Source organism: Streptopelia decaocto (genome assembly GCF_964273445.1).
Source record: "Streptopelia decaocto genome assembly, chromosome: 8".
NCBI classification, from domain to species: domain Eukaryota; kingdom Metazoa; phylum Chordata; class Aves; order Columbiformes; family Columbidae; genus Streptopelia; species Streptopelia decaocto.
In genome coordinates this window covers 9,787,820-9,858,685 of record NC_138662.1, presented here as the reverse complement: position 1 = coordinate 9,858,685, position 70,866 = coordinate 9,787,820, and the positions used below count along the sequence as shown (strand labels likewise).

General features: G+C 41.0%; 4 protein-coding genes across 10 annotated transcripts in view; 2 read left to right on the top strand and 2 right to left on the bottom strand.

Annotated features, from left to right (window-relative positions):
• The window catches only part of LOC309443117 (contactin-4), a 331,164-nt gene extending 322,334 nt beyond the window's left edge, over positions 1–8,830 (top strand). For all 3 annotated transcript variants that reach the window (XM_082059766.1, XM_082059765.1, XM_082059767.1), the window contains 6 exons: positions 1,754–1,988; positions 2,504–2,619; positions 3,409–3,595; positions 4,089–4,201; positions 5,731–5,899; positions 7,100–8,830. In XM_082059766.1, the coding sequence (XP_081915892.1) occupies positions 1,754–1,988; positions 2,504–2,619; positions 3,409–3,595; positions 4,089–4,201; positions 5,731–5,899; positions 7,100–7,200 (921 nt within the window). In that variant the 3' untranslated portion in view covers positions 7,201–8,830. The remainder of the gene's footprint in view (positions 1–1,753; positions 1,989–2,503; positions 2,620–3,408; positions 3,596–4,088; positions 4,202–5,730; positions 5,900–7,099) is intronic.
• Positions 8,831–12,689: 3,859 nt separating this feature from the next.
• On the bottom strand, positions 12,690–30,141 carry IL5RA (interleukin 5 receptor subunit alpha). Of its 3 annotated transcripts, none has more exons than XM_082059872.1 (11): positions 30,006–30,141; positions 28,222–28,371; positions 26,881–27,026; positions 26,167–26,305; positions 25,500–25,632; positions 25,234–25,424; positions 23,799–23,959; positions 23,012–23,147; positions 19,667–19,763; positions 14,890–14,971; positions 12,690–13,175 (listed from the first exon to the last, which is right to left on the bottom strand). In XM_082059872.1, the coding sequence occupies exons 2-11, from the start codon at positions 28,325–28,327 to the stop codon at positions 13,083–13,085; spliced, it is 1,284 nt and encodes a 427-aa protein (XP_081915998.1). In that variant the 5' UTR covers positions 28,328–28,371; positions 30,006–30,141; the 3' UTR covers positions 12,690–13,082. The 3 variants fall into 3 exon arrangements, with proteins under 3 accessions (XP_081915998.1, XP_081915999.1, XP_081916000.1); XM_082059873.1 differs by having other exon boundaries at positions 23,799–23,944; XM_082059874.1 differs by lacking the exons at positions 12,690–13,175; positions 14,890–14,971 and adding an exon at positions 18,928–19,330.
• A 2,500-nt stretch (positions 30,142–32,641) lies between these two features.
• On the top strand, positions 32,642–38,753 carry TRNT1 (tRNA nucleotidyl transferase 1). 2 transcript variants are annotated; one of them, XM_082060488.1, is made up of 8 exons: positions 32,642–32,761; positions 32,939–33,054; positions 33,965–34,158; positions 34,736–34,874; positions 35,119–35,245; positions 35,475–35,668; positions 35,837–36,087; positions 37,370–38,753. In XM_082060488.1, the coding sequence occupies exons 2-8, from the start codon at positions 32,994–32,996 to the stop codon at positions 37,616–37,618; spliced, it is 1,215 nt and encodes a 404-aa protein (XP_081916614.1). In that variant the 5' UTR covers positions 32,642–32,761; positions 32,939–32,993; the 3' UTR covers positions 37,619–38,753. The 2 variants fall into 2 exon arrangements, with proteins under 2 accessions (XP_081916614.1, XP_081916613.1); XM_082060487.1 differs by having other exon boundaries at positions 32,907–33,054.
• A 1,937-nt stretch (positions 38,754–40,690) lies between these two features.
• On the bottom strand, positions 40,691–65,897 carry CRBN (cereblon). 2 transcript variants are annotated; one of them, XM_082060486.1, is made up of 11 exons: positions 63,744–65,897; positions 59,965–60,077; positions 59,598–59,800; positions 58,555–58,704; positions 55,011–55,173; positions 51,536–51,598; positions 50,737–50,821; positions 49,164–49,279; positions 47,047–47,111; positions 45,269–45,400; positions 40,691–43,834 (listed from the first exon to the last, which is right to left on the bottom strand). In XM_082060486.1, the coding sequence occupies exons 1-11, from the start codon at positions 63,808–63,810 to the stop codon at positions 43,651–43,653; spliced, it is 1,341 nt and encodes a 446-aa protein (XP_081916612.1). In that variant the 5' UTR covers positions 63,811–65,897; the 3' UTR covers positions 40,691–43,650. The 2 variants fall into 2 exon arrangements, with proteins under 2 accessions (XP_081916612.1, XP_081916611.1); XM_082060485.1 differs by having other exon boundaries at positions 59,965–60,080; positions 63,744–65,896.
• Positions 65,898–70,866: the final 4,969 nt, after the last annotated feature.

Below are 70,866 nucleotides of genomic sequence, written 5' to 3'. Positions count from 1 at the left end.
CTTTCATCCCAGATCCCAGGGAAGCTTCTGTAGTTTTCAAACAGTTTTCCGTAAAAAAAGCCCAGATTGTGTAATAAAAATAGCCCAACTATTAAAATTGATCTAGACCCCTTCCCCATCCCAGGCCCCCATGCAAGGAAGCCAGCAGAGAAGTGCTGTGCAGGGCACCATGGGGAACGGGCTGCACATCACTGCTCCAACATGAACTCAGCTGCCCTGGCTCTCAGCACGTCTGTACACATACACGAATGGGCAGAAACAACCTGAGGGATAAAACGGGGTTTGTGAGGCTTGGCATGTCCTGACCTGGTTGAGAATTGCGGCTGGCTCCCAGCTCCAGCCCTTATCCCTGCGCTGGGTTATATGGCAGCAAATAGTTAAGAGCACAACGCATTGCATGCTGGCTTCCATTTCTGCTAATGAAAGCCAGCAGGAGGAGATACAAAGATGAAAAATGTTTAATATTCCTTAAGGCGGCCAGGGTTAGAACTTTAGTCATTTGTCTGCTCATATTTTCATGTTACGATGCGATGCAGCTGGCATATTTTTCCCAATAATGAACTTCACTAGACATGCTAACAAGTCCACTTAGCACTATTTCTGACCAAGCTGGCAGAATGAATCACCAGAGATATTTTTAAGGTTATTAAAAAACTATAAATGGGTTTTTGTCCTTACCACATAGCTCAATGTGCTAAATTTCCTCCTCTGTTGGACTAATTAGCTACGCCATGTCTCCTAAAGATACTGCAATATGTTTCGAAAACACACATGGCAAGAACATCAGCCGTGACTTTGAGTTGTAATTTGCAAAAAATATAATTTGTATTTTGATAGAAAAAATCCATTTACTATTTTAAATGTCCAGAGGCCTTTTCTTTATGGTCTGGTGTAATTTTTGAGCCTTACAATACAGAGTAAGATGCAGTCACCAGAAGTAACCCCTGCACATGCTTAAGCACCATGGATGTCTGTGGGAGAGTGGCCCATAATTACAGGGTATTTTAACACATTGAAGCTTTGGGGTTTGATGCAGCTTTTAGGAGGCTGCAGCCCTGACAGCAAGGAGTGGCAGTGTGGCCAGAAGTGACCTGGAGGTGACAGATTGTTTCTTCTGGCTGTTACCTAGCACTTACCCACCCTTCTCCTTCATGTTTGTGGCAAGTCACTCCCTACCATCATGGTCTGTTAACAGGCCATGTCATATGGGATGTGAATAGTTGGCTGACTTAGGTCTGGGTGACTGCACAGCAATGGGCCAGCGAGGGACCATCAGCCCCATGCTGGCTGGGACATTGCTAGAATATGTTCTTCAAGGCTTCAGGTGACACTGAAGATGTGAGAGCAGCTGTCCTGAGTATTGGGAAAACAGAAACTATGTCCTTGGTTGACCCCAACAACCCTCAGGCTATTAGTCATTGCAGTGCCTAAAATTATTCACATCATTACTGGAGGCTCTGTCTGGTCAGTGAAGGAAAGTGGGCACCTACAAAGATGAATTAAGTTTTAGATGAGGTGTCTTCTGGAGATGCTGCTCTCCACCCTGACTGCAGTTTGCTCACAGAGCAGTATGGCTCTAGCATGGGCAGGATGGGATGTATTCAGATGCAAAACTGGAATCCAGCCACCTTCCATCTCTAATGTTCAGGACAGGAGCTTTAGAAGCATCATCAGCAATGGCCAGCATCCAGGCAGGAATATAAACACATACCATTGCTCAAAGTGCTATTTCTTGCGCTCTGCTTGCCCACAGACAGTGCCCGAGGAGCTGCAGAACGGAGGTGGCTTCGGGTATGTCGTGGCCTTCCGCCCCTTCGGCACTATCAGCTGGATGCAGACTGTTGTGGCCTCCCCAGATGCTGCCAGATACGTCTTCCGCAATGAGAGCTTGCCACCCTTCTCCCCCTACGAAGTCAAAGTGGGGGTATACAACAACAAGGGGGAAGGGTCCTTCAGCCCTGTGACGGTTGTCTACTCGGCAGAGGAAGGTAGAGCGAGGAGCCCACCCCACCACCTCTACCCCCCCTGCTGCTGGACATGAGGGCATTGTTGGGGTGTGAAAGGGTTTAGTATACACCTTGACATATCCTTTGATACCTAATCCTTGCTCCAATTTATACTAAATGACGAGCCATGATTAATTCTTTTGATAGTCATTAAAATAACATTAATAGTAATGAAATCTTTGATATTAATGGAAAAGTAATATGTAATCTGGAAAGAATTCTGCTGAGATTTAGTATGAATTAATGTCCACTGATTAGAAAATGCTCCCTCTTGTCCTAATTACAGTACATGGTATCCTGGGTTGACATCTTATTATTTCTTAGGCAGAGGAGCGGTGCCGTCTGGCACAGGCTGACAAGCCATTGTTTTGAAATGTGGGCATTTGTTGTGGTCGCATGCTTCTTTTCTCGTGCAGTGAAAAAAATCCCTTAAAGTTTGAGACTAATTGAACACAAAATTGAAAACTCTTAATTATATTTTTGACTTCTGTACCCAGAGCCAACAAGAGCCCCAACCACTGTTTTGGCCAGAAGTCTTTCTGCCTCAGACGTTGAAGTTTCTTGGGCTCCCCCTCGGGAGAACCAGCACAAAGGAAGAATACAGGGATACGAGGTATGGAAATGGAACATGGCATCCTTTTGGTACTAAGCTTTGAGGAGACACAAATATGTGACGGGCGGTCATTGCAATAGTGTTCCTGCCTGCCATGGGTTCCCACAGCGTATTTGCTTTCTTTTGTCTGTTCAGTACACAGAGAGTTCTCTCATGTGCTAAAAGATTATATATTTTTTCTGTATGTAATCTGTCTGAAAATAGCGAGAAGAGCTTGTGGGGCAGAAGCTGCATGAATGTGCTTCTCCGGCCAGCCAACATCTGCGGTCCTGGGGAGAGAGCGCTGCAGCCATGCTGGTTACCAGCAAGGAATGAGAAATTATTCTATGGGGGTGCAGGATCTGTCCCTGCAGCACTTGCACTTTGAGCAGAATCATAAAATCATTCCAGTTGGAAGAGACCATCAAGATCATTGAGTCCAACTTTAGCACTAAACCATGTCCCTAAGAACCTCATCTATTCACCTTTTAAACACCTCCAGGAATGGTGACTCCACCACTTCCCTGGGCAGTCCATTCCAGTGCTTCACAACCCTATCTGTGAATAATTTTTTGCTAATATCCAATCTGAACTTTCCCTGGCGCAACTTGAGGCCGTTTCCTCTTGTCCTATCACGTTACCTGGGAGACCAATACCCTCCATGCTACAACCTCGTTTCAGGTAGTTGTAGAGAGCGATAAGGTCTCCCCTCAGCCAGAGGTGCCAGAAGTGCCAGAGTTATTGCTGGAAGCAACCAGGGTGCTGCCAGCCCATAGCTGGAGGTAAAAACCCACCTGCCTTGCTTCTCAGGTCAGATGTTGGAGAGACGATGAAAAGGAAGAAAGCGCAAAAAGGATTCGGACAGTTGGCAATCAAACATCTACAAAAGTCACCAACCTGCGAGGCAACGCGCTGTATCACCTGGCAGTCAGGGCGTACAACACGGCTGGCACTGGCCCCTCCAGCGCCGCCGTCAACGTCACAACCAAAAAGCCACGTGAGTGTGTGTGAGGACAGGGGGTTCTTGCTGAGAGGGTTTCTGCCAGTGTTCACCTCTCTCGATTTCAAGCTTTTCGAGACTAAAGGAGCTGCTAGACTTTTCTTTGCCGGGCTTTTGTACAGAAGACTTACCAGCCTCTTTGGTTTTTTGTAGGGCTCTTTCCTCTGTTAAATAAGCAGAGCATGCAAATCTGAATTCATAGCTGTGCAGGAAAATTAAATATTTATCTCATTGTTAAGAGAGCTTTTTTCTTCTGTTCTAAGGCCTGTTGACCAACTGACGGAATCTTTTTTCATTTAGAGCACTGTGTTGTGTCACACCTCCTGTGACCTTGAAGACACAGATCAGTGAGGCAGCTCCTTAGCTTTCCAGAGCGATAGAACGCTGGGAGCACTCAGCTGTGGTGGTGGAAGCCACATTTGTACTGGGAGGGATTCCAGTGGGAAAGGTTGCTCCTTATTAATACAATGCTGTGTATATTTTGGTATAGCGCCGAGTCAGCCCCCTGGGAACATCATATGGAATTCATCCGACTCCAAGATCATACTGAACTGGGACCAAGTAAAAGCACTGGACAATGAGTCAGAAGTGAGAGGCTACAAAGTGAGTATTTTGTCAGCATGGGCAGCTGGACATCTCCAGCCCTGCAACACCTCCCTCACCACCCCCTGGTCCTGCAGTGAATCCTCATTAAGCTTCAGCATTTGCTGGATTGTGATGTTGGTCTATAGGGAACATTTCCACAAATGCCATGTCAAGATGGGGTTTATAGTAAGATCAGACAAGGTGGTTTTCATGGCACTTTCATGGTTTTCCAAGTTAAAACTGGAGCATTCCTCCAGAAAGGGAGGCCATGCCCGTGCAGAGGGAGCGTGTTCTGCTGGCTGCTCACCCCAGCAGCACCCGCGTGGGTCTCTGCCCATGGACCTCCACCATCTCTGGCCCTCTGAAGCTCCCACCTGCAGGACTGCTCTCCTGCCTTCGGTGGAAACCTTCCAAAGGCTGCAACTGACTCCTTAATTGCAGATAAATAAAATGCTTTTTTAATAGCTCCCATTTTCTTCAGAAAGCAAAGCCAAAAGGAAAAGAAAGAGAATCCTAATTAGTAGCAGTTTTAATAGGGTATAATTTAACTTGAGAGAAATCTTGGGAAGAATTCAGTTCTATCACCTTACACAAGGGTTTAATTTGGCCCAAAAAAACATTGGTGTGCAATTGCCAGCCATTTCTTTTAGGGTTGAGCTGTGCAAACATTTTCCACCAGAGCTTGAAACGATGAAGAACCTGGACATGCTTTGTATTTTGGTCACAATCTGGAATGCCGCCGGCAGCAGCTTCGTGAGCCTGTGCCAGCTCTCCTGAATTTCTGCACTAACTTTTAACTGTCTTTGGTGCACTGTATCAGATTATCAGAAATAAGTAATTCCTCTGGGTTTTTAGTCAAAACTCAGATGAACCTCAGCAGTTTGGACCACATTTCAATATATATTTTAGGTTTGAAATGCAAATTAAGAAGTCAGTTGAAAGAAGGTGAGAGAGACTGGCCACCCGGAAAAATCTAACTCCATCTAGCAGGTTTCTAAAAAGATGTCTTTTAACTTAACTTTTAAGATAATACAGCCAGTTTTCTTTCCTGAATCACAGCAAACATTGCCCATCTTTTTTCTTTTTTTTCCTGGAAATCTTCTATTTTATGTCACAACTTATGACAGAAATTAGTAGAATTCCCAGATCTTAGAAGGTAATTCAAAAAGTCAATTATGAGAAGCTGGTCATGACACTGCATCAAATACCCCAACTCCGTTTCCTGAAGACAGCCATGGGATTTATTTTAGCTTAATGAAGCTAAAGATTTCACCAAGAGGCTCCACCAGGCACCAGTGCAGTGTTTGGTGCTCCTCATCGGCATCACTCTCTTCCCAGTGCCACCTCCCCACCGGGGCACTGTTCCATCAGTGCTGGTGTGGGTCTCCAGCAAAAACCTTGGGGCAGTGTCCAAATGGGCCCCCTTGTGACCAGACTGTGTGTCTGAGCATCAGAGGCAGGAAAAGAGCAGCAATAAATCTGGACACCCCTGGGGCAATGAACATCTCTGCTGTTTCTGCCTCCTCTCTCTCTCCCCTTTGCTGCAGGTTTTGTACAGGTGGAACAGGCAGAGCAGCACGTCTGTAATAGAAACTAATAAAACCTCCGTTGAGCTCTCCCTGCCCTTTGATGAGGACTACATCATAGAGATAAAGCCGTTCAGCGACGGGGGTGATGGCAGCAGCAGTGAACAAATCCGAATTCCAAAGATATCAAGTAAGGATGGGAAGAACCAGGGTCGGTGCCCATTCCTGCTGCCACCAAGCTATGGGGAGCTGGCATCCCCAGACCCTCTCCTCCTCAGGACAGACCCGCATCACCCCAGTCACCATTTGTGTCACCAAATGGGGACGACCCAGAGCCGGGAAGCTGAGCAGAGCCAGGCTGTGGGTCTGGCCATCTCCTGGGCAGGGACCTGAAACCTAGACCCGCCTGGGACTGGTGGTCATTCCAGCCCACGTTTCTGGTTTCATCCTGACTCAAGATTAAACCATAATAAATAGCATCATAAGTAGTTATATTTGTATTTAAGATTTCTAGACACTTTTCATTCTCTTACTTCCATACTCATACATATGTTGAATATATTGTTCCACTGCAATTCACTGTAACGAAATACAAAATGCGGTGTTCAGAGGCTTTTGAATGTATAAGGCTACTGCATAGCCATATTCCATTGTGTGTTGGATGCATAAATATTTATTTAGGGAAACGAGGTTGTGTAGAAGAACAAACAGCAAAGAGAGTATTTTATTACACAACATTGCTTTTGCAAAATCGCCATGTACCATCTTCCATTAATAATGCCACAGTTTATAAGCTGCATTAAATCAGGAGCCTCTGCAATGCAGGATGATGGCGTTAAAATTACAGCAATGTACAAAACCCTGGGTGAGCTCAGAATTATCTCCACTGTGGTTGTGCACTGTGGCTATACAAACCATACAGAGGCATTTAATCAACAGACACAGGAGAGCAGGAACACATGCAAGTTCCTATTTAGCTCAGTGCGGTGGGCCCCAGAGCAGGTCTGCAGCTCCTCTGGGATGTGGATTCTGCTGGGCTGGTACCACGAGTAACAGCTTGAATATAGTACAACTGGGAAAAAATAAATAAATAAATAAATAAACAGGCCATGAAGTACTATGATTGTGAAAGTAGCCTCAACACAACAGCTGCTGGAATTTAAATTAAACCAAAAATTCAGTTAGAGAGGTGAAACCCAGTAAACAGGAGCTTATTGCAGCAGGAGGATGGGACCATGCATGGGGTCCCACCTCCCGTGAGCCACGTTGCCTCCTGCCACCGCCACACTTCATCTGAGGAAACAGAATTAAAATCTGGGGGTGGGGAGAGGTTTGGTTTAGTGAACGCTGCTTTCCTCACTGATTTTCTCCCCCTCTCTCCTTTGCTCAGGTGCGTACGCGAGAGGATCCGGCTCTTCGACCTCCAACGCCTGTACACTGTCAGCCATCAGCACAATAATGATCTCGCTCACAGCTCGGTCCAGTTTATGACAAAAATTACATAAAGGACTTCTTGTTTATAATATAAGCAACATTTAGCTAGTTGTTTTGAAGACACCCAGTACTAAGTAATATTGTGGTTTGAGTACATCTTACTACTGGAAAAATGTTTATGCTTCTTTAGGAATGGCATTATACAGTACTTCCTCAAAGCAAATATAGCTTTGTCTGAAGTTTCTTTGGAAACTCTGCAATGCACTGAAAACATCTGTAATATGATGTTACCAAAGCAGTTTACATATGTCCTTATATGCATATTTTTTATTATATATTTAGTGTTTTATAGAATTTTTTAAAGTTAACATATGATGTAGATATTAATTTTTCCTGTGCTATAAAATGCTATGGACAACATTATCATGAAAATATTGTTTGGAGTTCTTTCCTTTATGACAGACAGTTCAAAATTGTTCTTAGTAAATTGGCTGCAACTCTACTGTACAGTTTTGCAAGGCAGAACCATTGCAGATTCGGTTCGTAATGCAGCTGTATTTAAATGGCAGTGAACGATGATTGTTGTGTTAAATCAAGTGCTTATAACACACAAGATGTTACATTTTATTCAGAGGTCTAAGCAAGACAAACTCAAAATACTCAGTAAGAACATTGTAATCTTGAAAAAATACGTGAATATGGGTTGTTTGTGGACTACAGGACATGTAGCTAATATTCTGGCATCGTGCAGCAAGGGTCCATTTTTACTGTCTTGAAATAGCTTTGCCTTTATCATAATTAGCATTAAATTGGGTAGGAATGAAGATACCGCAAACATGCGACCTCTGCCTCTAGTGACAATAAGGGACAGGTACCTGAAAGAGTGAACAATGCGGTTCTCGCCTTTGGGTGTAAACCCAGCTGAATCGACCTCGCTTTGGGGGATTTTATTCCAAGGAAATTCGAATACAGCGACTCTGAAATGTAAAGCTGCCCTGGGTTCGTTGTCTGAACACACGCTTGCTTTCCACGTGCATTGGAACATAATTCATCATCCTTCATAACTCCACTGTATAGAAATCGCTTAGGAAATCTGGTGGGGACTGGGAGCACCGGCAGAGCCGTCCTGAGTTTCGGGGAGCGCCGGGCGGCAGCGGGGGCTCCCCCGGGGTGCAGGTGTCGGCGGGGAGGTGGGAGCTCCTGGCAGGTCTCTGCTGGGGACTCTGCGGTTCCTTAGAAACTCTTCATAGACGCCTGAATGCAAAATAGAGTCACGCCGGAAAACAACAATATCCACAGAAAAATAATTCTTCTTAAGAGAAGGACTGTTTGTTACTACGGGGTAATTTTGTAAGTTCACTCAGATGGGATAACGCTGGTAAAAGGCAATGGAATTTTCTATAAAATTTTCAAGTTTAAATGCGCTGCAGTTGTTTCTTCTTCTTCTTTTTTTTTTTTCCTGATAGCTTGAATTTGCCTGTAACTTGTCTTTTTTGCTTACAAAATAATACAGTTAACTTTTAGACCTTCTAAATATATTTATTCAGTAACTCATAATCAGGATTCCACTTGTGTAAAAGTCAGGGGTGTTGACCAGAGAAATATTGTCAGTATTTCAAGCTGTGTTCCTTTCTTAGTTTGATATGGTTACTTACATGTTTAAAATAAAAAAAAAAAAAAAAAAAAAGAGAGAGAAAAAAATCACAAAAAACAGGAAAAATGGAATAAAAAAAAGCTGCTGTAGTTTTCTCCCCCGTGTAAATGATATTTATCAGTGATCTAGCAGATGTAATCTTTTTTTAAAGGTATTGGTAATAAATATTCTGTCATTTGTAAAGATACCTGTCTTCTAGGAGCATTTTTCCTCATTGTACCTGGTGACAAATTTCCCCATGGCCTTAGGCAGCGCCTGCTGATATTGTCACTGATGTGAAGATACAAAATAGAAGAGTCTGTTTAAGTCAAAACTTTGTGGAGGCAGAAAAAAAAAATCTATTTATATGTCTCTGTTCTACTACTGCTTCCAAAACTGGCAACAAAACAAAGGATCTGCATGGGGCAATTTGGGGTGGTAATGTCTATTGATGTAGAGTCATGACCTTTCCAAGCTCGCGTGGGCTGGTGCTGTCACAATGGAGCCTTGAGAAACTGAGAGTGAAAAAAGGAGAAAACTCCAAGCAGAACAAAGTGGCATTCATCATGTGAATTCACTGTCCTCATGCCTGACCATGGCCACCACAGCCGGCCAGGAGCAGCAGCATCTCCAGGCAGGAGCTGCAGCCAGCGGGAAGAAGAGCCAGAGCATCCCTGACCCACTCTGCGCCCAGAGCAACCCCACCCAGGTACAGCACCACTTCTCTCCTTATCCGTGCAGATTTCTGGGGATTTTTGGGAGCACTGCTTGAAATCACTAAATCCACCAAACCCACTTTTCTAATTCTGATTTTTAGGGATAGCAGTGCAGGAGTCGCAGCATTGTGACAATCTGCTGGCTCTGTGTTTCATTGAGCGCTTCGTGCTCAATGAAGCCTAAAAATGAAATGGCCCGGTAGCACAAATCAGTTTTTAAAAAGCAAATTTTAAATTGCCATCTCTAGAGGGGAGTGAGGGGCGTGTTCCTGTGGCTGCTTGCTTGGAGGCAGTGGGGAAAAGCTGCTGCAGGAAGAACACGCTGGGTTTGGAGCTGGGTTTAAAGAAAAAAAAGCAAAAACTCAGAATAAGTATTTATTTGCGTTCCAAGCACAAAACTCTAGGAGTTTGGGGATAGATAGCTTCACCAGCGGTGTGGGCTGGCATAATAGTGGCAAAATGTGACATGCAGCCTCAAGAGTGGCCTGTCCTCTTTGCATTCCCCGCTGCTGAGCTCCCGAGTTGCACACGGCAATCAGAACAAATGGCCTGGGCTGTACTGAACGTGGTCCATTTTGTCTCTTGTTGCCTGTAATGAAGGGTCTCTGCTCTGAGGATGATGACTGTGAGGAGGCAGCTCTGCTGGGAATTGCTGTCCTCATCCTGTGTGGATGGATTTGGTTTAGTTCCCCCACCGGACACCAACACAAATCAGCACTGGGCTGCCAGGAAAGGCTGGACCAAAGGCCTGGCTGGGCAAGTGAGGACACTCCTGATACTTTACACCAGCTCAGTTTTATTTACTACAGTGAGTATAACATATATATGATCGCTTTCAAAGCCATCAAGCTCTGGCCATCCCAAGGGAACCCACCCACTGTGGAAGTACCAAGGACCTGATGTGCCCTTGCTGATGAACATCCAAATGGGTTTTTTTTATCATCACCGGCTTGTTGCAGTTGTTTTTTGACCCTGATTCACATCCTAATCAGTGACACAGGAAAGCAAAAGTGTATTCTTCTGCCCCAGCTACCAGCCCATGTGCCCCAGGAATGCCTCAGCTGCCTGAGGCTGCCCCTGCCCTGCCTAGGAAGTGCTGAGCATTCACACACATGCTTCCACGTGGCCAAATGTACAGCTGAAATGCAAACTACACTTAAAAATATTGCATTAATCTCTGAAATACCTTGCTGTTCACAAGAATGAAATTGTATTTAGCAATCTTACTAGGCCACTCAAAGGCATAACATAAAATACGTTGCAGTAGATTAATTCTCTTTAGTCTTATTTTTAGGATTTCACTAATGAAACTCTGATTTTAGACTGTTAAAGCTGTGCACCTCAAATCCATTAAAATCACATGCAGGAGAAACATTTGAAGCGCAAACATTGTTATATTAATGAGCTGCATTAATTTTGATAGAGCCATGCTATTTCACCCAGATCAGAACTGGGTCATTTATTATAATTATTTGTAGTCTGTAGCACCTGGGAACTCCATTACATTTGGCACTTTCCAAACAATTTACTTGCCGGGTCAAATTTTTCTTTTTATTCTTTCTTAATGTGCTTAACCCTACTTCAGGACAGCCCAACAGACAGGATGTTTCTTGGAAGCAGAAGGAACTCGACAAGAACAGAAGAGCTTCATGGTCCACGGTCAGAGACGTCAGAGCCCATGTTGTTCAAGCGGTTTCAGGCAGGAGGTTTATTTGGTAACTCACTCAGTGGATTACACAATGTAAGTAAACAAATCAGAAACAGAAACTGATGCTGTCTCACGGTCAAGTTCTTTGGAGATGGAACAACAGTTAGCAAAGAAAAACAGGTTGCAATATTGGGCTGGGATTTTCAAAATTACCTGCAGGCAGCTGAAGTTGCACCCGAAGGAGGAGCCCAGCTCCTGCAGCTCAGAGAGCCTCTTAAGCACACCCAGAATCCTTGGCACATTTCTTTAATTACTGTACAGTTGAAAACTCTGCCTTCCCAGCTGTGTTGTGTTTTGTAGGTGCAACCAAAGAAGTTTATCAGTTTGAGACTTTTTTTTCCTTTTTTAAACCTTTTTTTTTTTTTCTTTCCCCCTGCCCCTTAAGCTTTAATCTCTTGTGCCAGGAAGAACAAACAAACTTGTCCTTTTGCAGACGCTGTCAGCTGATGTCAAAGGCAAGAGTCTGCAGCAGAGCCTTGGACCTATATTGAGCCAACTGCGAGTCTCACATGTGTCCCCCCGTCCCACTCCCTCATTCAGAGCTGAGTATCAGAAACACAGGTGAAGCTCATTTCATACTGAAATTGGGGTCTCGCAGCACCCAGCTTGCAGTCCCGGCTGGCTGCTGTGATCCCTGTGAAGGCATCACTCACCAGAGCCCCACCGGGCTCACAGCCAAAATCTGGGGCTGTTTCAGCCCCAAGGAACTGTGGTGCTGGGGATGTCAGGACCTGGCCGTACCCAGCCAGGGCTCAGAGGTGTTTTACGCTCAGCACTGGGGTCAGTGCTCCGTGGGGGGCTGTTGTGTTTTTTTGCAGTGCTTCATAGCTGTTTCTCAAAATAGTTTTCAATTTCCAAGCTGTGAATTTACTGTAAGTTTACACGTGGCTCCTTGCAGGCCTGCAGTGCACACAACCCATGCAGCACCCCAGGCCACCTGCAAATCCTGCCATGCACACAGAATCTTGAGATTTCATGAGCTGTGCCTGTGGCAGGAAGGTACCAGCTGTGAGCACAGAAGTAGCAAGACTCTAATTGTGCATAAGCTGTGTAAGCAAACTAACCTTGTCTTAGCCTATAAATCTGAGGCTTTGGGGGTTTATAAAGTCCTGCAACTGCCAGCCTTTTCCCAACATCCAAAGTTGGTGCTGTTTAGTTAAAAAGCAAGATGTAAGTACCTTTATGCAGTACAAGAGGGACACTGCCACATCAGGCATGGCCTGGCCATTGTACTGTTCAAGCAGGAATGGTCTGGCTGCACAGCCCACAGCTCATGCACAGCATAGACAGACACTCCCTTTATCAATGAATTGCATTTCTGTGGAGATTGTTCAGGTTATTTGCTGAGTTAACACTGTTTCATTACGAAGTGTATCGCTGAAGGCCAAGTGTGAGCCCTCGCTCTCATGATGGATGTGCTGTATCCATGCCAGCACCGGGGATGACAGCACTTGGATGCTCTACAGTTTGTTTTTCTCTTTTCCTAATATTTGACCCACTTTGGTCATTGCCAGGGACCATGGCTGGGTACCTTGCTGCCACACACAGGGCTGTGCCAAGTCCTAGTTCGCATTTTGCATCTTGAGTTGTCAGAGTTATTTAAAACAAAACAAAAATCCAGAAGATTAAGCTGTCAACTCGAAAAAAATCCGCTAGCTCTTTTCCAGATTTTTTTTTCATACATAGCCCTTTTACCATATACTTATATCCTGCTTAGACTGGGACTTTTTGTTTAGTAGCCTATCATTACAGGAGGCACCTCATGGAAGCGAGTCTTCCTTCCCCATTGGAAATGCCACTGCAATGGAGGTGACACAAAGGCCTCTCCAGCGATGATGAGTGACATGCTGGGGCCATGCAGCCTCGCCAGCCCCACAGCCTCTCAGAAGACAGAGTTGTCAAGGGTGCTGCAGTAGAGATCCTCAGCGAAGCTGCTGAACTCAGTCTCCGTCTCACTGGTGCAGGTACGTGCTCTCTGGAAAGCAAACACCACTTTTAGCTGGTGAGCCGGGAGATAAACTGAGGTTATCAGCTAAGCTGCACTAATTAATAGAGAGAAGTCACAACATATTGTTTTAAGCCTGAGTTGAATATTTGTTACGAAACAAATGCTGCAAAGCCCTCACCTAACAACATGTTTTGGAAAGCACTGTTTTTCAGGTTGGTGCATTTAAAGAGGGGCTCACCCAAAACATTTCATGAGGTAAGAGCCAAGAAAAATCATTGGGTTCAACAGAATTTCACCAGCAAGTTCACATAGAGCTGCTCATCATTCAGTCCCTTGGGCCAGCAGCACAACATACACCTCTCTGTAGTCAAGGACAAAGAGCCCCAGGAGGAGCTGGAGGGCAGGTTACCAGGCACATGAATTTTTCTGTATGCACAGTAGCAAAGCCCACTTACAGGGCCAGATTCCGACCCCTCGGTAGCGAGCAGAGCTGTGCAGGGACAGGGTGATTCGCGGAAAGAAGCAGAAAGGGGCCGTTGCGCTGCCGAGGGACCACAGGGCAGAGCTGCCCCCCGGAGCCGAGCGCGGGTCCCACGGCCGTGCTGGGCTTTCATCACCTCGCCCCACTGTTTATGCTACGAATTTAGGAACTGAATGGCCACAACAAACAGCTGCTGGAGGTTTCACTCTCCTGGTCACCTCTCTATACTGCTGCCACCAGCCAGCAGAAAGCCTCCAGCCTACTGCACCAAGCTCTCTTTAAGACTTGACCAAATACAAGGCAGTGCTGCTTTTGATAACACGAGACAGCCTTTGCTAGCTCACATCTTCTAGATGCAGTGTTAATATTTGCTATTTCTCATATTCTTATTTGTGACAGCCTAAGTCGTGTTATTTTACACCAGTGACTTTAATTAAAAACAAACATTATATGATAATCTTTTAAGCCTGTTTCCTTGGCCAGATGATGGAATAAAAACAACACTGCAAAATTCAAACCCCTGTTCTAAGGAGACAAATTAAAATCAAGTTACTGAGCAGCACTTCCCTTGAGTAGACAATGAGGAATTTTATCTATCTGTAAGGCAATTGTGTTTATCAGAAAGTAAGAGCAAACATAATAAGGCTTAAGACCAGCTTGACAGTAGGACCAAAACATTTCCCATTGTTAGGTTTCACAAAATAAATCAGCTCTCCAGGAGTCAACCTCCAGTCTCCGCCAAGGCCGAGCCATAAGTATGGTACCGTGTCTCTGAAATTTGTTGCATATTAGAAAAATCACTTGCCAGTAGCACTTCAATCCTTTTGTGCATTTTTAACCCTCCCTAAAACATTTTATCTACAAATAAGGCCAGATCCAGAGCTACTGCAGGCTGGGACCTGACCTCAGCAGAGGAGGTAGCTACACGGCCAGGTGAGAACTGAGCACAGCAGTTACAATTGCAACAACAGCCTCACAAATTGCTAAATTCAATTACTAACTCAATGTTATACTCGTAGTCAGGGCTGTGCATACCATCACGTTAACTGCACCTATGAATTTCCCATTTGGCATGTTTTGTACAACACATTTGACAACATAGTCTGTTTCATATGGACATTATAAATTCTAAGATTTAAAAGCCTTTAACTGAGCAGTAACAAGCTACATGCTCACGGCCTTACAGGGAAAAAAAGCAGCACACAAACACAAGCATTCCTTCTAGTCAAAAAAGAAAAAGTGACTAAAATGTTATTTTACCTCATAGTCAATTGGGAAGGGATCTCTGAATTTGTTGCTGGGTGTTGGAATTGGTGGAAACAATTTACTCCATACGTGGTTTCTGGGGAAAAAAAAAACAAACAGTAGTGGAGGGATGTAGAATTGCTTTTTCTGATGGATGACATATATGACAAGCAGCATGTGTTCAGCCCCATGAGAAAGCACGTCTCCTCACATCACCAGCGCTCCTGCCCCCTCCCACTCAGTCATTAGCATCTGAGAGCAGCAGCAGGTTCAAAAGGGGTCAAAGTGATGGATAATGGTCCACCAGCAGGCACCCCGAGCAGTGGGCAGGTGTGCCATTCTTCACAGAACACTTCTGAACCCTGGGGACATGCAGATGACATGGAGAACGTGGGCTGGCGCTCTCCCCCATCTGCCTCTCCTGTGGCAGCCGCAGCAGTGCTGGGCTGGAAGGCGGGATCCAAGGGGCATAGCCGCAGCTTTTAATGGCCGGCAATAAGCCTGTCTTGGAGGGAAATTAATTACTGTGTCTGTTCACGCTCATGGTCTTCCCAAGGGCTGCATTGTCATGTACCTTGTTTGGACAGTCGAGACAGGCTGCCTCTCACCTCAGACTTTGGTTTCTGGACGTAATCTGCCCATGTCTCATGGTAGGAGAGTAATCGTAAATAATTGCATGCCAAGGGAACAAGGAGGAGCCAAGGAATGGGACTAGAGATGGCTGACAGTAAACTGTTCTGCTTAGCAGTGTAATAACTCATCCTGCTAACACCTTCTGAGATACTCCTTCCCTGCCTGACACTCTTTAATCTGGCTCAAGCGTACAGGCATATGTATTTTTGTGATAGCAAGTGCTGCCGAGTGAACTTTTTCTTGTCTTTGATATATCCCAGAGTACAGACTTCCCATTTCAATCACTAAACAGCATTCACTATCTCTATCCCTGGATAGCAGGATGTCCAAACAGGGACAGATTTTAATGGGAACTTGGCCTGAGTGACAATTATAGGATTTAGCCAAGAATTAGTATCTGGTGCCTGTTTTGTGGAGTAAGCCTCCCACCCTCACAGCAGAGACATGGCCAAGGTGTGGAGCCCTAGCTGTTGTGACCAAGGGCAGATCTGCTCCTCTGCCCTGTTTATTTTCTGGCAATTCTCCTGGCTGATACCCGGTTAGTTCAATGTTTACTCCTTCTTCTTATAAAAGCTTTCTGAGTTGTCAGGCTTTCTTTTATCCTATTATTCCTCCTCACTAGGGAAGTGAAAAATAATAATATTTTCTGACTATCAGTTTGGAGCTAAACTTTCCTGGCTGAGCTGATGCTGTCTTGAAAGAGATACTGATGCTTAACTGATTGTTAGGCAAGGGGAAGGGCCATACCTTTGCTCACACAATAGACCTGCTGTGGGGCACCTCCCCATTGCTGCACATGGACAATGGTTTGTGATGAGGTGGACAGCCAGAAGTGGGAATATGGGGAAGGAAAAGCAGGGTGTGAGGGAGTTGTTTTTAGGAGACCTTTGCACCCCCTTTGTTGAAATGGAGAACACAGTCCAACCATCACTGACTGCAGAGGACAAGTCAGTCTGTGCAGTCACCACCAGCAGAGTGGGACAGTAAGGTGGCATTGGTGTAATTCAGGAGTGGGACTGGGATAATTGCCAGTATTAACACTCCGGTGCCTGGTATTATGTCTACTCTTCCCAGCTTTTCTCATAAGGGTTAAGTCTTTGTGACCACATCCAGGTCAGCTTTGCAACTGCTGTTGTCTTCACGGTTCCTGCACTCCATCAGGTCTCCCAAGCCTTTCAGAAGGAAGGTGCTGGAGGCTGCATGATGTCACCTCTACCTTATTTCAGCTCTGAGTGAGGTTTTGATTTATGCTAATGCTGTGCAATGTAACCAACAAGATTTGGATTTGTTTGGAATTGGCGCATTTCTAGTTGTGTCAATGAAAGATGTTGATGGAGCCATATCAAAGTTATTTATTGAGCCAGAAAAATGCATAGGTTACATATTGCTTCCGGAACAGAAACACTTGAGCGGGGCACAAACACCCAACAGAAATGAGGCAGAAGCACACTTGGTTTTGTGGGGGCTCCCTGCCCCTCAGGTGCAAGAGTCTTTGCAGTGAGGCATTTGTGGGGGTGCTGACAGTGATGCCCTCAGAATGGTCCTGTTCTTTTTACTGAAAAGTTTCAGTTATGTGATTAAACATCTTGTCAGAAAAAGTGTTCTGGATATCTCTGCTTGTGTCTATGTGGGTTAGAGCATAGCCCTTTCCATTAGTGCTACTTGGACCTTTGGGCTTTGGAAGCTCCCCATGGGACCCTCATGCCTTAACTCAGGGCCTCCAGTTATTGTGCTGTGTGTGTCCTACTGAAATTTGCCACTTTTCCCACCAGCTGTGACATGAAAAGGCCAAAGATAAATAAAGATAAGTAAGAGAATAAGTTCTTCTTTTCCCTCTTCTAACTGCTATGATGAGATTGATAAAATATTTGTTTTCACAGTATGTTAGAGTGCCTTTTCTAGTGGCTTGCCTCCCCTGAGATTCTCTGTGACATTTTCCAAATGACTTCCCTGTGGCGGGTGGCTGGTGACTGCTGGTCATGGACTGGGGGGGTGCAAAAGGCAGGGGGGGTACCTGGCGGAGGTCAGGATGAGCAGGAGGTCAGGGTATGAAGGGCCACTGACTGTCCTCATGTCAATTAAGTGGAGGGCAGCTGGGAGCAAGTTATTAACTACATCCTCCTGTGGGCTCACCTCCAGGAGAAAATGTTATTCCAAGGCACAGTCTAAGAAGTAGAGAAGATGCTCGTTCATAAAGAGAGAGGGCAAACTAGGAAAACTTTCAATTGTGCTTTTTATCAAGACAGTAACCCCATCAGCTACTGCAAGCAAGTGAAGGGAAAAGACTATCCAAACAGTTCCAAAGGGCTACTTTGCCCTGTAGCATTTCTCCCAAACAGTGGTCTGTATCTCTGGTGCCTGTAATCACCAGGAAGTACACAGAAAAATTTATACAACTCTTTGCTCTAATGAAATTCCTTACAATGGCGTCAAATTGTATGAAATTCAAAATGATTTTGTGGCTTGAATTGCACGGTACACTTCATGAATTTTCAAGAGCACTAAAAACTGAGAGCACTAATGAAACTGTGATCTAGGGAACCTGTTCTATTTTTCTTTTTTTAATATCTGCAGATACAACAAATGAGCAGGCTAAGCACTGCATTTTATCTTTGCACACTTCCCATCTCCTCCCAGGGCAGGCTGGAGGATTAGAGAAGTGTCAAGGACTCTGAACAAGCAACAGTTTGGGAAGTGTGTGGTAAAGCTAGCAACTTCATGAAATTCAGTGCACCAGGCAGATAAAATTTTAATCTCTTTGACAAAGATGGAATATAATGAAACTTTGGGTGCTAGGGAATTATGTATTAGCCAGGAAGTGAGAAAGTCCTGGGGGCAACCAATGTAACATCAAGCAGCTGAACCTGGAAAAGATAGCTTATATTTGCCTAACGTATTAAAATTCATAAAATGAACTAGTTATAGCATCTTCAAGCTGGTCCTTGAGTAGAAGTCCTTCCCTCTACCTGTTTCTTCCCTTATATCTGTTTCATGTTCTCTGCAGGGAGTAATTGCATAATATCCAAATACTTGCAGAACTCTACAGAAAAACACGGAGCAGTATGTTTGCTATTAACTGCTGCTGAATCTAACTGGTGTTGGTGTTTTGCTGCCCCAGAGAGAGAGGAGAGAGCTGATGAAGATGATGCTGGAACAATGGAGGACCTACAGATATACAGACAGGTCAAACCATAAAAGAATCAATTATGTGAGTAAGAGCAGTTTGAAGATTTCCACCAATACACCAAGGCAGCATAGCTGGGAACAAATGCATATGAAGCACAACATGAATAAACTCTCTGGGGAGTTAATCTGTCTTGTTCCAAAAAGGATTGCTTATTGAGACCTGTTATGCTAATTAAATTGATTTAAGAACAGGTTATCATAGACACTAGACACTTTGTGGAGAGTTAATAACAGTTATTGTAACAGAACATTCCTGTAGACAAGACCTTTATTTGATAAAGAAAATGTGCTATGGAAAGGAAAATAGCCAAGAAGACATCAGGATGACCAATAAATTAAAAAAAAAAAAAAAAGAAATTAATAAGAAATAAGCAGAGTTGAGGACAGCACTCACATTACTAGGAGCTGTGTTTATTTTGGACTGATAATTGCTGCTTGACACATGTTTCAGGGGAGAAACTTGTAATTACATTGATTCTTTAATTCACCACTTACGATTTGACCAGTAACAGCTACAGAAATTCAAAGTGTAGGTCTGCGGGCTGAACTAGACACAACCGAGAAAATGCTGTTCTGTACATTTTAGCCATGAAAGATGCTCTTGCCAGCTTTCTCCAGGGTTAAAGGCAGACTTCTCCTGGGGAAATCATTGGCCCAAACAGACCCATTTAAGTGAAGAAATGAGATAAGGACAAACAGATTTTTAACAAATTCACCTCATTCAGTACATGGTTTTGTTATTTAAGATTACATTGAATAACCCCCTTACTCCACCAGTTTTGCTGAATGTTATTATTGATAATTAATGTGGCTGGTTACTACTTATTCAGTACTTTTGCTTTGTATAATTATGCATGAATACCAGACTCAGTGCCCTTTCTTAAAGATAAGCAAAGCTTGTAACAGCCCCCACGCCTGTTGAACATCTAGTCCTTAGTTATACTGTAATTAAAAAGAAGATGCTGATACTTACATTTTGCATATTATAGCAACTAGCAGGAATGTGCAGCACGTAGACACACAAAGCACAGTGAGAATCCAGGTTACAGAATTATCCAGTTTGTTTTGCCCTGAATTTCAAGAAAAAAAAAAAATTATTTTAGTGCAGATTATTTTAGACACACTCTTACAAAAGATTTTATGAGCTCTTTTATGTGATTATATTCAGATCACAAATTAAAATCCAAATGATGGAGATGTATCGAGAATTAGAAATGAAATGCGTAGCTTCATGGACAATTTCCATGAAACTGACTTTCTAATTTCAACAATAAATTTCTTTCATTTTGATGTGAAGGAGAGAACGAGCTGAGAAGCAAGAGGAGCCAGGGCCCCCAGAAGGGTGACAGGGTCCGTTAGCTGCCATCCCGAGACACGCAATGCCATGCAGCCAGCACACGACTGGGACTCAGCAAAGCTGCTGTTTGCTGGTAATCTCAGGCACAAACTGTTTGTTTTCTATTAAACCATTCTTCATTTCTGTTATTCCTTTCTAATCAGGAGTTCCTGATTAGAACTGTATGTCTCTGGCTTCATAAACTTGCTTGTAAAAAGGACATCAACCCCCCCATTTTTCTTATGAGCTGGTTGCTGATACCTTTCTTCAGAAAGAATTTCTCTATTGCCTCTGCCTGTGAGCAGACATGGGTATTTCTACCAAGGTCAATGTTTATGTTTTGAAAAGGCATTGCTCAGTGACCATGACCATTATTTTGTGCCACATTATGCCATATAACAAAAACATTTACATTGAACTGCATTTTCAAAAGGCTGCTGAGTCCTTGTGTGCTTACGATAACTACCTGTCCTATGTATCAAGGTGTCAGCTGTGCCATTACCAGGTAATGGAAAAGACATAAATCGGCCAGCAGCAGGAGCACTGGGTTTATTGGTGCTGTAGACAAAACAATATTTGACTGTGGCCAGATTTGTCTCCGAGCAATGAGGCGCTGAGCCTGCTGTCTCCCATGACAGCTGCAGTCACAGGGCAGTCCCGGCGAGCAGCACGTGGGTGACACCGTGTGCAGGCCTGTGCCAGCTGCCCTGTGCCTTTGTGCCACACGATGTGGGTACACAGTCAACCTTGCAATTAAAAGTGAAATAGGATGGTTTATTTTATCTTCAGGGTTATTGCTTTTCTTTCAAGAAAATAAGATGTCAGATGTAACACACAAGGAGTTACAAGTCTTGAGGATGACTGGGGCAGCAAACTGTGGAAAACTGTTAGGTCCCATCAACCAATTTTAAGCCTTCCAACATGAAGGCTGGGAAATGTCTCCACTTTCCAACCCAAAAATGAAGGGATCTGAAGTCTCTTCCATCTTGTGCCAGTTGGCAATGGCCCCAAAAGTGCATGATCAGGCAACATTAAGTCTCACTGCAGCTCAGAGCAAGGTGTGGGAGAAGCGGCAACTGCAGAGACTGTTCTGTACCCTGGAGGCTACAGAAGACATGCCTGGAGGTACCAGCCCAGCCTCACACACCACGGTGACCAGCACAAGCCCATGAACCTGCCTAGTGAGAGCTGTCCACATAACAGAGGGCACGGAGGGAACAGGTGAACCTTCCTCAGAGCCTCACAGCTAGTTAACAGCAACATAATTGCTGGATGAAGTACATACTGAAACCCAGCAACTTATGCAGTAATCAGGCTTGTATCAACGAACTGCAACAAGCCTCTAAAAACCCATTTTCTTGGGAAAATCTGAAGTGGACCTGTCCTTGGATATTTTTGAGATTTTAGTAAATTTTTGTGGAAGACTAACTTTCCCTCCCCCCCCTTTTTTTTTTTTTTACCATCAGAATGAATTTTCCATATTTGATATGTGCAGTGTGTGAGCAGAGGCATCTGTAAGGACGATGTTTCCAGGTTCCTCGGTCATCATCACTCTGCCCAGCAGAGACAGCTCCAACAGTGCTCCAGCTCTTTCAGCCTTGCTGGGAAAGCAGAATCACGACAGCACAAATGTGCTGCCAGATACTTCTCAGCCTCAAACTTGACCTGTGGATCTTTTAAACTGTGAGCCCTGGCAGCAGCTGTTCACGTGTACTTACAGCTTCACAGATTTGGTTCACATTGGGCTGCTGTGTGTAGTTAACGAAGGTGACCAGCCCACTCAGCTGCACTGATGATTTTTTTATCTAGCTTGCTTTGACTGCAGTTCTTCTAAACAACCTTTTAGAGACAGCTGGTATCAAGGTGCAGTTTTATAACACCCGCTTTGGCAGCATACGGCTGCATTTCACAGGGTTTGATCACCACCGCCCAAGGAAAGGATCCAGAGCTGTGTTTCAGTTGGGAACAAAGTTGGAAGATTGCTGCTCCAGGATGGGCAGCTTAGGTCAGAGTCTTTCTCAGGACACGGGCTCAGAAGAGGTTTACTGATCTTAAAGTTGATCTCCTCAGAATATTTCCCAGATAAGTGCATGAGGCTAATAAACAGGCCCAGTTTTCTTAATTAATGATATGGTTGGTCAGACCCCTGTGCCCCGAGTGGTTGGGTTGCTGAGCCTCTCTTCCCAAGGGCACCAGAGCCATGGAGCCAGGTGGGAAGGTCAAGGAGATGTATTAGAATAAGGAGGCAAAAACACCAGCAGATTTGCATTCACTAGCAAATAGATACAAGAGGGGAAAATACAGTAAACAGGAGAGTGTAAGGGACTTTTTTTTTTTTTTAAGTGAAAACCAGGAAGTTAAGAAACTCAAAAGATAAGAGCAAAGGAGGATGTCTAAGAAGAAACAGTTGATAACGTGCTGTGATAAGTAAACTGTTATTCTCATAAAAACATGTTTAGCAAGCAAGAAATAGAGAACAAAATGGGGCAAATGACCATGTTCCAAAGATGCTAAAACCATGCTCTTTTTTTCTCCCCAACGTTTAAGACTTCAGAGAGCTCCAGCAAAGTAATACTTCACATGATCACTCATATTAACTTCCAGCATGAACATCAAGATGCATGCCAGGGAAATACATGTAAAAACTAAAGAAGTAATGCAACCAAAAGGCCTCACCTAGAACTTAGGCGTTAAGCTAGTTTCAAGCAGTCTCTGAAAACAAAAGCATGTAAAAACAAAATACTGTCTAAAAAAACCTTCCATATGTCTGAAAGTTTGCTTGAGAATTTTTGGTTTTATTAGTTTTAATGGAACACAGATTTAACTCCCCTTGGCATTAACAAGTTAGTTTCTTCCTCCAAATACCTGTTTTCCTGGCTTCTATGAAAATTACTTGGTGTTGTGCTTGCTTGTCATTAGGCAGCATTTGCTTTCCAGCAATGTAATGATACTCATTACAAGGCAGAAGCATGTCATTCTTACCAACATAAGTAATTTCACTCCAGTCACTCCAAAATCCCCTTGTACAACATATGCGATGATTAGCTCTTATTTGTATGGAATACCTGCTGGTAATATCAATCTGTAATCTGAAGTCATTTGAGGATATTTTCAGTATCTGTTAGGAAAACAATATTGTACTGTTATAGATGACTTAGGATTAAACAGTTCAAAAAGCCAAATTTTAGTCATGTATAGCTTAAAAAACAAACAAACAAAAAACAAACAAACAAATCAAAACTCCTTTACTAGATTAATAGTGAGCATCTGGCCTTGCTTTTGAAGTAAGATTTCTATTTTTCTAGGTGTAATTTCTCTCATAATACATCAATATTTCAGGGCAAATTCTTGAAGATGCCTCATTTTTGCATTCTTCCTATAGAGATTTAATGCTGGATTTTCAGGATTGTCCAGCCTCCTACTGTTCTCAATCTAGAAGGAATTTATGTCCTTATGCTTTCGTAGGTCTCTTGGGAAGAGTTTGTTGCAGGCATAAATGCAATCCAGAAAAAAGAGGAAAATTCTGAAAACTGATGAGAGTTTGGCTTTGCTGAACCCTAGTCACAAATGGAACACAAGTTTCACCAAAAGCCCATAGTTTCAAAAATGTACTAATAGCAGGTTATATTTAAAATGTTTATAAATTTGTAACATATCCATGAATAAGATGGCTTTTTCACTAGGTTGCATAAAGGCAAATTTTAGCTATGTAGGACAGTCAGCTCAGAGATTACACTATGTAATACTTGGGCATCAGAGAAGCAATTACCTGCTTGTTACCCGACTTCAAGTTGAAGAGGTAAAATTCATATTCAAAGCATTCTTTAGGGAAAGGAGAAATTGGCTTCTCCCATGTGGCCAGGAGATCATTTTGCTCTAAGAATACAGTGACATTTCTGGGAACATTCACTTTCTCTACAAAAAAGAAAACTGTACCAGTAAGTTATTTATAGAGTAAAGTTTAAATACTAGCAACGGGAGCACTTCGTAAACTGATAGTAGTTCCAATTTCACCTTTTGGACAGAAAATATAAGGATTTAGGAGAAATAACTGTATTGGAGAAAATAGGTAAGGGAAAATAGCTTTAAAAACCCACTTAAAAGATTTGGAAAACTGGATTACTGGGAGGTGGTGGCAGGGGGGAGCTTATTAAATTAACAAAAGCATGAAATTAATGACAGAAGAGTTAGAAAAAAATATTTTCAAGAGAAGAGAAAAAATATTAAAAAAAAAAAAAAGTAACCAGGAAAGTTACTGAAAAGGTTACTAACTTTTATTGGACAGTCTATGCCTTTCTTTAAAAGGACAAAATTATTCTGAACATTGTGCATCTTTTTCCTTTTAAAGAAAGGCTATAAAATAAAGGCAGTTAGTAATAATGGTACTTGAAGGCATATTGACTAACTCAACTGAAAATTAACATTGGAAATAATCCTTTGGCTAACCCACAGAATAACTGTCTTTTCTAGGTTTTTATTTTTGTCATTTTATAATTTAAAATAAATTATTAAAATCAAAGTTAGTTAAAACCATCTATTTCTGTCTTATAATCTATTCCAATTCAATTAAGGTGTCTGTGTAAAACCTGCACATACTTTCACCTGCATCAAGAACCATTCAATCCAGCAGTATTCGCTCACAAATCTTTTGGCAATCATAGAATCACAGAATGTCAGGGATTGGAAGGGACCTCGAAAGATCATCCAGTCCAATCCCCCTGCTGGAGCAGGAACACCCAGATGAGGCTACACAGAAAGGTGTCCAGGCAGGTTTTGAATGTCTCCAGAGTAGGAGACTACACAACCTCCCTGGGCAGCCTGTTCCAGTGTCTGTTACCCTCACTGAGAAGAAGTTTCTTCTCAAGTTTAAGTGGAACCTCTTGTGTTCCAGCTTAAACCCATTACCCCTTGTCTTACCATTGGTAGTCACCGAGAAGAGCCTGGCTCCATCCTCATGACACTCACCTTTTGTATATTTATAAACATTAACAAGGTCACCCCTCAGTCTCCTCCAAGCTATAGAGACCCAGCTTCCTTAGTCTTTCCTCATAAGGGAGATGCTCCACTCCCTTAATCATCTTGGTTGCCCTACGCTGGACTCTCTCCAGCAGTTCCCTGTCCTTCTGGAACTGAGGAGCCCAGAACTGGACACAATATTCCTGCTAGACATATTTGATTTAAAAAAAATACATATTTCTACTCACCAATGGCATTTTGGTTAAATAACTGCTGAAGAGGTTTGATTGCAGCATACTTGCTAGACCCGTTAATGTGTATCACAACGAGCTTGTCAACCTCTTCAGGATCAATATGAGTCACTGAAAATCTGCATTCAGTATTCCTGTTCCACTTGTCTTTGATATAATCTTGACATTCTTCAGTATATGTCTCATACCTAAATTAAAATACTTGTGAGACATGATGCTCCTAAAGAAACTCATTGTTGACTAAAATGGGAGAAAACACCAACCTGTAAAATAGGGAGTACTTGGTATCTTCTGGTGCCCCTTGGCCAGGAAGCCAAGAGCAGTGGAGAGAAACAGTACTAGAAATGGTGATGCGAGTAACACAGGATAAATTAGTGACAGATGTCCCTGGAGCACCTAAAGAGTCAAGGAATTATAGAGCAGAAAGAAAAATCTTTTGTAACAGGAGTCGAAAGAAATTCATGCTGCTAAAACACTTCCATTACAGTCTTTGGTCCATTATATCTATGTCTGTTGCATCCATTTCTCTTCTTTATCACACAGGTCTATCAGTTATGGATGGATGACGATTCCCAGTGCAAGTAAAGCTGTACCACACAGCACCATTACATATTTCATGTACACCTTGCACTTTCAAGGCAACATGATCTTCTAATATCCTAGTGTATGAAAGTAGGCTATCTTAGCCTTAGCAAGGAATTTTTAGAAAATTTTATAAGGGTTAACCATGTTGTGCACCTCCAGATTGTACTCCAGGCTCCAGAGCAGTAGAGAAAGGCCTGGACTAAATCGTTTGGTAAGATCAATGTAGCAGATAGAGGGGAAAATGCTGTATTTTTTCAAGTACTAAATCTGTCATCTTTTTATGTCACCTGGTGCACAGACCAGGGCTGAACACAAAATTCATACCTCCCTTGTATTTCTTCTTACCTGGTGGAGGTGGAAGACTTTCCTTCACCCAATCACTTCTCATCTGAAGGTCTTTATGGAGAAGTAACGTCCGAACGTGTGCAGAGAAACCATTGTGAAGTGCAGCTGTTCGGATACTGTGAGTCTTCTTTGTATCATACTTGAAATTTAAAAATATCAAATAAGCATCCCATGCAATGGAAGCTGAAATAAGAGACCTGCAAAGGCTGATACATTCTTTGCAAAGAGGCAAACCAGCCAGCTAGCTTAGCTGGTTATATTTAGTGTATAAAGCTAGAGAATACAAATAATCCACACAAGAAGTGTGGAAGATTTCTCATTTAAGACAGCAGAACCCTTATCTTAGCAAAAATTTGTCTATAGCTTCCAGCTGTGATGAAACATGGCCTGACATTTTAATGATTCCCTGTCATTAACGTGAATTAATTGAGCTGACTTGAATCAGGAAAAATATCACTAAAACCCAGTATCCAGCTTCCCCCAAGATGAACACTGCAGACACTGCCAGTTACCAGGCTAAGCCTTGTCCCAGCAGAGCTGGACTCACAGCTGAAAGGAAATCTCTCCAGCATCCAAAGTATTAGTTTATGATGTAAAAGTGATTCAATACACCAGTCGTTCAGGAGACATATCACACCTGCTGCACCTTGGTTTGGTCCAACATGTTTAACTTCACAGGAATTTAACCTCCTTAGGAAACTGGACTTATCTTACCTCTTCAGGCACAGGGCTTAGGATTTTCACATCGTATCTAATAGTGTAGTTTTTTTGTTCTTGTTTAGGGTTTGGTTCCCAGTGTAAATGTACTTGTGCTAATGAAGAGACTGTAAGGGTGAAGTTAACAGGTGGGAAGACCTTAACTGTAAGGGAGAAAACAAAAATATTCATGACATAGTAATCCAGTTAATTGTTTAGAGTAATAGCTGTTTACAAGCAATGAGCAATACAAACAAATCATTTCATTTCAATAGCATATTCTCTCAACAGCTTCTTATAAAAAGCTCCTAATATTTGAAAAATACCTTAACAACCAAAACATCAAATGAGAATTTACTTAAAACTTAGCTTAAAAAATGAATTTTTACAACAATTTCAACTTGAAAATCAGAATGACATTTGGCTTGCTAATTGAGTTCAGGCTTTTCATCTTGATCCTTATAGCCACATAGGCACTGGGCATCTGTACTGAAACGCAGCTGATCAAGTGATCAACTCTATGAACAATTCCCACCCACATAAGCCTGCAGAATAGCATAATGTGTGAGAGTTTTAAAAGAAGGCTGACTGCTACAAGAAGTTATATGTGCGAGAAAAAACCAAAATGATGAACGGAGGAATTAAGCACAAATGGAAGGAAACACAGAAGAAAGGGAATGATAATTTAAAATGACAGGGCAGGAGGGATTCCTGGAGCTTATCTGGAAATGAGGAAGATCTCATGCTGGGGGGAAATGTTAGCACATAAATAGCAAGGCAATGAAATAATCAATCCACTCCCCTCCATTTCTGGAGTTCTTGAGAGCCTGTCCTCCCTTAATTAGCATCTCCAAGGCAGCTGAGGGACATCAGTACCCCCTTCTCCCGTGATTTCAACCTTTGATGCCCACTAGTTCAATTTTCAAGTATGCACCTTGCATTAGGAAAACTTCCTCAGGAAGGCTCAGAAAACCACAACACAAACACCTTTTCTTAAAATTTCTTAAAATTTTCCTCATTGAGATGCCCACAAAAAATGGCACCATTGAGGCTGTTGACACCAGGATCATGCCAGTGTGTCACCATGTTTCTGCAGCTAACTGCAGTTTTGTTCCTAGCAGTAAAATTGCTCTCTGGAATAATGCCTTTGCTCTGGCTGGATTAAATTGTTGAATAAACCAGGCCAGGAACCACCGTCCAGCCCAGAGGGCAAGTGGCACATCCCAGCTTGTGTCGACATGCTGGAATTCATGGCACACCATGGACTGGTTTATTTACGTGTATTTAACCAACACATAGAGGGGACTGGGTCACCCACTGGTGCTAAAGCTGCACACTGGTAGAAGGAAGATGCCTTACCTCCTGCAGCTTGAGGTATGTTTTGCTGAACCGTTGTCCAAAGGAGGATCAGAAAAACTCTCATTATGCTGGCCATAATCTTTAGATGGTAAATGAGAATGGCCATGTATCAGCATATGTGCCTTGTCACCATTTTACAGAGGCCGATAGCTAAAAATGAACACAATCCCAAGTGTTAAAAACACAAACCATGGATCATGTTATATCCACATGATCAAACAATTGAAACTGCCACCTTGCAGGAGATAGACTCTTCTCCTTCCCTTGCAGGAAAATGCATCTTGTCATAGCTAAAATATAAATACCACCAAGCACATTTCATTTTGCTCCCTTTTCTTTCGCCAGCCCTCTTTGAAAAAGCTACTGGTTTCAAACACTGCCTTGTGTGGATGTTCAGAGTAGCAGTCATGGACTTGGAGCATCTCTCCGCAGAGAAGAGCAAGTTGGGTTGAGGTATATTGGCTTTCAGTAGAGTCCCATTTACTCCAAGAACAGAAATAACCATATTTTCAGCTGCCATTATATGTTAGGTGGCTACTTACTGGAATTTACTTTCCAGTTTCTATTTCAATAAAGCTTGCTAACGAAACAGTCTCAGTGCTCACCTCATGGCTAATTCTCCAGTGTTAAATACTGGGTGTAAGAGAAACGATTTTGTTTGTTTCTAATTAAAATGAATGACTATTTTTAATGCTTAAAACCAGCATGTTCTTATGCTTCCTACAGATTGTTTCATGAAGTACTGGGAGGAAAAAAAACCTGTGTGTGATCATTCATGTATAACCTAATATAAACAACATGGGAATACAGAACAGCAGCTTTCCAAAATGTTCTTACCAAAGAGAAATACGCCCTCCCAGCTCAATCACACTACTTCCCTGGGGCAACACAGCAATTGGTTGTATGGAAAACATAATATTTTCAGATCGTAATGAGCAGAAAAAGCATCTTTAACCCATCAGTTCTCCCTGAACCTCTAATAAATAACCCAGGGACTAGAAGCACTCCAATTGATTGCAGTTGGGGTACTTCTGCTGTACAGTAACTGTTTTTCAAAATGGTGTATGAATGCTGAGTTCATTAAAATGACACATAATCTACAATACAGTGTGTTTCTTAATGCCTAAGTCCACTTATTATCTATATTCATATTTTGTATGTATCTGCTATTCTGCTAGCCAAAATGTGCATGAGGCTAATTGAACCTCTGGAGTTTGTTAATGGATTATTCCTGTGGAGTCAGGGTTTGCTTTCATGTGTGTTGGGTTATTGAAAGACATTTTGGGCAGACATTTTGGTTCTTTCCAAATGAACGTGAACCACAAACAACCAGGTAAATATTATTCCCGCTGTGTTTACGCCTACACAATGTCTCCAAGACTGTTTCCTATTGCATTACCATTCAGGAAAAGTCTGTTCTTTCAGATTTTCTGACCTGAATACTGTACAGACCTCTGCTTCACAAGATGACATTATTCTGGAGGGCATTAAGTGGAGTAAACCCAACATTACAATGGCATCTGCAAAGAAGGCTGATCTCTGACCATCTCTACCACACCTATACTGCTTTATCTGATTAAAAATAATTAACAAAAAAAACCTGCTAGAATATGACACACATTTCCAATATGCTTTTGTACAAATTACTGGCATCGTATATCTCATTTACCTGATGAGACTATTAAATACACTAATATTTTTTCTCTGTTTAGAAGTAAAATTGTAACAACTTCAAACAAAGCACAAGACAAACACAAACCACAACAGATATCCCAGGAGGTTACCTGTGGAGTCTCAAAAGTTCTGTGAAGAGTCTGCTCTGTTTGTTCAAGCGTCCTCTGGGTCATCTCCCTGCGGGTTTCTTTTATAACTGCTGTCTTTCAAGTACAAATGTGATAGGTACTTCAGAAATTATGGCAGATGATAAGTTAGACAAGCATGCATTGAAAAAGGGAACTACAGATTTAACCACAGGACGGAAGGCTCCATACAAGCACACAGTTTAGCCCAGAAATGGTTTTACTTTATACATTTATTTATTGGGGGTTAATTATATACCGTAGTCTGATAATTCTCTAATAACTTTGGAAAAGTGGAATGTTTATTCAGTGACTGAAATGAAATAGTATATAGCTAGCTACCTACTGAGCACTGCTCATACCCCAAGTTGTTCTTCCCCAGAAAATTAAATTCAAACATTGCTGGAAAACTGTGCAGGTTTTGCCTAATGGTTTTATACCATCTTGGCCAATGCTCTTGCCATAGAGCCAGTGGTATTTTGAGAAGTTACCTGTACCAGAGCAAGACGAGCTTCTAAACCTGAGTTGTGATCCACAGGGTTGGATAACACAGGCTCACAAGCAGGACAAGCAGCAGAAACCAAGCCAAGAGCCTAGAGAAGGACCTGCAGAAAACAGGGCTATATGTGATAGAGTTATAGGAATGGCAAGAAGGTGGCTAACAACTTACATTCCTTAACAACGTGGATTGCAAGTACAGAGAACCCTATTAAATGTGCAGGTGACACAAGCTGGGAGAGGTGGGGGCTTTGGAGGCTAAGACCAGAATTTAAGAAGTTCTTGACAAATTGATGGAAATTGGGTGCCGTTCAATATAGACAAGCTCTCAACTTCATTTAGACATTATCATAAATAATCAGTTGTCAAATGATTAGGTTCTGCAGAAAAGGATCTGGGGTTTTCAAGCGTCATAAACTGAAGAGGAATAAACAATGTTGTGCACTTGCGAAAAAGACACCCCAGGCCAGCGAAAAGTGTCCTCTGCAAGACACATGAAGTAATCCTTCTACTCTGCGCCGCGCTGATAAACCTCCGCTCACGTGCACTGTGTCCAGCTCAGATACTGCACTTCAGAGAGCCAGGGAGCAGATGAAGAGAAGCCAGTACGCAGCCAAGGATACTGCGAGAGCCTAAAAAGTACCAGTGAGGAGGCAAGTTAAAGGAAGACTTGTAACACGTTAAGGCTTCTCTCCAAGTCCATTGGGCTGGGACTAGAAGATAATTACAAGTAAAATTCAGGTTAGATGTCAGGGAAAGCTGTCAGTGTTGGATAGGGAGGCAGATGCCTGAGGATTGAAACAAACTGTCACTGGGCATCTACAGACAAACATCAACCTGCAATGACAGTCGTAATCAAATCCTGCCATGAGGCACAGAGATAAATTAGGTGACTGCCTAAGATTTGGCCAGCCCATATGTCTCTGAGTAAACAGCTAATTAGTGGGCTGAGAACTCTGACATCTACGTTGAAATGTTTCTGTAGAAAACAGGGGAAGCAGGATTTTAATAATAAACAGTAGTCACAAAAAAAGGATACGTAAAGGTTATGTTCTTACATAGGCCTGACTACATCACTGTACATCTGAGATGCTTTTTTGGACTAGGTCATTCCAAAAAACAAACAAACAAACAAAACCTTTTGTGCTCATAAGCATCGTCCAGTGTGCAGAGAGGTGCTGATTCATCAGCTGCTTAAAAGGCTGGATAGATGTGTGTTATGTTTCTTCTCAGTTACCACACAACCCGTAGCACTGTTTTTGCTAACACAGAGATTTATTCAGGCTTCAAAGGGAACCACACTCCAAATTAACTCCCATTTGGGTGAGCTCTTCCTTCAGGCTCTGCTCCTTCCAACCCTTCCGAGATACCTCCTGGCAGGAGCAGCACATTGGGGACCAAGGACAGCTGTGGTCTCATCAAGCCCGGGGACGTGCAGTTGGCCAAACACCGTGACATTTCAGTGATTTCACAACAATGAAATGACACTTGTGAGGAGGGACAGACTGACACCCCAACTGTACCAAATCCCCGGGACTCCCACGTTACCCTGTCTTGACCGTACATCTCTGCACAGCAGGGAAAAATCTACTCAATCTGTGCTGACAAACCTAATATTTAAAATTCACAGAGATGCTTCTCAGAGTCAGCAGCTGTGACCTGGTGGACGCAGCTCAGCAGCCATCAGTTTTACACCGGCAGTGGGTTATTGCAGTGACTATTGAAGCCATCTCGCAAGTGGTGTGTTGGGGCAATCAGTCCATTTATTTAGTCACAGCTGTGCCACGATCAACATTTTTTTTCCCCCTTTGTAATCCTTTCTCTCTAAGCTGAAATCAAGCCGCGGCAAAACTTTTCTATTTCGCGCTGTTAGTTTCGTAACTCCCTTCTTTTGCGCTGCACTCCTCGCCGGGACAAACGCCCACCCGCCTTCTCAGCAGGTGGAGCCGGCAGGCACAGACCCCCGGCAGCTTCGCCCCGGCACTCAGCCCTGCGCAGCCCCTCTCCTCGGGGCCGCACACCGCCCACAGCCCCGCCCGGCGGCCGCACCCTGCCCTGTTCCCTCCACCCAGCAGGACCCGGCCCCTCCCGTTCCTCCCGCCCGCTGGGCGGGTCCGGCCGCGCCTCCCGCCGGGGGCAGGGCCGGGCGGGGCCGTGTCGCGCCGCTGAGCTCATCGCTCGGCGCCGGAAAGAAGCCAGGTGGCGGGAGCCGGTTGCTTGGGCCCAGTGCTGCTGCTCCTCGGGTGGGTGGATGGGGCGGCCGGGGTCTTTGTGCCTGCGGGGAAGGGGTCTCTCCGTGCGGCGGTTGTGGCGGGGAGGGACGGGAGGAGGAGGCCGGGTCCCCTTTGCCCGGCGCGGCTGACGCGCCGTGTCGCTGTTTCTCCCCAGATGTGGGCTGAGCTGTTGCTTCTGCCCTGCAGGGCCGGGCTGCGGCTGCTCCCGCCGCTCCGGCTGCGGCACCGGGCGCCGGGCGCCATGAAGCTGCAGACCCCCCAGTTCCAGGCGCTCTTCACGCCGGGGCTCCGCAGCCTGGCGGGTGAGTACGGACCGGCCGGGGGACGGGCTGCCCTGGGCAGGGGAGGCGGCCCGGGAGCCGCTGTGGCCTGGGTCTGCGCTGCTCTTCGGCTCTGGCCGCTGTCACTGCAAAGTGTCCCAAAGGACGCGGTGGAGCTCGGTGTTCATCAGCTGCCCTGGGCGGTTTGTTCCTGAAGAAATTTGGATTCACAGTTTACTGTGCTCTGCCACAAGAAAGCTAAGCCCTTTTCTCTTGTCAGCTACTGACTGGGAGGAGTGGCTGACACGCCAGAAGGCTGTGCTGCCATCCAGAGACCTGGACAGGCTGGAGAGTTGGGCGGGAAAAAATTAATGAAATGTAACAAGGGAAAGTGTAGAGTATTGCATCTGGATAGGAACAACCCCAGGTTACAGTAAATTTGAGGTTCCACTTAAATTTGAGAAGGAACTTCTCAGTGAGGGTGACAGACACTGGAACAGGCTGCCCAGGGGGGTTGTGGAGTCTCCTCCTCTGCAGACATTCAAACCCACCTGGACACCTTCCTGTGTAACCTCATCTGGGTGTTCCTGCTCCAGCGGGGGGATTGGACTGGATGATCTTTTGAGGTCCCTTCCAATCCCTGACATTCTGTGATTGTGACTGCTAAAGTGTTCCACAGCCCAGAGTCCCCCAGTATCAAACCTGTTAATACTTAAATTATCAGAAATGCCCCAGAAAAATACATCAGAAATGACTGGGAAAATAGATGTGGGTGCTTAGCTGTGTACCTGATCTGTGTGTTTTGCATGAAGCTGTGAGGTGTGTCTTGCTGCTTACTGCCTATTTTAGTAAGTATTCTCACATCTATGATCTTAATTTGTGCAAAGTTAGGTTATGGCTGACAGTGTGCTATGGTTTTTATTTGAGACAGTGCTTTTCCTTCCCTTCCCAGAATTGTTTGAGAAGAAGAACTATGAGCTGAGAATAGCAGGAGGTGCTGTGAGGGATTTACTGAGCGGAATGACACCACAAGATATAGATTTTGCCACTACAGCTACGCCAGCAGAGATGAAGGAAATGTTCACATCTGCTGGTGTTCGCCTGATCAATAACAAAGGAGAAAAACACGGAACCATTACTGCCAGGGTTGGTTTATGATTTGACTTGGATCTTTTCTAACCGTATCTGTGAATGTGCAGCATTTCCAATAGAAAACTGGTAGCATGTTCCTTCTTTGTTAAGAGTTTAAATGAGAGCCTGCTTTCAGGTATGGAGTGATTTTTTTTAATTACTTTTTGTTTGTAGAACTCCATTAATTACCACATTTTAAAGCATTTTACCTCTGCATAACCCATTCACGCTGCTGTGTCATCACTCTAAAAGATAATGTAGGCCACCTAAATGTTCAGACAAAGTAGGGAAGTTGATCCTGGTGTTCCCTGCTCCTGATTTCCCAAGTCTGCCTTCCTCTACCTTGCTCATTCCTCTGCCTCTTATTCTGTCTTCTGCAGGAAGATTTTTGCAGGCTGTCTAGAAAATGAATAATTAATATTTTCAGGTGTTTGTATTTCTTGGTTGTCTGCTTTACATGAAAACATGGTACCTGTTGGTTTGCATGTATCCAGCTTGAGCACTGTGTGCAAATACGAGGCTGAAAAATTATACCGCTTTTACATTTATATTCATGATTGTGTTGAAGTAACAATGTCTGTGGGATTTGCAGCTCCATGAACAGAATTTTGAAATTACTACTCTTAGAATAGATGTTGTCACCGATGGACGACATGCAGAGGTTGAATTCACCACTGACTGGGAAAAGGATGCTGAAAGGAGGGATCTGACTGTCAATTCCATGTTTTTAGGTAAATTATTTCAGAAGCAAATATTTAGATGAAACACTGCTTTTCAAATTAAGCCAGTAAGTTCTCCCAGTCTCTTTCAGTTTTGGGTTTGTACTGCTATCTGTTGAAATATCTGTACAAATATGTAAGATGATCTGACCAAACAGGTCAAATCACACAACTTATCTTCCATATGTTCAAATGAGTGTTTAATTATGCCAGCCATGTTTGTAAATTCATATTCTTCTATTTTTTTTTCTTCTAGGTTTGGATGGGATGCTGTATGATTTTTTTAATGGATATGAAGACTTGAAAAACAAGAAAATTAGATTTGTAGGAAAGGCAAGTGAGAGAATACAAGAAGATTATTTACGAATCTTAAGATATTTCAGGTACTAGGTTTTGCCTTTCCTAGCTTAAAAAAATGAGCTAAGCATTGCAGAAGGTTTTAGAAACATGCAAAAAGAGATCAGTGATGTAAAAAGAGTTGTAATTGTCATATTTTAAAGTTTCCTCCAGTATTTGAAATTTGAATATTTAACACCTTCATGACATTGATTCTCTGAATAGCAGTAATAAATGGAATAATTGTTCTCAGTCTAACATACTTTATTTGGACAGATTTTATGGAAGAATCGCAGAGAAACCTGGTGATCATGAATCTAATACACTGCAAGCAGTTAAAGAAAATGCCAAAGGTTTGGCTGGAATCTCAGGAGAAAGGATTTGGGTGGAACTGAAAAAAATTCTTCTTGGAAATCATGTAAATCATTTGGTTCGCCTTATGTATGAGCTGGATATTGCCCAATACATAGGTAAAGTGAAATGAGGATTGTTTTCCTACTCCTATATTGTATACAAACAGAACTGCAGTGTGGCAAGATGAGATAAAACTTTTTACCTAAAAAGAAATCAGATTTTTTTTTTTCCCCACATCTATTGCTAACGCTCTTTCTTGCGCTTTTTTGTGTGTATTGTTTTAGGACTACCACTTGATGGAAATTTAGAGGAATTTGACAGAGTCTCTAAAAATATTCAAAATCTGTGTCCAAAACCAATGACTGTTCTGACATCGTTGTTCAAGGCAAAGGATGATGTCACCACCCTTGATCTGAGGCTGAAAATCTCAAAGGAAGAAAAAAACCTTGGTCTCTTTTTAGTGAAGCACCGGCAAGAGTTAACCAAAGCTATGGGTCCAGAACCACTTAAACCATATCAGGACTTCATAATGGACGTAAGCATATTTCATTTTGAATTTCCAGTTTGACAGGGAAGCAGAGATGATGGTGCTTAGTGGAAAGAAAGGGCCTTCAAGAGTCAAGTAAGAGCCTTTTCATTGGCAGACTTGTTTATTTGTCCTAGGCAAATTTTTACCAGGGTTTTAAAGAACATGATATTTCCATCAGAAAGGTGGGATGTATTGACAAAAGGTACTAGCCAGATTTGGATTGCTGGCAGTAGAAGATCATCATAGTAACTGCAGTAATATCTCATCTCTCTGCATTGTTGATAACCTGTTCCAGTTAACTAAGGTGGGGTTGGTTTGGTTTTTTGGTTTTCCTCTTTGTTTTTCCCCTGGAGAGGGGACCAGAAATTAACACAAATGTCCTGGCATGTCTCTGCAACATAAAGCAAAAACTTTGCTACAAAAATATTATTTTCCTTTAATATAGTTTTGCACGAGGATAAATAGCAGACATTTCTACTTGGTACAAAAGTTTTTTTCTTTCTTATCCAAAATACTGAGGCTCTAAATTAATTCTTAAAAATTATTTGAAACAAACAAACAAAAAACCCCCACTGTATTTTTAGCAGTTCTGAGCACCTTGTGTTCCATAGCAATTCTTTGATTGGATTTAAAAACCTACCTTTGAGTTAGGCTGAAAAATGTCATGATCAATCATGTGAAACAAGTTTCCTGTGACCATATGTAGGGACTGACAGTTTGCTGTGCTGTCCCAGCTGATCTCCCCTTTGAGACGGGATCTGGACCTCAAGACTCCAGGTTTTTATGTGCAGTTCAGCTCTTGAATCGTGTACTGAAAGCTGGTGCAATTTGAGGAGAATCGGTTTGTGTTCTCCGGGAGGCATGCTGTGAACTAGGCAGACTGTGACGTTCTTCCACAGCAAAGTTGGAGTAATTTTGGGTTGAAGTTCTGCACTTTGATAGCAGTACCTGAGACTGAAAGTGAGAGACAGCAGTCTGAGTGAGGCCTGGCTCCCACAGGGAAGGAAATAGTTCCTCTCCAGTTGGAGCTTGAAGATGATGGTTGCAGCTATTACCTGGAATTCCAGAAGTCTCCAAGGATCTTCCAGAGCCTCCAAGTTAGAACTGAGTTTTAAAACTTGTGAGGCAGGAGAAGTTCTTGCTTTCACAGTTCCATCTTGTCCAGATGTTGCCTGAGATGTCATGGGAGTAATGCAATGTTGAGCACAATTTGAGCTGTTTTCTACTGTTTCATAGTGAATCCTCTCTTGTTGGTTTTTTTTTTTTTTTTCTCTTTTTTTTCTTTTAGTCTAGGGAAGCTAATACAAATTCCAGGATCTGTGAGCTTCTAAAATACCAAGGAGAGGAACATCTTCTAAGAGAAATGCAGCAATGGACTGTTCCTACTTTCCCTGTTAGTGGCCATGATTTAAGAAAAATGGGAGTGTCTTCTGGAAAAGAAATTGGAGCAGCATTACAGCAGTTAAGGGATGAATGGAAGAAGAGTGGATACCATATGGATAAAGAAGAACTGTTAAGCTGCCTGAAGAAATCGTAAAACTAATAATAGTAGAGAACTGATTGTGTCCTGTTCCAAGCGTGAGTGAGATACCAGTCAGTATTCTGTCACTGTACACACAGCCAATATAGCGTTTGTCATATTTAAGATCTGTAGACAGCGCAGTTCTTCTGTTACTAATTCATAATTGCTGTGAAGAGAGGTTTGATTTTGTAGTAACATAAAACATTCTTTGCCAAGTTCCCCATTCTCTAACTCTTTTTCTTGTATTGTAATGATAAGCTTATTTATCATTAAAATAGAAAGTAAAAATACTTTACTTGACTCTGGGGCATTAGAGGTGTCATCAAGATTTTTCTCATTTGGATTTTGCTTCATTTAAAAAAAAAAAAATAACCACCCAAATAACCCACCACCCTCCCCCAAAGACATTTCACTAGATAAAATCCTGGGGTTTTTTGTGCCTCAGAGGGTGACACAGTGTCTAGAAATAATGAGCTCAACTCTAATTATCTGTCTACATACCAGATTGAAATACTCCAGCAGTTCTCTAACAGTCTTACCAGGTAAAGCAATTCTGTTTTCTATAAAGATTTTTATTTTCCATAATTCTAGAATCAATTCTAGATTAAAAGGATGACCTAGCTGAGTCAGTGTCATGACCTTCTTGTCTCTTCAGTAATTTTCCAGTAACTTGTTTGTCACTGAATAACTAAATCCATAGAAAACTGGTGAAGGGGTCTACGGTGTTTCCAGCTTGGTGTGTGAAACGTGCTGTTAATGTCCATGTCCAGTACTTGATTCCTGCTTTCGTTCCTGTCTCTTTCCCAGTGATGTACGAGAAGTTAAAGGGGTTTAACTCTGAGTTAAAGCTGATGGGGGAAGGAGCCCAGACAAGGAGTTGTTTGCATGTAGTAGCTGATAACTCATAGCGGGGGTCAATGAGGAGTTTGTAGCCACCAAGTGATGCTGTGACAAGTGGGTTTTTGCAGCAATGCTGTTCTGGGCTGGTCTTAATGAACATGTATTAGCATCTCTGGCTTTTTTTGGTGTGTTTTTAAAACAAAACAAACCAGAAAAATAGCTCTCAGAGCAGCTATGTGTGTATAGATTTTATTGCAGGTTTAAATTTTCCCATAAAACCATGGTAACTAATAAAATTGTTTGGACTTCATTTTCCTCAGGTGTCATTTTTGTAACACTAGATGGCAATAATACCAGAGCAGTGCCCCAAAAATCAGCATTTTATGCTTTCATACAGACAACTTCCCAGCTGTGGGTTGTTGTTTGGGGTGGTTTTTTTTTTTTGTTTTGTTTTGCCTAGAAAGTCAGTTACTTTAAATAAATTATTCTAAAGGTACTTGGGAACTTCAGGAAGACAGCAAGGGAAGAAAAAAGTGCTGTTTTTCTTTGTTAATAAGGCAAATCTCATAAGAACACGAGGATGTTTGATTTAATTACGTAATTAATTTGAATCCTCCTTGTGCAATTTATTGAACTACTGCAATCTTGGGAGGGAGGTAAGTCATAAAATTTAGAACTATAGCAGACTGTCTTAAAGGATGTAGTTTTGTGAAGTATTCTTTAAAGCAACATCTGTGGAGTTGGTAAAATACTAGCAGCTACACTTTATCCAAAATTGTTGTCAGGGTCAAACTCTACTTCGAGGGATGATTTTTAAGGATGCACACTTGAAACCTTTCCAATTTCTAGTACTTGTGAAAACCAGCCAGCATCTTAAACAGTCCTGCTTTCAATTCAATGTCATTGACACATTTGCTCATACAGTTCATTTAAAAATCAAGTTAGGCTTGAGGTTTCCAGTTGGTCTATCCAGCATTTCTGTTTTACTGTATTCAAAGAACTACAGGCCATAGAAATATACATTGTGTGTGTGCATGAGTGGGCACAGCGGGGCAGGTGTAATATATATAAAATGTTATTTTAATAGCTATTATCTACATATCTATAAAGTTTAGGAGTCATAAACAGATACATTATGTGTGTGTGCCTACGGTGGGGGTATAATATATAGTTATTATATAAAGTTTATATATATGTGTGTGTGTATATATATAGAGATATATATATATATATATACACACATATATAGTTCAGGAGCTATAGATAAATCATATATATGTGTGATCTTCTACATATATATGTCTGTTCTTCTACACGAGGACCCAGGGATACTAGTGGGATGGGGAAAAAAATAAATGCACAGAGCATCAGACACAAACCCTCCGTACCAAGGTTGCAGCCATGATACTAAGAAACAGGTGAAGTTTGTCCTCAAAAAAGCTATATTTACCTTCTCTAGGAGAGGACTCAGATTAAGAAGTAAAACAACATGCTTCCATTTCAGAGCCTTTAAAATTTGTCTGTGGATTCAACACAGTCAGGGACAATATTTTCAGATAGCCAGTGCCCTACCAGGGCTCTCATTCAGGTGGGTGACATTTCTTATATGCTTCAATAAACAAATCCTACTGAACACTACACAGGTGACTGGCTGTACTATAATTATGCCTTTTCCTCCCTTAAAAAGCTGCTTCCAGTTCCAGCCAGACAGTAAAGATTATGTTACCATGGCAGAGGGTTAGTGCTGGAGAGACTAACACTGTCCTTCATTATCAGGCTGAGGAACAGGACAAGGATTTAAAGCTCTGACATTTTAGGCAATTTATTTATAATGTGGTAAAACAATAGCTCCTTAAGAGTCTGAAATTCAATTCAGGATCTTCCCGTACCTGTATATTGCCTGAACTACCCATCCTATAGCCTCATTTAGGCATTGTACATCCAGACAAAGCTATAGGGAAGGACACAGCTTTCCTACAGCCATGTGCCCCTGGCTTTGTGAAGCAGCAACACGGCAATGCCTATCGTAAACTCTGCACTGTTGTCACAACGTCCTTGTGATATTTGTATAGTTCCATTGTGATTATTCATTGGAATGACCAACTGTACTGTCCCTATGTTCTCTCCTTTGCCAGTCAAGCCTGCACCTTCTTAAAGCCAAAACTCATGTTACTTTTTGAAGCTAAGCAGTTCAAAACACAATGTAAACTCAAACATTTTCTTCCCAACAATCAACAAAAACCCATCGGTTTTGAAACAAGTTTGCATTTTATTCTTTGCAAATGTTTGCAAGCAACAAGATTTTTCTGAAAAGTTGTCTCAAAAGGCAGACAGAGAAAGAATTAACGCAGAGCCCGTGCTACCCTTTCTGCAGCTTTTACAAAGCAATTAACCAAAGGTGAAAAAACAGAGAGGAACAAAAGGAATTGCAACACATACAAAAATAGCATTATTAAAACACAAATGGTAGAGTATTTGAACATGTTTTAGACCAAGTGTGCAAGTGTCCTATGTGATTCTACCTAGTCAGCAAAACGAAACAAAAAGATAGGAAAACTTGCAATATTACAGGCTCTGATTGTATGACATCTTTACACTATTGCAACGACAGCTTGAAAATAAGCAATTCTATGCTACAGACACTCCAATCCATCCGAGACCCGCTGCTCAGCAGGGCAGCCCCTCTCCTCTCCCTACAAGACACCCGTTTGTCCCTCCTCCTTCTGTCAGACCTGACGCTGCACAGCCAGGACACCAACCCTGCCACTGCCCAGGACAGAGATGAGGGTGGCACATTCTGAGCATTCTTACATGTGCAGCACTACGAGAGCCAGTGTCACCACGGCAGGATTCACTTTGTTTGCAGCCACCTTGTTTTCAACCTGGGAAGTGTCACGGACTTCAAAATAGTGAACATTAAACAGAAGGGTAGGGTAGACGGAACACCATCATCAACAATAAAATTAAATTAGTGCTAAATTTACTCCAGACTTATCTCACTTGATTATATTAGTTTACATTTGACTATATATACACAATACCAAAAATATGCCTATTTTATAATCAAACATTGCCAACATAATGCCATTTTTAGTTGAGGCAATCCAAAAGACTCAGCCAAAGACCTGATGAAGTTCAGTGATAGCTGCAAAAAAAACCAAACAAAATCATTTTTGAAAGCCTCATTTACTGTATATCCTCAGTGACTACTTAAAGCAAATGGCCCCAAAAGGTACCTCTAACTTCTTGCCACCCATGAGCCTACCGAGGGTACCGGGAACAAGAGCTACTGGGTGTATTTGAGGGACAAAATAAACCAAGCCTACAGCTAAGCTCTGTGTGTGTGTGTCTACATCTGCGTGGGCCTGTGCAGGGTGTGAGCCAACAGCTCAGTATGGTTTCAGTGGCCACCCAAGTACGGAGGTTTCACAGTCTCTCACCCCCATGCTTAGCATTTCAGCCTTTTGAAAGTTTATAATAGAAAGACAATCAAAATACAGAATGTTTTCTCAAAGAGAATGAGCCATCATTCACCCTCTATTTGTTCAGAATTCTATTCAAAGAAGTATTGCTTTTCACAGCTCATTGGCGAGTCAGAGCACTGCACACGAAATCAAATATGGCACTAAAGATGTCTATGGAGAGAAAAAAAATGTTATCACAGCACAGAGGTAGAAGGCTTCAAAGAACTACACCTGAGTTACACAATCATTAGTTTCTACATACCTAGCATAATAAACAGCCTTTCAGCATCTGGCATCTCTTCTGCTGCACTGCAGCAGGTACCACTCTGCCATGTACATCAGCTACTTGCCTGGCACTGGAGGATGTGTCCTGCGTTTGCTCTCCTGTATCTTAAGTAGCTTTGTGTCATTATATTTAAACAATGCAAGTTCTGAAAGATTTACTGTGAAGAAATAAAGAGTGAATGATAAGGCTTCAAAAGAAAAGTATGTATGCACACAAACATATTGAAGAAGTGTTCCATTTACAACAAAGTGCATTCTGAGGGGAAAAAAAAACACACGGATCAGTGGCAAAAGCTGCCCCATTTTGGCACCCAATTCCTGTAGCATAGACAGCACTTCAGACAAAACAAAAAGCACTACCTTTGATTTGTGTTTTATTTAAAAATGTTTGTTCTTTCTAAGATAAGGGTGGTAATGTGAAATTTTACTTTACGATATGAATGTGTAAAAAGAAAAAAAATTCAAGAGATGTTACCTCCCACTTGTCAAAATAAATACTACTGAAAAATCTCCATAATTACATATTTTAGAGAGTACTTTACAGAACCCTGGACATGTATGCTGGTAAATTAACCTTCACAGAAATAATTTTGAAAAAGTAAATATAAGCACAAAAAATTCTGAAAAGTAAATATAAGCACATTCAACAGTAAATGACAATGTAGTTTATGTTCTAGGACTGATCTTTATATTTTCTATAAATAGTTTAAAATGCAAGACTTCTAGAGTCAAACAGACTAAATAGATGGGACAACGTGTAAGGACCAAATACCTCATGTGGGTTCCTTTCAAAGGGCATCCTGTAATGCAGATGTTCCAGCTGCAGGTAGCTGGAAGCTCTTGCTTCTGCAGTCGCAGCACTGCCACTGACATTGCCAATGCACTATCAGCCAGAAGGGATACTTTTCTTGTACTCTGATGGTTACTCAGCAAACATCTGAGAAACAGCATGAGCATAAAATCTGAAGTATTCTACATAGTTAGAAACAGGGATTTTCAGCAAAAACGCTTTTAAGTATATTACAGAAACTACTCCACAGCAAGTAACTGGTATCTTACCATCATACACATATTGCATAAATTATACTCTGTTCATTTGTCGTTTTAGTTTTCCCCCACCTTCTTTCACTGCAAGTTGATAGCAGTAAATTCTACAAGGAAGGAGAGAGTTCAGTCTCAAGTCTGTCCAGACAGATCAGATAGATTTCTTGGTGTCTCAGGCCACCTCCTCTCCTCCTTTGCCATTTAAAGATTCAACCTTCAGTCCTCAGCGTGTCTGAAACAGTGAAGTGGATGCACACCACAGCCAAACGCAGTGAGCCTGCTTGTCTGGTTGGTGTTTTTTGAGTGTGGGTGTGAGTTCCGGGGTTTTTAAAGTTTAAGCATCAGAAGCAGAACTGAGCAGATGCATTTCAGAGACAGACTAGTGCCCACTCCTCTCCAGAGCAGGTCACCGGGTCACAGGCAGAGCAAGGGTGATCTATCGTGGCCCGAGTCGTCCTCTGTTTCTGGAATCCGTGGCAGGAGAGCAGACCGTGTCAATCCCCAGAATTTCTGAGGTGACAAATCCTTTTTGGTAGCTGTGAATTTCCATCCCATATGGTTCCCACAGATTCTGCACTGAGCTATAGTCCAGGCATACCTACCAAAAACAAAACAAAACAAAAGGTTGATGGTAACACATAAGGAAAATACATCTTAAAAATACTGGAACTCAGCTCACTCGTCGGGTAAGAAAGGAATACTAGTCACAAGCTAGATTTTCAAAGAATCTTCAGGAATCCAGGTGCTCAGCTAAAAACCCTGAATATGTTACTTAATGGAAATAAAAGCAATTTTTGCACTGCTCCTAGATTAACAGGGAATTGCACTTTCCAGAGCAATGGAGCTTTGCTTTAACAGCCTTAAAAGGCAGAACATGAATATTTCAAAACCCTCATAGAAGAAAAGAGCTGAGAAAACACATAAGGATGAGAAAAAATTAACTCCAGGTATTATAAGCCACAAGTTTCCTTCAGGGAGTCTTAAAGCATGCATGCCTTATGATAGATATGCCATACAACTCCCAAGTCATTATTCAGTGCTAGGTGATAATCCAGAAAAACAAAACAAAACAAAAAAACAAGACCACAACCAACATGAGAAAATAGAAGAGTAAATGTGCACATGCGTTAGTCAAGAACCTTGGACAGCAATGTATTTTATGCTGCTTTAGAAGATAACACGAAAGCCAAAGGGACAGAGTGATATCTGGCACCATGGTAAAGGAAGGACCACAGAAAAAAGGGATTTGGTGAAAATACATTCAAAGAAAATTTATTTGAAGCTATGAAGAATATTTTTGTGAAACTAAAAATGCAAATATAGTTTGACACTTCAGCTATTTTTAAGAGTTAAATAATCAAGTTTTGAATTAATGCCTGACGCATGCTTATCTAGCTACAAAACTTAAATCTAAGCTACCAGAGAGAGATGCCATATTAATGTAAGACCCTTCATTATCAGGCAAACTTTAACATCTTGACAGTTAATTCTGTTTAAGAGAGCAAGACTAATAAAAGAAAACAAGTCAAAAATTAATCAAAAGGCAATCCGATTACAGTGTTAGCAATTTTTAAATTAAGGTAACACTATTCAGTTTTTCAATTTAAAAAAAAAAAAAAAAGCACCTAAGTAGAATAACTTCATTTATATATTCCTTTTCCCATTTGCACTTTATTTACTTTATAATCAAAGAAATCTGCATGGAAACAATTATTAGTCGTGGCTTATAGAAAACTAAACACAAAGAAACTCCCAGACAATCGGTATCCTGTTATAGCTCTCAGATGCAAGACTATGTTTTAAAATCTTAAGACTTCTACATTTGAAAAAATTTAAAGAGAAACATTCTATCTGAATTTTCCACTTTACTCTGCGCTTTGAAAAAAACTAGATTTACTCTCCTATTTTTCATATGAGCAAAATGATGATATATGTTTCAAAAAGTACATATTTACTATTCCACCATCACAGGAATAGACTTACAAGCAACTTTCTGTCATTTACTAATAAAATTTATTTTAACGGTTATTACCCAGGAAACCAGCTGTGCTCTGTTGATGGTCGTCCACTGAGATTCAAGTTGCAGGCTTTATATACAGTAAGGGTTTCATGGATGTACCCATGAGGATTCACATATGCTGCCATGGGTCCACAGAGGGATAAACTACAACAGACAATCAACAACTTTGTCAGAGTTCAAGGAAGAAACAAAAAACAAAGGCTGTCAAATGTAAACAGAGGAAAAACTGTCAACCATGTATAAAACTGTTTTTCACAGCAAATGCGGCTGGGGGAAAAAAACCCAACCTTTAATTATATTATTGAAAACTGAAAGAAAATAGACACTAACGTAAATGTCATAGGTCACATTTTTGTATAATTTCAGAAATTTAGTAAATGCCCGATGTCATAAATCCAATGCACTCCTCATTGACATACGTTATTCATGTTATCTACTTAAGTCCCTACTTCAGAAAAGGTATTTAAAATATAAAATATTGGGAGTAAGGATTAAAATATTCTTGTGTTCAGCTGAACCTTGCCCAGCTGTTTGTTAAATGGGAGAAGTTACTTCAAAGACAGTTGCCAGGATGCCAAGGAATCTACCTCATTTAAGGCAGTTATTAATCTTTCCCTCAAAAACCTACAGCTCAGTATAAAAAAAAAAAAAATAATGATAGACTCATCATTTATTTCACCTGCTGCTTCCGATACAAGCAACAACTATATTGCTACTCTAAAATCTAACTTTAAAAGTAAGCCAAAACATGCATTCATTATACTAATTTCTCATAATTCTTCTGTTGAAGTACATCATATCGACACAGCAGGAGCTGTAGTTTCTGGAATCCATCATTTGATTAGAAGAAATGGCTTTTAATTACAACATCAGGTTCTTATCACACTGATACAGGAAAATTGTGAGGAGTCTTGTTTTTTTAAACCAAGGCATCTTTTAACCTTCACATTATCATAGGCGATGCACAGATATTAGTTATTAAAGATTAAAGTAGTGACAAGACCACCAGCAATTGTTTGGAAAATGTATGGTCTTACTATTGTTGAACATGGAAGATATTATATAGGTCAAATATATAACAGTAACATACTGCCTAGTGCAGTTATTCTGATTAAATGCTATATTCTTAAAATAAAAAGGTATCACAATGCTTAATCACATAACTAGGCAATTTCCTTACACGACATCACCCTGGGAGCCTATCCACACCACACAACCAGTGCACTCTGCTGCTGACATATAGAAGTTGGGATGAAGTGCTACAAAATAATTTTTTATCCTATTATTTCTGAATAAAGTTCATGAGATCCCAAATTTCGTATGTAATAAATTAATCCTTCAAAACTCTCCACACAGTGCATCATTCTTCAGTGGCAACATGCCGGACCAAGTGACATAACACAGCCTTTCACTCTAACTTCCCTTACAATGTACATGGTGATGTTTGGATTTACTAACTTTTTGTTAAAAAAGCCCAAGTAACAGGCTGCCCAGGGAGGTTGTGGAGTCTCCTACTCTGGAGACATTCAAAACCCGCCTGGACACGTTCCTGTGTAACCTCATCTGGTTGTTCCTGCTCCAGCAGGGGGGTTTTACTAGATGATCTTTTGAGGTCCCTTCCAATCCCTGACATTCTGTGATTCTGTGATAATCCTCTATAAACATTTACTTAAATTTTATTAGAGCTATGGAAAACAAAAAAGTTATAAGACAAAACACAGCTTAATCTGCTTTGCTGTGCCCATGTGTCTGATCAAGAACCTCCCAAAGTTTAAGAGCCATAAACTCACCTGAATATTTCATTCTTGGTAGTTATTTCTGTGTCCTGGCATTGCTTACAACAAAGAGATGTACACTTGAAAAGAAAAAGAAGAGCAATTTAATTCATTTCCAGACACTTGTGAGCACAGCAGCAAATAATAAAAATGTCTCTCCCCTTCCCTCAGAACAGACTTTGTAACATTTTTTTTTGTTTATCTGGGCAGCAGTCACTTATGTTTTCTTTTTCTATCAAAGGACAATTTCTTTTCTCTCTGCATTTTACTTATTTTACATAAACACTCGTTGTTATGTAAAAGACAAAACTTTTTTTACATATTCTCCCCATTCCCTCACCCCCAAATCCACACACAGAAGAGGATCTGACTATATAAAGATAATAAATAAGTCAACCTTTAAGGTCTTTAAAAGATAATTCAGAAAAAAAGCCTTTGCTCTTCTAACATACAACAAAGAAAAGGTAGACGAGCACAAAAGCAGCCTTTAAGTTTTTCTAAAATTTGAAAATACTGTAGATCAGTGATTTTAATTTCCTCAAGAAAAATATGTAAGATGTATTTATCTTTCTCTTAAAGATTATAACAAATGAATCTATCTCCTACAATTTCTAGAAAGCAGTACACACAATTCATCACTGACACTGCCCAGAAAACAAGCATTTAGAACAGCTTAGTAGAACACTAGGATTAATTTTCAGGAGGTGCATTACTTCTACCTCTTTTTAAGGGTAACGTATATGAAATTACCCAAAAAATGATCCACTATATCTTGGAAGAAAATGCCATGTCTAGCATCTTCATTTGGACAAGTCCCTATGTGAGCGTATTCCCTTTTAAAACTTGGCAGTAAATCACTGTTTGCGCTTCTGAGTCTCCCTGAGCTCCAGCTCCTGCACTCCACTCAAGTGATGCTACAAGGCTTACGTCAGTCTTTACTCTCTCCTTTCCTCAGATGCTCTAGGGTTGCTGCTGTGTTTCAGCTTCCTCCAGCTCCTTTCCTGCAGGTGACACTGGTTCTGCCCCTGCCCCACATTTTCAACACACTGCCTACTGATTGGAAACTGGGGGAGGAAAACTGCTCTTACTATACAGATACTATTTATCATATGCCAGTTCACTTCCTTTCTCAAATCACACTTGGCCGTTCTCTCCAACCAGGGTCCTTTAACACCTGCTATCGCTCACTCTGCTACATCACCCTCACACAAGATCATAATCTAATGCTCATATGACCCTCTCAGAATCCACATTTAGAAATGGGGGGATGGAATTAAATAGCTATCTATACATATTTAACTCCATTCCTCCATTTCTAAACCTAATTACTACAGTTAGTGCTCTCAAGCAGAATTCGCAGTGGTATACCTGCGAGTCACGTACACTCCTTTGAAAATCAGCACAGAAACAGTTAGCTGTCTTTAATAACAGGAAAAGCTATTAGAAGTATAATATCATTCACTGATATCAAAGACAACAGAAGTTGGATCAGGTCTTACAATCAGTTATGTTACTGAACAATGAAACACATCCTTCTCAAACAAAACCAAACATATGCTATGTTGCCAGAGCACCCCTTCTCATTAAAGAAGCCTGGCATAAGAGTGGATCTGACCAAAATACATGTTGCTAAAAAATATTTTAAAACCCACAGTGCATTTAGCATTCTCACAGTAATACAGAACAGTTAACCACATCTACAGAATAAAATGTCACATCTTGATGAAGAAAAAAACAAGTTTTCACAGCAGAATTCTACTAGACTGCAGTGTATTATACTGTTTGCATGGATTATGATGTTGCTAAGATGGTTATGAGCAACATTAGACTTCTAGCACCACCCCTTGGCTAAAAAAGTGCTGTGAGGTGTTGAGATACCATTTCTAATGAAAGGAAATACGAAAGCAAGTATTATTAAATGTTTCTTGCTTGCTGCCAAACATAAAGGCTAATCTTGAGCAAGAGCATTTTATTTCTTGAGCAAACTTTTAGAGGGGAAAGAGGAAATAAAAGAACACCCAAAATCACTCTAGAAATATTATTTGGAAATTTCATACTTTTTTTAGACTGTAACAGTAACTCCTGTTTTTCTGTGAGAACAATTTAATGACAAGCAAAGAAAAAATACTCACTTTGTTCATAATATCTAATTCACACCGGAGTCGCTGAACAGCACTACCTATTTTAAGCAGCTGTATGCGTAAAGCATCATCAATTGGCAGGCAAGCAGCAACTCTGTAAGAAAAATCTAGAAATAAGAAAGTACCAGGCCTGTTAGAATTTTAGAGAGAAATAAAACCTACTGCTTCTACTCAGTTACAGATAGGGTAATAAAACTTAGGTTTATAATAGACTTCTGGAGCTCATCTTGGGACATTCTCGTGCCCCAAGGCTGGATCTCGTACATATAAAACCTCTTCTAAGATATCTGTCTAAACCACACTTGAAGGTCACCAGTGATGGAGCCTGAACAACACTGGTAAGGTCACAGATTCTACAACCAGAACTGAACCCTGGAGAACACTGATATAGACTTCCACTTCGACAGTGAACTACTGTGTTTTCCAACCACCAGTGGTTATTTTTATGCTTGCACTTCCTCCTTTTTTTCTCCCCCCAAAAGAAAGGCAATGCTATTATGAGAAGGAAAATACCAAAGAAAAAACCCTGAACATACACCTCCTTCATAAATTACAACCAAGTTACATTACTCACATTAGTACTAAGAAGGCATTCTTTACTGTTATATTGTGAGCAGGAAAAAAGACATTTTCTGTATACACTCCTTTCTGGAGCTTCTGGAAGGTTTTTTCCATATTTGAATGCAGACCAAAATTAGATCCTAAAATATTCAGTCAAGAAGCCAGAATTTAAAAAAAAAAACAAGTTTTAATATAGTAGCAAATTCTCAGGCAGCAACTTCAATCAGGTATTAAAAGGCACAAGCACAAAAGGTAATGGACTTTCCTACAGTCATTCTCTACTTTAGCTAACAAAAACTTTGCTAAGCTGGAAAACATCTCATTCCTCAGAGCCTGTAAAAGAATTCAAAAGCTGAAAATTAAAGTCAGCAAAATATCAGTGTGCTGTGAACAATGAGAAAAAAAGTGCCCCCCAAAAAATTAATTAATTGAAGGCTGCAGTTTGAATTTCCCCCTTATTAGGCTACACAGGAAAGAATGCTTTTCCCCTTAGGAACACTTCAACTGAAATATCCATCTTATTAGATCGAGAGACCTGCAGAGAGAAGAGACTTGTTCACTGGGGCATAACCCCAACACCAGCTAAGGTGTGAAATCTGACCCCAGCCTTTTTGCTGTTAGGTTACTGGCACTATTTTCCCTCGTGTCTGTTAAGAAGTAATAAGAAGTAAGAACAAAGAGATTATATACACTAACACTTAGACTAACATCAAAATGATTTTTAAAATCTAGTATGCTTTTAGCTTTTCTTATGAAACATTTAGATCACATTCCTCTTGCCATGAAGCACAATGGAGTTCTATTTCTTCTACTGAAGATGTTTCTATGTAGTTGGAGGGTATTTATATCTTTAAAAGCTCTATCATCCTTTTCTCAAAGTCAGTCATCAAAATTTATTGGAATGAAAGTGAGGGATGGACTGACAATAAAAGGTAATTAACTAAATGCTGTTTTCTTAGAAAACTTTTAAAAAATTTAGTTCCTAAGCTAAAAAACAACATACCTACTGGGTTTGTTGGAAGAGATTCATCCTTAAGATTTTCATCCCATTCATGTAGCTGCCTCTTGACTCTTTCCATCAAGGTTTCCTTTTGTTAGAAGAAAAGCCTAATTTAAATACATAGGTATTTCTGTTTTCTTAGGAAAAAAAAAAAAAAGGAAGCAAAATGTAGAGTAAAGTGGACATTACCTTTTAAGACCTACAATAATAACAGACTCACTTTATAGCTACATATTTGAAACCAAGAGCAAAACAGGACAGGAAATGGGCCAAAATGAACCAATGCCCCCACTGTGGTAATAACTCTCATTTGAGATAAGGAGACAACTGTTAAAACTCTAGACCTGCACAAAGGAGATGAGGACTGGCCTCCACCCTATTTCTGACTCTCTTACACCGATTACTTTACATACTAATATACACAGGCATATAAAGAAATATGTACTTCTTAGAGTAAACCAACTCCAAGAAGAAAGACACACCTAACACTACACAGCACCCTGGTGGTTTGGACATTCACCTGGAGCATGAGGGGCAGAGGATCAAGTTTTTGCTCTGAGACAACACAGCAGGAACCTGAACCTCTGTTATCCACCCCAGACACACGCTCTGGCACAAGGGAACAACTATACAGAGGAGGAAGCCCTTCCTGCTCTTTTATCAGTAAACTGAAAATCATACATTTCTTTGGAGCATAACTTATGAGCAAACAAAATTAAAGCTTTTACATTATCCAATAATTAGATATTAAAACATGCAAAGCTAACTGTAGGTTATTTGTTAATACATAAGGTGAACTTACAGCATCATATAGAGAGTAGAGCCAGGGAGGCCAAGATGTCAAACTTGCACAGTGGAACTTCCTCTAAAATCAAAACCAGAAATATTTATTGTTTAACATTAGTAGATTCTAGGGATGGCTCTTGTTCAAACAAATAAAGAGATATCCAATTATTTAAAGATACAACAAACTATCACCATCAGGACCAGTACAGGAAGCTTCCAAACCACTTCTCAAATGTACTGACAGCTAAAACTTCTGTACAAGACAGAAAATACATAAATTTTCTCAGAAAACCTGTCTTAGTAGCAAAAATATTTCTAATGTTTAGTAATTCTCCCTTTCAAAAGAGCATCTACCTGAAATCTTGACAGTTAATTTAAGTACTATTAGACAGTGCATCTGTTCCTTAGTCTCCATCAGCTGTTGCTACTCAGCAACTACAGCAAACCACTATGCAAGGTGATTAAACTGTACGTATTAATTCGGTCAAATGCATAAATAAAACAAAAAAAGATTAATAAGCCTATCAGGTATTTTAAGCTGACATATATACATTCAAAGGATATATGATGATATTTTAAATGGAAAACTAATCTGTTAAAAACAACTAAAAATACCAACACACGAGTCAGGAGTTCCAGAGGGTGCTTTCTCACAGCAGAACAATTACTGATTAAGAAAACTTCAATTCCTTAGCCACCAAATTTCCAGCAGTGTAAGGCTATTTGCTTAGTTAACCAATTCTCTACACTGACTTCAGAACACTTAAATTGATAAATTTAGGTTAATAAAGATCTAAAAAGTGGTTCACTACATAACCACATTGCTTTCCAAAAGAGGATCTCAAATTGTTCTATAAATACTTGCAAATTAAATTTTCATTTTCCCTTTGAGGGCAGCCATCCTTATTTTACAAATGAGAAAAATCAGGCAATAGAGACTAAAATCCACAGCAAATTAATGGCACTTTGAAGAAAGAATTCAGGAACACCAAAACTCATGTTATTGTTTTAATTAGCAAGTACATTTTCTGTAACAGCAGCCATGTATGGAGAAAACCCGTTGTTAAAATGCAAGTCCTATTGTCTGATGTTTCTCATTATATTAGTAAACATACAGAGGTACAGCCTGTCATATTGGAAACAGTCATAGTTCTGCTGGCATCAATAAGTGATGAAGGTCAATGCCCCTACTCTGGATCTGTATCTCAACCCACAAACCACGCAGACTGCATTTCAGCTGTCAGATAGATTCACTCCTGGAAAGGGATTTCCAGCCCCCTCCTCACAAAGCTTCATGTTTCTGGGCTTGTTAACTCATACATGAACTTGATCAAGAACTCTGAGAATCAATAGGTTTTTGCTATTAATGAATGTTTTGGGTTTGTTTTTTGTTTTGTTTTTGCTACAGAGTTTAAAACCATTGGGAAAAAAAAAAATAATCCAAACCATAACTGCCTCTGACAGCAAGGAGAGTTACTAGCATTCTGTATTAATTTCTGGAGGTACTTCGAAAGATCTCTACAGATACAGAAGACTTCATGGTATCTTTCCTCTTACATATTACTGACCGGAATGGCAGGTTAAATAACTAATAAATAAATAAATAAATGAAAACAGCACAGTTTCTGTTTTTTCAAGAGCGTCAGCTTGCCGTGATTCACCACATCCTCCTGACCTCAGTGCTAACTCTTGTCCCATTAGCCTTCCATGCATACTTGTTAATGGCAATGACTCTTTGAAAAGCCTGCACAGCGCCTGAGAACGAGCTAGGTTTAAACTCAAAAGGCTTTTGCTGGTATAACTGTTCTAGTGCGACATGCTGGCACGGTGCTTATTATGGGAACATAATTTATTCCAGCAAAATTGTCCTTTTGACAGTACGTTTTATTCCAGACTCCTAAAGCAAAGCGCTGTGTACTGGTAAATGTGCACATTCACTTGTATAAATGCATCTTTTAGCACCTTTTAAGCAGCACAGCTGTCTCTAGCACAAATCACACCTTATTATTCTCCTGAGGAATGCAAAAGTTTGTAGCTTAGGCCTGGCATCCGCCACTTAAGGCTCTTGAAAATTCTGCCCTACAATCTCAGTGTGAACTCCCTCCTGATTCCAAATACTGTCACAGCTGCAGCACTGCAAGAACACTGTAAACAAGCAAAGACAGTATTTGTGTCAGTGAAACAAAACTAGGTTCTGAGAAAGTAGAACCCAATTGCTTAACAACAATACCAACACCTTGATAATGATTATTTCTCCTCTACTTCTAAAGTAAAGTCTTCATACTTATTAAAAAAGCTCTAGGAAATAAAACTGGTAAAACCATGGAACTCCTAATCCACCCACTTGGTATGTAACAGCACTGTCTTCTGCTAATAACTACTGCATCAACATATACAGAGTGCATGAAAAAAATCAGAGATTTCTAGGACCCTTTCCTATCTTGTCACTTTTAGTACCACAATAAAATTTAAGATAGCTTCTAAATTCAGTTTAACAAAAGAAAAAAGGGGGATTACTTATTAACTATCACAGAAGGTAAATCTGTTAAACGAATACTAATAAATCAAAAGACAGACTTACAAATACATGTACAATTGGCCAGAGTAAATGGATTGCATAGGAATATTGTGATCTGGCAAAGATAATGACTAAGCACAAAAGTCAGCAAAGAAGTTTAGATACATATTATATAAAAATGTACCATCCGGGTGGGAATATTTGGCTGAGTTAAAAAACTAGAGTCTGTCATTCTAAGGTAGATCCACATTTTCCGTAAACAAGTAACTGCAGGTACAGAAGTTAATCCCTTAACTGATGCAGGTTTTAAAGCAAAATTAGCAAACGGAATTGTGACTCCAAACAATTACACCATCACAGGTCTTCTGTTTCATCACCAAAATTTGGGAGTCACCTCTAAACCACCTCTGCTCTTTAAAAATTTCTTCTACCTAAACCAAACAGTCACAGAAAAACAGAAAAACAAAAGCCTCCTTACTTTCAAAACCAAGCCATTAACACAAGTACAAAGTAAGAGCACTGGCACTGTCAACAAATTGCCAATATTTTTATTGTCAAATCAATGTCAGTAAAAGTTAGGGTGCTTCTTTGACCTACCTACATATTAAATCCTATAAACTTACTGTTTATTCCACCAACGCTTCATCATCTACAAGGTTTACTAACCAGCAATCTCTTTGAGGTGTTTAATTATGTAAAAAAAGAATAGTTGTAATATTACATTATTTTCTAATAATATTAATCTAACAATGCTGTAATTAAAAACAAAAATAACTCATAATACAAAATGCATTTCCCCACTGTTGCTGGCTGATAAAACAATCACACAACATTCGACAAAAGCAGGAGACTGCCATCTAGTATCCCACTTGTGCACCCTCCTCTAAAGGCAAACAGAAGGAATTTTACATTGATTTTCAAAATACCACCAAAAATTTAAAGAAAAACACCACCACCACAACTGGCTTCTAACCTTTTGATATTTCTGCCACCATTGACGTATAGCTCGGTCCTGCCACGCAGTAGGTTTTGAAGAAGGAAATATATGGCAGCGGCTGAGAGACTGAAGCTGTACTGCTGACATTGTTGAAGGCAGCACTCGCTCTGGAAGGATTTGTACTTTGGCCTGCTGGATTCTGATAAAAGAATTAAATACATATATATATATACACACACATACACAATTATTTGAAAAAACTTATTTTACTGCTTATAAAAACATAGGCTTGTACAACAGATGCGCTGATGTAAATAAAATTACCTTAGGGAATATACAGCATATCTGCAACAAACCAGACACGTTATTTTACAACACAGAGTACGTCATCCTTTGGCTAAATTATTATAGCCACTGTCCTGACTGGACTTCGGTCTAACTAAATTGAAGACAGAAGCAATCTCTATTTTTCCTTTAAAAGTCAGAATTAGCTGGTTTTTGCACTGTCATACAGAACTCCACAAAGATCACTGCTTTAACTTTCTCAGCAGAAGTTTCTTCTTTGTTTCCCCCTCGCCTTCCCCACTCCCAGTTGGGTATCTTTTCCACTGGCTGTGTTTTAGAGCACCAGATATCTGTGGGGATTGTGGTGGACAGAATTAAAGACAGATTGGCAGTGGCAACACAGCAGAATATTCTACCATCTCAGCATTGTATTTTTAGGTTTTTGTCTTCTCAAGTTGCTTCTGGCACAAACTAACAGTCAGCTATTACATATCAAACCCTCAGAAAGGAAGTTTAGCTGAAATGCAGTTTGCTATCTTCAAACCACAAAAGCTTATGTGCTCAGCTAGAGCTCAAAATCAGCAGAAATGGGATACAGACTCTGATCACCTTTTAACATCCTAGCATCAACCAGGTCACCTATTCCACAAAGAGTTCAGCAACAGTTAAGAGGCTAGTAAGAATACTGTCTAGTAGGAAGGACTTTACATTTTAATAGTATTATGCATCAGAAATCCTGAAATATTAAGATGTATGTCATTACAAATTTCCGATTTTACTCTCAGGGACAAGACTGAATTCTTAACTTACTACAAATTACAAAAAGATATTTTGCCATAAGCACTTAGTAAATCAGAAACACAAAGAACTATGGAGATGTTCTTGCTAAGAAGCTCAATATTTTTCCCTCTTTATCAAAAACGATTTTAGACTAGTCATGCTCGTTTCTTTTGTTAGTTGCCTTGAACATGTGAAAAATAGGAACATGATCTTAATGAAAATGCTTTATTTGTACAGATGGAACACTACATTCTTCTTCTGTCTGATTCCCTTCTTATGTCCATCTGATGCACAGAGAAAAGTGGGAGCATAGCAAACCACCACAGAACCAGGCTCATTCACAGAAAGAGAGACCACAGCAGCACAGGAGTCTGGAGAGCATCTCCTAATCTGCAGAGGATTCCCTCAGGATGAACTGAAGGACACAGGCTCATGTGTCCAAAGTGCACTGACAAACTGTAACAGAGGTTCACATTCACTCATCACTCCCCAAATCCACAAAATGTGAAGTATTTGAAAGCAGGGTAACTCCATATTGTTTAAGTCATTCTGACAAATCTAGAGTTTAACATGATGTGGAGGGGAGAATCAATCTCCTTTTTCTCATACATTTAAGAATTCATATTTATGAAGGAAACTTGTGAATGTGCTGTGTAAAAGTGATCTCTGCCAGCCAGTAGATATAAAACCATCAAAGGCTTTACCAGCACAACAAAATCACTGTACATCTTAACTAATTCAGGATACTGAATTCTCAGTAACAATGCTGTTGTTACTGTAGTTGTCCAAGTACTGCCATCTTGTGTTCAAGCAATGGCTTTTCTAAGCTTTAAAATTCAGAATATGTTATTTGTAACCAAATGCTAGTGAGAAACAGCAAGTAGTACACATATTCTTCATTTCTCTACCTGCAGGTCATAAAAGCGTATGAAAATGCTGAGCTCATTACTGCTCCTGGGCCTCTTTCTAAAGCAATAACACTATACTGGACAATAGGAGAATACAGCTGATAAGCTCTAGATTGAATTTGGAGTAAGATGCCACATGCCTTGCAGAAAAGATTACAAAAACCTCTAGCAATTATGCTAAAAATTGTCACATGCTCACAGAATCCATGTCTGGCGCCTGCATCTCTGGACAGCAACACTTACAGAGGCCCATGGTGCAATACATGGTGCAGAGCACGATGTCAAGAAGAATTTGAAAAGTGCGGAAGAGCAACCATACTCTTACCTAATTGTTAAGGGTCTCAGTCCCTTTTATAAATGGACAAAGGGATTAATTACATAATATGATAAAACTGGCTAGAAGAGGAACTTCTAAATATCACAGGTATCACACTGACATATCTAAAAGGACAAGATTAGAATATAGAAGAGAATACTCTTCTGTCAAAGCTGATTTGAGTGTTTGACCAGCACATGAAAAAAACTGTCAGCCAATAACAGAAGAAGCAGCACTTTCCTATCAGTGAACAGTCAGAAAGGAAGAGGTGAGACTTGCTGAAAGTAAGGATCTATTAAACTGTAACAATGATTAAAATAAACAAGATTTAGTATTTGAGAAGCTGAAAATGATGGGCTGCTTTTGGTTAGCAAAAAGCAAGATTTTCATATTCAAATATTTATCCAGAAATCTCAGTGTGCTTTTGTTTTACAAAGGGAAAAATGAAAAAGAGAAGCAATTTGTTTCTCCATTACTATTACCAGACTCCAGTCCTCCCTCTTCATGGGGATCTTCTCATGAAAACCACCACCTCTCCATACCTGAATCACGCAGCTGAATCCTCTGTATGGATTCGAGGATCAGCAGATAAAGATCACTCAAAGTACAAAACCAGACAAGCATATTGTTATTAGCTGTAGTGTCAGACCCTTGCCTGCACCGGTTCAGAGCTGCAATTGCATATAAAGTTATTAAGTAGAACACCTCCAATGCAGACCACCTCTAGAAAGGTCTCATTTCAGAAAATGAAGGTACAGTTTTTCAAAAGAGCAGAATCTGGTCATAGAATCGTAGACTCATAGAATGTCCTGAGTTGGAAGGGACCCACAAGGATCAGGTCACTATCAGAGAGGCTTTCCATAAGAGAGCAGAAAGCACACACTTGATATGGTATCTTCTCGATCCACATCTGTTTTGAAACAGGGGTGTGAGATTTTGAAAGAAATCATTAGAATTTATACTGCAGGCAAATCAACATCTTTCCCCTGACTTAATTTTCAGAAACAAAGTCATTCTGAGAGATCTTTTCTCACACACATCAAATCAAACTACAGGTAGATATCCTTTAGAGAATTTTACAGCAAACTTATTAACAACTGAAACATCAGTCTTAGAACAGGAAACACCCTAAGTTCTTAATAACCAAAGAAGCTACTGATTAAACATTCAATTAGTATCTATACTAATTAGTCAATTGTGTGACTGAAAGGGCAGATGCACCTGCAGTAAAATGCAAACATTTTGGTGAAACGAGATTTGTAGTATATAAAATTAAACATGATTTTCTTACCCATCTGATTGGGTTCTTATTTCAAGCACCTTGAACCTCTGTCTTCCTATTGCTTTCACTTTGACAGTTTCAATTCCATATTCCTGCTCTTCTCTGTAGGCATATATTTCTGCTGTTGTTCCAAAATGCGCTTCCCTTTCACGTACATTACTAAAAGTAACAGAATCCAAAAGGTTACCTACTCTCCAAACAGCACCGTTCATACAGATTTAATGTGTTAAGTCTACCTACACCAACTCTACACAATTAGTCCTATAAAAAGAGTAAATTTGGTAAAATACCTTCAACTAAGTGCAATCACTATTTTTCCATTTTAAAAACAACTTCTAATGTTTTGTTTGACTGGGGGCTTTTGCCAGTTGACTTGGTTTTATTTTGGGGTCTAGAGGTGAAATTCTAGGAATACAGCAATCAGTAGTCTATATGCATTTTAAACGCAGATTCTGAAAGCAGCAAAATTCTTTAGATTGACTTTAAAAAAAAAAGTAACTGTTCCCACCTCCTACATTAACTAACTCATAGTAAATTGGGGGAAGAGAGAGGAACATTCTCAATTTCTTTTAGCACAGATTAGCCTTTATTTTTTCCACTCTTCTATCACCTCCTGTCTCTCAACTCTACCGTGAAACATTTGTCTGTACTTGTTAATTTATTAAAAAAAATAAGCAAATATACCTTTACAACCATACAGTTCTCAAAACAAGAATCTGATTTTTACATTTGAGATCAAGGCTTATTCTTTAAACAAAATGGAGCAGCACATTCAAACATTTACTGAAATCAAGAAGATGTTCAAACAAGGAAAGCAGATCAACACTTATTTCTTCTCTACACAAACATGTGATACCGTCATGCAGCTACCCAACATGAGATGAATACTTCATTAAGTATTGGAAGACAATTTCTGTCAAGTAATTTCAAATTACAACTTATGTTATTCACCACAGAACTGATGCAACCATCTGGTTTTGATTTAGTATCCAAAGAAACTGTGCTAAACATACATGCTGCACACCATCAGTAAACCCACTCGTGTATTTTACCTGTATGCAAGAACAGCAAACGTTCTGTCTTTCTGAATTAAATTCCGCACCATGCTAACCTCTTGGGGGCGAAAAAGCTGAAGAGGCAACGTCTGTCCAGGAATCAACATCACCATCACATGGGGCAACACTGGAATCACCTGACAGCTGTCATCATCATGCACCGTTCTTCCATGAAACTCTTCCATATCGGAACCTAAATACTGAAAATATTAAGTAAGGAAACGACAACGGCGTAAGAGGTTTTGGTGATTTACAAAGATAAAATAAGATTAGGTCTTTGACTTCAGAATATTACAATATAATTACACAAAACCAATCAAAACTTCTTCAAATGGATTTAATGAACAACGTATAAAGAACATACCACATGTGATGTTGGCAAACTGGTATCAAAATTGATGACATTTGGCTTTTCAGCTTCTTTACTATCTTGATCTTCAACAACTTCCATTTCATTGTCATCCTCTTCCTCACTCTCTGCTAATAAGCATATACAGAATATTGTGTAGGAAACAACCAGCAAAGACGAAAATAGTGAGAAAAATCAGAGAAATGCATTCAATGCTCCCAGGCTACAGCCTTTCATGGGGCAGCAACTTGTGTATTTCTAAACTTCGAAAAATATTTTTCTTCCTGTTGCAGCAAAATCGCTATTCTATAGAAAGTGTCAAAAGTTGGTAATTTGTTTTTGAAACGTCAAAGAACAATTTTTCTTGGCAGAATACAATAAAACAATCCTGTCAGTTCAGATTTTCAGTACATTTCTATTTCCTTATCTCAATTCTAAATCTCTTCTGTTTGTACACTGGGATGCCAGATAACTTAATTCCTTGCAGGATGCTGAATACAGCAATCGGAGTAGTACAAACCTGAACAATATAACTGCACACGTAAAGCAAGCGAGCTAAAAGTAATCTGAAGCTCTATATTCATGCAAAGACTTTTTAGGCAATTTCACTGCTGTCAGTCTCTCCTGTATGTACCAAACACAAGAACAATTTCCAGCACACACACAAAGCCACCAAAGGCAACTACTAAGGAAGCAAGTAACATGACCCTGCAAAGGACTTCAGGTACAAAATAGTATTTAAAAATCACTACTTTATTCTCATTTCTCAGTTCCAAGTGTCAATTCTAAAATTACTTTCAGACAAGAGGACAGTTAAATTATCATAAATTTTATTTTGGAAACACAAATATAGCGCATTTATCAGTATAAAAGCTGTATAAATATTTAGAAGTAAATTAGAAAATATACTGAAGATAATAAAAAAATATACCTATCTCTAAAATGCTGGTTTCAATGACTGCTCTGTGCATTACCATACAAGCTATGCCTGTACATACTCACCCAAAACAAATGCAATGTAATTACTGCACATTTGTAACTGTATTACTTGATCCTTTTTCTTTCAACACAAACAGTATTTATACACCATGCTATATGTAAAATAGATGTTACTGTAAACTTTGCAAACCGATCTGAAGGATTCTTACACCAATAGCTGCTGGGTAATGGATAATCCAAATGGTGCTGAAAAACATCATTTAGATCTTGAAAGCTATTACATTACAAAACAGGCAGAAAAACACCTTAACACCAGTCTATCTAGTTGCCTGCCTTTACAGTTAGTATCTTCTTAAGAAATAATCCAAAATTGAAAATGTAAAAGGTGGAATTATTATGTTATATGAAAGCAGTGTTGGCAAATCTTACAAAAGAAAGATGCTCCAGAAGGAAGGAGCCTTCCTTCAGAAATGGGAGCACCACCACCCTCTTTCACCAAGATGTTAACTTTTTCTGAGTGGGAGGACAAGAGAAGCTGGTTTTGGAAAACCTCTTCTTTACCTCTTCGACCTTCAGACACATTTGTTAAATGTATTCTTTACAAAATGTTTAGTCAATGGTCTTCTTTCTGCTCCACCTCACTTGAAAAAAAAAAATCATAGTTTACAGAACCTTCTCTGCAGAAAGCACAACACACTGATGCTTTGGATCCATCCTATAGAGTACTTATATCAACAAGAAATGATCCGGCACGACAAGAAATGAGGTTACAGGCTCTCTGGTGTTTTACCTAATTACAGAACTTGAAGGAATAAGATATCATCTTCCTAGTTACTGTAAAAAATATTCCATTTCTGTAGGAAATTTCTCTTCCATTATATTCAGTTAGGAACCCTAGCCATAAACGATTGCAAAATGTTTAAGATGTACAAAACGCCTGACATTTTGCTTAGCTTGATGGAGGGAGAGTAGGAAGGTTTTGCTCAGTCCGGAGCAGCAGTGCAGTGCAGGGTAGGGGAGGGAAGCTGATTTCACAAAAAATTGTATTTTGGTTTGCATGCACTCTATCAAGTTGCATCAGGCATTAGCAGTTTTAACAGCGTTTTAGAGAGACGCTGTTTCACTTGTTTTTCTGAACACAAAAGGAATTAATAGCAGTTGATTAGAAAGAACTGTGCCCTGCAAACTTTATCTCGTTCTTGCCAAAAACACACACTAGCTGCTGTGTGGTGGCAGAGAGGAACGATGACTCATTTTACTGCAGCAGCACCATATGAATGTCAAATAAACACCGCTGTCTTCACTCTCCTCCTCGATCACACTACAGGAACGGGAGACTGATGGCAAAAGAAACTGCATGTTTTACACTCTTCATTATACATATTTTTGTTGATTTTTAAATTTCAAGATCATTAAGACACAGAAACAAAGGAAATGTAAGTGCCGAGGGCACGCTGCGTGACAAGGCTCACATTTCCTCGGTGGCAGGTTAGGCATTCCCGGGTGCTCATCCTGGCTCACTAATACTACCAGATCTACTCTCAACACTTTTGTGCAGGAACAAGAAAATATAAACTCATTTTAAACAAACAAACAAATAAACATGACAAAAACAACAAACAAAACCAAGAAAAACAAACAAACAAAAACCAAACCAAAAACAACAACAAAAAAAACACACACAAAACCACAGGAAGAGGGTAGAAAATATTAAGGCTGTATATCCTAAAGTATTCAGGAAATACTTCCATATTATTTATTATTTATATATATTATATATTATTATTACATATATTATATATACTATATATTATTATAATATATTATTATAATATATATTATTATTAATTATATAATTATATAATATATATTATTACTATTATATTATCCATAAATATACAGGCATAAAATGCTCATAGAATTTCCTGCTGTAGGAAATCACATCGGTTACCGGCAGGACTCACTGCTACATTCTCATTTGCATGCTTAGTCTGAAATAATTTTGTTTTTCCAGTTTAGCATGAGCTGCTTCCAAAACCATATGATATCCTGTCAGTTTGGAGGCACCATATGCTAAATCAGAAGAACGTATGTTATTATGTAATGGGTATCCACATGAGGAATTACGCTGGTGTACCAGGACAGGCAAGCCAGGCTGGTCTACAAACTCCACCATAAATACTGCAGAAGTCTGGACAGTATGTGGAACCCAGCGCTGCCCTCAAATCCTGTGCACAGCACCTCTTGCTTCCCTGCTTATTAACGGCATCAGAGAGCATTTAAATTGAGTGGAGAATTTCTAAAACAACGAATGTTTTCCTCAGACTTTGGTCGCTTTTGCAGAGGCCCAGATTTACAGATAAGAGCGTCTGCGTTTGCACACTTGAACGGAAACTCCAGCGCATGTTTCAGCCGATCAGTTCCCGGTGCCCGGACACCCCTGACCGAGTCTCTCGTCCCGCCGCAGAATGACCGGCGGGTGCCGCCGGGCTGTGAAGGGCCCGCAGGCAGCGGCCGTGGGCGGCTGCAGCCCCGTGACCCGGCGCCCGCTCCGCACCGCCCACCTGAAGCAAGCCCAGCACCGCCCGGCTCCCCATGCGCCCCCTCTCCCCACTGGCTCCGCCTCGGCCCCGCTCGCCGTCTCCCCAGCCCCGCGCCCCACACCGCCGGGGGCTCCAAGCAAGCCCCCTGCAGCCCCTTCCCCCCGATCCGCCCACGCACCGCGCCCGGCCCCCTCCCCGTCCGCGGAGCCCCGGCCTGGCGTCTCACGCCCACCCCAGCCCAGCGCCTCCTCCCCGGCTCGGCCGGCAGCCCCTCCGACTCCCTCCGCGCCCCCAGCCGGCCGCTGCCATTACCAGGCACCAGCTGTAGGTGGTTCCCCATGTTGTTATGGGGCTCGCCACCTCCTTCCTCGGCGGCCATCGCTGTTTACCCGGAGAGGAGCCTGGGAAGCCGCCGGCGCGGGGGGAGGAGGCGGGAGGAGGAGCCCGAGCAGCCGCCGCGGCCGGAGCGAGCGCAGGAGCCGCGGCCTCTAGCGGCGTATCCCGGGGCCACCGGAACTCCTGGCCGGTCGGGGCCTGTCCACCGCCCCCCAGGCATTCGTGCCATCCCGCCCCGGCTCCCGGCGCTGTTCTTTTATACCGCGGGGCGCCGGCGGGCGGGACGGGCACGGGGCTGTGCCAAGGGCGGCCGCTGCGGGCGGCGGCAGCGTCCCGCAGGGAGGGAGAGCTCTGCCCGATCCGCCTGGAGGTCCCGGCGCTCGGGGGCTGGCAGGGACAGCGGGGCCGGGCCGTGCGTGTCCCTCGGGCCTGTCCGGGGCTCGGGCCACGTGGACCTGCCCCGGGCGGCACTCGCGGCATCTCTAAAGCGCTTCGTGCCAGGAGCGCTGTGTTTGAGTTCTGGGAAAGGGGACGGATGCGAATAAAATCGACGGTGGATCACGTTTTGGGGAAAGACCTTGAAGCAGAAACGGTAGACGCAGCGGTTGTTTAGGTGTGATCCCAGCAGAGATTCCCGACGGGGACCAGATCTCGCTGCTGCACACCTGTGAGCTGGAGAGGAGCCAGGGGAGCGGCACCGGGAGGTTGAAATGCCCAGCGGTGTTTGTGGGACAGACCTCGGTACCTCTGCACAGCTGACACTGCTGGGCCTCGCTGACCTGCTCCTGCAGCTGAAGATCCACCTGTCACCGCCTGCCTGCCGTGACACAGCTCTGCTCCACAGGCTTCAATAGAACCGTCTCAAACCCTTCTCACACTCGTGCCTCAGAAAAACCACTGGGTGGTTCGCAGAGTATTTGATGTGCATCCATGCCTTAATATCTTCTGTAGTGCCAAACCTCAGGTGTGGTGTGCATGGCACTTTCTATGCACTTTCTATGCAGGTGCACAAGAAGCATTTTTCCTCCCTTTGAGAACTGAGATTTTTAGTAAAAATAATTTTTTACTCACAAAAAACACAAACATTTTTTTAGTGCTGCTAAAAGAAAATGGTTGAGACTTGTCAGCTAAAATGGCCAAGTGTTGTCCTGGTATGAGGTTGGTGTGATAGCCAGGAATGGCTCATGGGATGTTCTGCTTTCTGGTGGGACACAAACCCAGTTGATATGCCCCAAAAAGTAAGTTTAGTGAGGCTGCCAACCAAACAAACCTGTCATATCACAGCTCTGGGATTTCTCCCTTCCCACTAAAATTCTTGCTTTTTATTGCTGTTGGCATTCTTTAGAGACTGTTATAAATCACTAAATTCTATACTGTGCTCTCAAGCATTTCACAGTTCCTTGGTATGTCAGCCCCGTTTGTTGTCTCAAGATAAGGCCTGTTTTTCAGGGCAGAATTCTGTACTTTCTGCTGTTTTCTTTAATGTGTCTGGTTTCTGTTCATCAATAATATTCTCCCTGGACCAGTGACAGAGTAAACCAGTTATTAGCCATCAAGCAAAATACTTTTTTTTCTTCAGAATTAAAGTGTTTTAGAGAAACACATTTTAAAAATAAATAGCAGTCTAATTACCTTTCCATCATGGGTAGAATATTTCAAAATACTATCTATACTGAACTGAGTATGTCTTCAGAGCAACAATCAAGATCATATTCACCAAACGAGGAATGTATCACAAACATGCCTATGATGACACATTAAGCATTTATAAGAATAACATAGTAAATAAATAAGTTATGATTCCATAACCTTTTCTGCATTATTGCAGTATAATATACGTAATTCCAGGGTATTGTATCTGCTACATGTACTGTAATAAAACAAATCAATTTTTTTTTTTTTTCAGGTTGGATTGCAGTCTGGCAAACTGAAGTATTACAAAAGTACGAGCCATTTCTTCTCCAGACCCTGGGGTTTTATTAAAAAACATTATGCTTACTATTTTTGGCTTCTTTTGATATGCTAATCCATTTTGATTTCTGTTTTTTTAACTTAATTGCTGGGAGTACATTTAAGTCACACTTAAGCATGTTTCTGCAGGCTTGATGGACAGCACTTATTTTTTGATGGCTACTGAGATTCTCAAATAATTCACATGACTGAAGGAGCTAGGGTTTCTTTTAGGAAACACTAAATAAAATAAAATCATAATAAGATGATGAGTCCTGGAAACTCTTGGACCAAAACCCAAGCATTCCCTAGTTCTTATTTTGGATGATATTGCATCTGTTTATAACCTTAGCGTTACTGAGAGCCATATTCATGTGCTGCATGTGTAGTTCTAGTTAGTGCCTTAAATCTAAATCCAAACCACCAAACTGGGCATTAACTCTCAGTTAGTCTCTGGCTATGAATGACAGACATCACTATCCACCAGCCTTTCCTACAGGGGTGTAGTGAAGACACTGAAGATTTTTCTTGAGATATGTGACTTCTGTTTAGGTTACATGTAACTGTCAGGATGTTTATTAAATACCACAAGGAATGATTAATTTTTAGGTTTTTAACTCAATCTGCTAGAAAACACATTTAACATAAAAAATATTTATTATCACAAAAGGCAGCCTTTTGCGTGAAGAGTGTGAGAGTCATAAATCTCACACTTTTAATCCATCCCAGCATGTGCTGTGTTCCCAAACTCAGACTGGAATCACTGGAAGCCGCTTCCTGTTCTTCCAGCAGTATTAACCCTGGGTCAGGTTGAAAACTGAAAGCAGCAGGTTGTAGACTGAAAAACAACTGTGTAAATCCCAAGTTATTTTATTAAATTTGGTGAAGGCAAGTATATGTATATCACAGAGTATGTTAGTTAATCTGGTCAGTGCCAATCTGTCTGAGAGTAGCTCAAATTACTGTAATTAAGATGAAGTCAGAGCACTTCAGTATGATGAAGAGCATTTTTCTTTTGAGCAGCTGTTTATGAAAGATACGCTCAGCCAGCTGTGATGAATTTTCATTTTATTTTAAGAGCACTATTTGTAAGAACGTTGATTAAGAAACTAAGTTTAACTACCATGCCACCAGACCTTCGGGTGGTTAATGCCCAGAATCAGATTGTCTCTTTTGTATTTTGCAATTGCTGGTTGGGAATAGTGGCTAATTGCAAAGTTGCTGTTGGTTAACGTTGTAGTAGTGTAGAGTCAGAGGAGGTTAATCACCTTTCCAGAAGAAAAAAGAAAAAAAAAAAAAATAATTAACCAAACCAACCAACCAACCAAAAAAACCCACAAAAGGACAGCAACACAAAGGATATTAAAGCGTAGCAATAGTTAGAATTTCATTTAGCATTGCTGAGGGTCATACTAGGAATGAAGAAAGCAAAGGCTTGGGTGCTGGTTACCTGAGACATTAATTATGGGTGCAGTTGTCAACAAAAAGTGTTTGCAAACGAACACCAACCTCCCACTTGGTCATTCATACACACAAACCCAAATATATGCTCTACAAAAAATATGTCTCTGTCCCCTTCCCCCAAAAATATTTGATCAGTTTGGCATTTAATCACAGTACTTTTCCTCCCATTTTTTCAGCACATGCACTCCTGTCTCCTCTTCCCTGCTATTCTCAAGAGGACAAACTATGTGACTGGAAAGAGGATAAGAGGAACTAACAAGAGCTCTACTGACAAAATCTCTGCCATGTAAAATGCCCAAGCTCATTTACATCCCTCAGCTCCCTTCTATCTCAAAACTAGTTGAGAGAAAATAAGTTGTCATCATGTAGAAGCAGCCCATGCACTCCCTCTTCTCCACCTACATACTTGAATTAAGTGGAAAATTTAATTAATTTACTATATTGCTGGGATAAAAGGCACTAGATGGTGCTGTAACATACTTTTCCAGATTCTGTTTCTTTGTGAGAATTAATCAGGCAGCTGTGCAGCACTGTCAGCTTTGGGGTTTCTATTTTTAAGAGATTCACAGCAAACAATGGGAGAGTTTGATCTCTGACCTCTTCCCTTTAAATTAGGTTTTTGTGTTTTTCTTCGACACGCTGTTTTGACTACTTCTGTTTAAAAAGTAGTCTGTATTGTCTAATTAAAATAGGAAAACGCCTGTGTATGTATGCCATTGATTTCTACTCTTCCAATAAATTGGCTTGTTGTACACCCAAACCCACTAGTTGCAGGCAGAACAAAGCAATATGTCTAAGTATTTCAGAATAAAAAGCAACTCTCAACCTTTAGACTATTTATTACGTACTGACACTAAGAAAACAGTTACAGGACAAAAAGAAAATCTATATTTTAGACATGAAAAAAAGCTAGTTACAAAAAATAAATGAAGCCATTTTTGTACCACCAAGCAGGCGCTCCCAACACTGGAGACACTTGCCATCACCACATAGCCAAGGAAATTCCTGGCTTTCAAGTTGCCAGTTGAACTTACTACTCCCTTTGTCACAACTTTGTTGCACAAATTAGGAAGACGTGCCAGGTAACGCAGGTATTACCTGCCGGCTGATGCTCGGAGCGTGGCGTGCAAGTGAGCGCAGAAGTTTGGTGAAGTGCTGCCAGCCAAAGGCCCTGGTACACACACCCAGCAAATAGCACATAATTCCTTCCTTTAATTGTAAAACCAGAACAGATCCTAAGCTGTCAGCTTTGCATATACAAGGTTATCAACTCTGCTGGCCCAAAAGTACTACATCAGAGTTGTCCGTTTCAATATTAAATGTACTCTAAAAGAACAGAGTAAGGCAATTCCAGAAGCAAAAAAATCAGGGCTGGACAGGAGAACTGTTGTAGAAACAAGTGTGGTTCGATGTTTGTGAAGTTAAAGAGTAGCAGATGACTAGTTTGTCATGAAACAGCTAATGCTTGCTTCAGATGGCTTTCTAGTAAGATCAGGGCATATTTACGACTCTTTTTTTAATATCTGCTGCCTTGGTCAGGCTAGCGTGACAAATGAGCAGCTCTGAATATGCAAAAGGCTTTCAGACAAAGAGCCTATTAGCCAAACATGCCTATTACTATGCGTAGAAGCAAATTCTCTTGCCAGTGAACTCTCGCCAAGTAACTAACTATTTGGCATGTGTGCAAAACCCATATTCAACACTAGTAACAGACAGCATGGCACAGAAAGCAAATGTGACTGTAAACAGAAATTTGGTTCAACAAAGAGAATACAAAGAGGAAAAACTCAATTTTAGGGAACAGTATCTGGAAGGGTGTACCAAGTCAGAAACCCCACATCTTTACGTAGCTTTTAGGAGTATCGTCTCTACATAAATCCAGAGCTTCCAGACAGCTTAGAGATGAGTGTACCCATCTGAGAAAAGGGGCCAGGACCTGTTCCTGTGTGACTGCTGCTCTTACAAATAGAGCTGTAAATCAGTGTTGTCCATGGGCAGCTTTACAGTTGCTGATGTAAATTAAAGATGGACCCCGAAGCCAGATCCTGAGCTGCTCCATGTATTCCCTTCTGTGGCTGTGGGGAACTGCACTTCAAAGAGACTTTCAGAAGCATCAGTTGGAAAAGAAAAAAAAAAAAAGGTGCTAAGGTGCCATGGTGTTGAGCAGAGCTTCGGTTACACCATACTGATTTGAGAGCTTCTCTTAGGGCTTCCTTAACCTGCTCTGGAAACCACTGTGGTTTGCACCACTCCTGGGCCACCATGAGATGTGTCCCTGCTTTCAGATGTAGGTTAGCACAGACCTGATGTGTCTGCAGCTGGTGTAAGCTGTGAAGAAGCTTTATCAAAGATAAGGGTCTGATCTTTCCTTTAATTTTTTCCATGAGAAAATTTTTGGTTGTCTTGGTGTTAATTAGGTGGCAAGATCTTCAGCTAGTGTAAGGAAGAGTAACTCTATTGAGTCTCAATAGCTGAAACATTTCTTTTTCTTTCTCCATTGTTCTTATTGGATCTGTCAGCACCCGTCTTAGCAAAAAGATGAATGTATATATAGTTCTAGACAGTATTGCCCAAGAAGATCTAAATAGCCCTGTCTGAACAGGAGTTTTTATAGAGCTCACTTCAGCAAACCCTACTCACAGCGTGAGCAGTCAGTTTTATACATGTAGATATTAACCACTGGAGACAAATAAATTGTTTCCATATATTATGTGAAATAATGTAATTGGTTTTATACACATTTAGATAGAGATAACTAGTTAATAAATCTGACTTAAATTTAAAATACAGAGTACTAAATATAAGTTAAAAGTACTATCTTTCTTGCACTGGTAAAAAGAGCACGCTACTTCTATTATCCATGCAGGAAAATCACTTAGCACTCAGGAAGGTGCAGAGAAGTCAGTATGGCATCATTTACAACAGTATTGTCCTTAATCTTGGGGAAAATGTTCTTGATTCTATTTGAGGCTTTTTCTGGCTTCACATGGCTGCAGTTTGTCTTGGGGAAGAGGGCACATAACCTCAGCGGATGATGGCAGTGAAAACATCACCGAGTCAGAGCTAACATTGACAAAGAGTGAAAAAGACACAGGAAAAGCTTTGAAACCAAGACCTTGCAGAGTTTTTTATCATCACAAAGTACTGAAATTTAGTAGAGACTGAGTACACTTTGTAGTCTGCTTACTTCAGTTTTCTCCATTTCTTGGTCTGAAAGTTCTATTGTTCACATCATTCCCTAACCTTTTTTTTAGTAGTGATACTGAGTATTGCACCACTACAATCCAAAGGTGGTGGCAGTGCAAAGATGATGAAAAATAATACACTACAATGTAATGAACATAAACTACCTGTAATGGACATAAATGCCGAATTGTTGGATTTCTGCCCAAGGCAGCAGAGGAACGGGAACTCTAGACATGCTCTTATGCTTTTGCAGTTCTCATTTTGCTCTTGCTTTGCAGGACTTCCATCGCCCTTGACTCTCATGTAGGTTACAGCAGCCTAGATCCCATAGGTAATGGCATATTAGGCATAGCGAGACTAGCTGTACTTTCTGTCTGCCTTGATGTGTTCTTTACCGTCTCCTGGTGTGATGCTTCAGAACATTCACACTCTGAAAGAAATCTCAGGAAACCCTGTAACTGCTTTTCAGCCACTTTGAAAAACATGGGAGACATGAAAG

Bases quoted from the DNA above. Each gene is read 5' to 3' on its own strand.
- CRBN (XM_082060485.1), bottom strand. From the start codon at position 63,810: ATGGCCGCCGAGGAAGGAGGTGGCGAGCCCCATAACAACATGGGGAAC. The intron at 59,801-59,964 runs GTATGTTCTTTA...TAATATTTTCAG, and splicing joins GTTTGCCAACATCACATGTG to TATTTAGGTTCCGATATGGA. The intron at 58,705-59,597 runs GTAAAATACACG...TGTTACTTTTAG, and splicing joins TTTGCTGTTCTTGCATACAG to TAATGTACGTGAAAGGGAAG.
- TRNT1 (XM_082060487.1), top strand. From the start codon at position 32,907: ATGTGGGCTGAGCTGTTGCTTCTGCCCTGCAGGGCCGGGCTGCGGCTG. The intron at 34,875-35,118 runs GTAAATTATTTC...TTTTTCTTCTAG, and splicing joins TGTCAATTCCATGTTTTTAG to GTTTGGATGGGATGCTGTAT. The intron at 35,246-35,474 runs GTACTAGGTTTT...TTATTTGGACAG, and splicing joins CGAATCTTAAGATATTTCAG to ATTTTATGGAAGAATCGCAG.
- IL5RA (XM_082059872.1), bottom strand. From the start codon at position 28,327: ATGGCCATTCTCATTTACCATCTAAAGATTATGGCCAGCATAATGAGA. The intron at 25,425-25,499 runs GTTGGTGTTTTC...ATTTTAATTTAG, and splicing joins AAGTACTCCCTATTTTACAG to GTATGAGACATATACTGAAG. The intron at 19,764-23,011 runs GTAAGAATGACA...CTTGAAATTCAG, and splicing joins GAGTGAAATTACTTATGTTG to GGCAAAACAAACTGGATAAT.